The 61,718-nt window shown below is 39.7% G+C and overlaps 2 protein-coding genes across 2 annotated transcripts; both read left to right on the top strand.

The window, feature by feature from the left end:
• Positions 1-2,091: 2,091 nt before the first annotated feature.
• rbm20 (RNA binding motif protein 20) lies at positions 2,092-50,299 on the top strand. The gene is made up of 14 exons (XM_041035148.1): positions 2,092-2,215; positions 32,038-33,079; positions 33,497-33,561; positions 33,983-34,092; positions 35,756-35,856; positions 41,955-42,101; positions 43,041-43,172; positions 43,249-43,328; positions 43,470-44,166; positions 44,249-44,335; positions 44,453-45,038; positions 46,090-46,155; positions 47,363-47,484; positions 49,179-50,299. Exons 1-14 carry the CDS (start codon positions 2,094-2,096, stop codon positions 49,245-49,247), a joined length of 3,426 nt encoding a protein of 1,141 aa, XP_040891082.1. The 5' UTR covers positions 2,092-2,093; the 3' UTR covers positions 49,248-50,299.
• A 786-nt stretch (positions 50,300-51,085) lies between these two features.
• Positions 51,086-60,105, top strand: pdcd4b (programmed cell death 4b). The gene is made up of 12 exons (XM_041037074.1): positions 51,086-51,169; positions 51,659-51,766; positions 52,153-52,461; positions 55,531-55,625; positions 55,912-56,025; positions 56,195-56,416; positions 57,700-57,797; positions 58,293-58,407; positions 58,994-59,101; positions 59,351-59,461; positions 59,577-59,716; positions 59,829-60,105. Exons 2-12 carry the CDS (start codon positions 51,724-51,726, stop codon positions 59,887-59,889), a joined length of 1,416 nt encoding a protein of 471 aa, XP_040893008.1. The 5' UTR covers positions 51,086-51,169; positions 51,659-51,723; the 3' UTR covers positions 59,890-60,105.
• Positions 60,106-61,718: the final 1,613 nt, after the last annotated feature.

Raw genomic sequence — 61,718 nt, 5'->3', positions numbered from 1 at the left:
AAGATTGCGGGAGATTCACTGGACAAACAGTTTAATTGTAATTCACCTCTGTTACTGCCATGCTTAACACTGAGTCATCCAGGCATGCACCATTATAGAAACCACTTCATGCTACAGTGGTATCTGCTTTCTCCCAGGGCCAAAAATAAGTGTTGGGGGGGGGGGATTGTTATGTTGACTTGTCACATGAACATACGCACGCGCTTGCACACACGCAATGCGTAGCGCAAGTTTCCTGGTGGTTGTCAGCAATAAGTCTGTCAGATACGTTTTTGAGTCTTGCCATTCATCATGAAGCAGACAGTGTGAAGATGGAGAGAATGGCTCCTCTCTCTAAGAAAACACCCCCTGTTTTACCATGATTTATAGTTTAGGTCCTTGTTCACTGCTGAGAGGCCGCGTGTTTTGAGATTTGAGCAGTAATAAATAAGGTTAGTGCTGAACAATGCACAGGAGTGAGTAAAAGGACAAACACTCGTTTGCAGCCTTGGCTTCAGGTAAATTGTTTTGCAAGTGAGAGCTGTATCTGTGAGACCTGACTTTCTCTGAGCGCTGAGGTGTCGCGACTTTCACACTTCTCGCTGCCACTCTTAATTATCACACTTCCATTTGAGAAAGACCATAAATGTGTAGGAACTCCAGTTCTTTAGATTTTCCTCCAGTCTATTTCCTTTATTTCCTTTCCTCTCTGTACATTTGTGACGTATATTCTTAAAGTCCCATGAAGAAAGTACAAACATATGCCTCTTGTCACAGTGTTTTGTTCAACATTTGAACATTTTGTTAAATCCATTCTTTGATTTTAAAGCTTGATTTTTCAAGGCTAAATCAAAGTAGCCAAATGTCTTGTTATTTTGTGAACAACTGGACGTATATAATCCATATATCCTTGCTATTTTTTATTTATTTTTAAGATGTCACAGTTTGTTATAAATCTTAAATCTTAAAGCCAGTGTCTAGTCTCATATGATTATGTTTTTCTTACATGGAGACAGAGAATAGATTTCTGGGAATAAACATGTTTTCTTTTTGTCAAACTAAGATTTTCAGACTGATCCTTTGGAAACAGTCTCCCAGTCACAATATTAATCTCCCTGCCAAATGACAGTTTGCAATCTAACCAAAATAAAATAAACAATTAAAAATCCAATAAGACAAGAATCGAAGATATAGACCCTGCCTCTTCCTTTTGAGGTGCAGTGCACCCTTCAAGAATTGCTGATGCACTCTCACTCAGTACTATTCTTCCCCTAACGGTGATTTATTACCAAACACACCCTACCTTTTGGCTCACAGATGTGAAACCTCAGACTGCCAGACCATTACAAAATGTGAATAATCTGACACTGTTCTCCAGAGGCTAGACACTGGACCCCTCCAATGATTCAGCAGCTAAATTGATCCTGACACCTACTGAGTGACTGATGGCATTCCCAGAACCCCAGTGCATCCCTTCATTGGCCAGACTATGTGAGGGTGCATGTGCCTGTGAGTGTATGTTTGTGTGTGACTGTAGAGGTGATAATCAGCAGTGGCCAGAGGGACTTTCTTGTCCCTGTTGTTGTGCCGCGTGGAGCTGTCCCGGACTGGGTCTCCCAGTTGGTCCCTTTCAACTCAACCCCCTCCCGCCGTCCCCTGAGCCCACCTCCTCTGTTATTCCCTCTTAAACTTCCCTCAGTCAACCTCCTGTTTCCCTTTGAAGAGGCTCTTCTTTGATTTCCTCTTTTTTTTTGACACTGGAGCAAAGAGGGGAAGTGAAGGAAAGTCTTGGAGAAGTACATAGCGTAGTTTACTGGGAAAGAGAGTTAGAGAGAAGGGGCTAAAGGGGCTTTGCTGCCTTTGCTGCTGTCGATCAGGAGTAGTTTTGTGGAAGAGCCCCTGCTGAAGTGCTCAGCAGCCGGTCTCTTCCCGCCTGCTGGCCTTTCTGTCATCTGTCCATGTAGTAAGGGGGGAGAAAACCAGAGCAGGCTCTAGAGAAAGTTGCCTCATCAGGATTTGCTGTCTTTGGATCGTGGTAGTTATTTTTGAGGGGGGGTGTTTTTGGAAGTTAGGAGTGTTAAGGCTGCAGGTGGTGCTAGGGAGTTTGTTTTGCCATGCAGCAATCTTGGGATCGGACAAGCAGCATTGAGAGTGTCAAGAAAGGCCACACAAAAATGCTGGGAAAAGGACAAAGTGGCGGATATCCCCCTGAGACTACGGGTGAACTCTTGCAGAGGTAAGAGGAAATTATGTCCAACACAAAACCAGAAGGTAGACACAGGGCAGGCACATGCCTGGTGCTCACATGGCTGTATGAAAAATTCATTTGTTCCGCGGGGATTTGGGTGATGCCATTCATGAATACACTATAATTTCCAAAAGTAGCTGTGTTGGTGGGAAGTGTTTCCGGACGATGAATTATCTCTGTGCTGGAATGTCCACCCACATGAAATCTCCTGCACTGTGACTGGTGTGAATTTGATGTTATGTCTCAAAACTAAGTTTTTGGATAATTCACATGAAGGGCTGGAGTATTTGTTTCAGTGAAATGTAGTGGTGTATACTCTGGACTTTATAGTTAGAGATAAAGTAAAAAGGCAAATCTGAAAAAAGAATATGAACAAAAATTATACAGCATTTCATTTGTTTTTCATTTCAAGTGTTGACTTATTAATAATGCCGTCTGAAAGAGACTCAGAGATGCTAAAAAAAAACAAGAAAAAAAAATACTGAAAGCATACTTCTTCCACTTCACACAAATTACCTGTCATTTCAAAAAAATTGCGGTCTCATTATTTTGAAATAATGTTCTTGTTTTTAAAAAAATGTAAAAGTAAAATTAGATAAATGGTGCATTATACATGTTATACAAGATGGCCAACAACTAATTTAATCTGCCACAAAATAATCTTTGGTTTGTTTTTTGTTTTTTTTTCAAAGAGAATTTAGGGACAGGTTGCAGAGTTGAATCTTTTATTTTTACAACTGTAACATGTTGCATATAAACATTAACATTTTTTAACACTTAGCATGTAAGTGTTTAAATTTTTTGATGATTATATCATAATATAAAATAAAGTATTAAATACTTTATTATATAATATTAAATAAACTACTTGCTGTTATCTCACTTAAAATTTCCATCTTTTCTTATAATAAATAGTATCTTCACGCAGCAACGTACATAATTGAATGTGTATAACTTGGTTACACACAGGCAAAGAGTATTCAGAGTAAGATGTTTTTCAGTATGTGCTCTATACATAAAACTGTCTATAAGACTTATAGAGTTTGTTGCCCTTTTTGAATTGGGAAATTCCGATGTAATGTCTCTAAGACAAAAATGCATCTGGTGAAGTCGTTTAAGTCAGGCCTCTTGCTGTGAGAACGTGTCAAGGCCCTATATTCAGTTTGTCAGTTTCTCTGTATAGCTGTATCTCAGCACTGGGTGCGGTTTTAAAACATGTCTTACAGCCAAACGGCAATCCAACAATTCTAGTTCTGCATCGTACTTTGTTGTATTCATTGTATCGCACAGATGTTTTGTAAGAGTTGAACTATTGTGTATAAAATTTCTTTCTTTTTTCTTTTTTTAAAAATTAGACTTCTTGTCTGTATTAGCAAACGCTGATGGGAACAAGCATGTAATTTGTCATAAACTGTGATTTATAACTTGTTGTTAGATGTCAGATCCCTTGTCGTCCCTTGCAGCCTTACTGTGTGTACATTGGTTTCTACTGCATGCTACTGGAAGCTGACTTTGGTCAAAGATTTGTCATGGACCCAGGAGTGATAATGGATAACAGCAAACAGTCATTGTGCATTTTGTGTGAATGTGTTGATGGCGACGTTTATTTGCTAAGCGGCAAAGTAAAAGTCCATACATGGATTTAGAATCTGCTGCTTATTTTAGATCATCAGCAAATTAAGGATGTACTGCCCCACCTGATGTCCTGCAGGGTTGTCTAAGATTTTGTGTTAGCCAATCAGATTTCTTCCGTGAAATGCGTCTCTTCATACACGACTGCTTAAAGCCACATACACACGGTTACATGTTTATGCCATTATAACTGCAGATACTGCACATGACCATTTCACTCTAGTTACTGTACTGTTACAGTATAGACATACTGCAATTAGTTTACAGTTACACTCTAATTAATTGATTGGCTTTACACCTTTACAATATAGTTAGTCAAGTCAGTTTTTTTTTATACAGCTCAATCAATCACACGTCAGGGCTTTACAGTCTGTACAGTATTCAGCACCCTCTATCTAAAGACTATACTTGTTTTCAAGATTTTCCAATACTTTAACTAATTACAGATGTTTGTTTCTTTTTTCTTTCTAATTAAGTCAAGTTTATTTGTATAGCCCACAATTATTAGGCTCACATAAACAATGGTTCCTGCTCCAACCTTTCTAAGAAAAAAGAATGGGAGAAACTTTTGTTAAGAGATGATTAAAAAAAAAAAATTAGGACAAACTTATTTAAAACATATCTCACAAACATTTTCGGTGAATAACAAAGACCTTGTTGTTTGTTCTGCTTGAGTCTGAGTTTGCATCTGTAATCACAGTTGCCGTCTCAACACCTGTCAGGGTCTTTTCAGTTATACTGTTACAGGATAACGTGAGATCTTAAGTTCGTATGTTCTGCTCTTAAGTGATATAAACACCCGTTCTTTGTTGTCATTTTCAGAACAGGCCAAATATTAAAACTGGGCTGTCTGTCTGTCTCATTTCTGTATGTATGTAATTCCAGAAAGGAGGAAATTTGTAGTAAAGCTGAAATCCATAGTACAGTGATCTATCAATGTATCAGTTGTCACAGTCTAGACTTTTCAGTTCTTTCAAAAAACTTTTTAAAATACCATTTTACTCAGGTTAAAAATGCAGATAATCTAAGGCGAGGGTGAAACACAAGTTAGCCACCTGTATGTACAGCTCCTAATACAGTCCTGACACATAAAGCTAAAACTATCTACAAAGTCTTTTCATGGAGCTTTGTCATAGTGAGTTTGGTGTTTTTGCCATTATTGTAGCATGTCCATGACAGCTCTTAGCTGAGTTGCAAGAACAAAGCATGGACTTGTGTTATTACAAGTTAATCCACTGATTTTATAAATGTAGCTTTTTGTTAACAAGATCTAAAAACTAGTGAGAAACCTGCGTTATGATGAATAATGGGACTAAAGGTGGTTAGTTATGGTTATGGTTGGATAGTCGTGTTATTCTTTTGTTTTGGTGATGAGTGCTCTGTGATGGATAGTACTTTGTACAGATTTGTGGTCAAAGAGATTAGCTCAGCATGGTTAACATGTTTTGTCTCATCATTTTCACATTAGCATTCATCCCCTCCCTCTTTTTTTTTCCTATTTAACTTTCCTCATCTCACTGCTCTTTCCCACCTGCTGGCTCTATATCACTCTGGCAGCATGTCACAGAAGGGAAAGTTGTCCAAGCCTATTTCACTTTCTACCCCAGCCCCTGCATCCCCTCATCAGTACACTGAGGCGTGAAAGTGTCACAGGAATGGTAAATCCTACTGAGTTGTGCTTTTTTTATTTGTGGTCCCCGTTTTATGTGCTGATGGGTTTGATTTTTGTGTTGTGCCATCAAAGCCATAGCTATGTTTCATGACTTAACCTGAAGGCACCAAATGTTGTTATATTGCTTTTCTGACACTCAGTATAATAAAATGAGCCTTTTGCTGTAAAGCAGTAAAAAATAATGTCCTTCAGATGTTATGATGTCTTTTCTTTTTTAGTGGCTAGTTGTAAAAACTGCTGTTTGTCTCTGTCTGTCTGTCTGGGCAAGTATGTTGTTAAATATTTCAAAATATTGCAACAGGCAACTTAACCTGTCTGGTGAAATGAGATTTTCAGTCCTACCCCATCGAAGGTTAAGTTAAGAAAGGCTAATCTGGCGGACTTTCCCGCACCTCATATGGCTCTGCCCCACTGCTTGTCTGGACTTAGATGTGATGATTGATTAGTGAGCTGGCTTTACTGCTCTGTGACAGTGGGGTCTCCTTTGAAAGCCACGGCAGTTGTTTGAACAAGGCAGAGCAAAATAAATGCTATGAGTGCTTTGTTTTGTTATTTCAGAGAAGGACACAGATGTGTTTTAGCCTTCTTTTTTTTAAATTCCCGCAAATCAGCAGTGGATCATAGCGTGGACCAGTACAGGCTGGGTGGTTGTATGATAAGGAAAGGCATTGTATAAATTACACTCAGTGTGTGTGTGTGTGTTGCTTCCTACAAAATGTATTTTGAAACACCATTAGGAGGATTTTGTGGTATTAACATAAAATCCTCTCTGCCCCAGGGAGTAGATCTTATCTCTTCCACAGCAGCAGCTCTCATCAGTACAGCCAACCACGAGAGGCAGTAGAGTCATTGCGTCCTGACCTTACTTTTAGGTGAGAAGATGTGTCTCCCCTTTGTTAACAGGAATCGTGTATTTGTTGTGCCACCTCCTGTTGTCTTACAACCGTCTCCCTCCCTCACCATCACCTTAAGCATGTGTTCATTGCTGTGTTGACGCGTGGCAGCAACTGTGGCTAATCTTGATGTTAAACGGCTGACAGTTGCATGGCACCAGGCAGAGGACCTCTGAGGCCTCATAGTTGCCACAGCCATGTTGGCGAGTACTTTCGTGGTGACATAAGTCATGTCCTGTAATCAGATCATTAAATTAGCATGATGTTGTTACGGGAAACACACCCATGATATCAGCCTAACTCACGGTGTGGTGCAGTGAGAAGGAGAGTGCCCGACTACCTATAACTTAGACACAGTAAAATTCTAGTGGCAGGTACATAAACCTCTCTTGTTCCTCTTGAGTGCAAATACACTTACTACACACTTACTACACTTGCTGTTAAGTTATTGAAAGTTTCTTTAGACAAAAGCTCAAATGAATGCAATGTAATGTAATCTGAGTATGCACTCCATTTAGGAAAACTATATTAACCCATGTTGCCCATTTTGACTCCCCAAATTTCATTTGCACAAAAAGTGTAACCACTTTGTGATTCATGATTTATGAGGTGCTGTGTTTCCTTTTTTAAGCTCTGCAGCGTTTCACTTGATTCAACACACACCTTTCAACGCCATGATTGATTCCATTGGCAAAACAACTGACTGCATATTCTTAAACAAGGACTATAAAATAATGATAATTTAAAGATGCTGTGACTCCTCTGCTTAGGCTGTTCGGTTGGTTTTTGGTTGATGCAGCCTTTGACTTGCCTTCCTTTTTACTGTTATACCAGAGACTGTGCAGTCTTGTGATGTCAACTTTTACCAGTACTGTACATTTTTGACTGTGGGTCTGATCCCGCGGCATGGAGGAGAAGGGTTTACAGGCGTTGAGTTGGTAGACTTAGCAGGGCTAACTATTTGGAACAATGGGAGTCGATAGAGTTAAAGAGGCTTAAATGTCTTTATACACTGTATCAACATTAAAAGATACCAATGAGAACAGAGTGTTGTCAAATATTTCCATCGGTATATATTTACCAACGAGATTTACACATAACTCGCACAGGCTTGAGTGGGATACACTAGTTAATCCTGAAATCATCACAGTTTCAGGGTTTAGTTCTGGGGCTGCTATAAATGAAGCTGTAATGTGACTCGAGCTGTGTCATGGCCTTCTGATGTGATGCAGAAAAAAACACCGGCTTGTACAATGTTAAATAAAACGAGAGGCTGTGGTATAGTTTGTATGGCTTGATCATAGTGTCTCCAGTAATGGCAGCAAACTGACACACAGATGAGACATATGCTTTTTATCAGTGTTAGTGACTTCTAACAAAACCGCCACGTTCTCTCAGCTACACATTACCATGTACTGTTCACACATTTCCTGTTCAAACTGTATTGACTATAATTCTATAGCTCATATAATCCACTTTTAGACACGAGGACAAAGAGTTAACTTTATGACATTTTGTCTCCCGGCTGTCACACTCTGCTCCAGCCCATGGACTCAGTACTTTTCCACTGCCCTGCTTACACCACACCCACTGATCACCACACCCACTGATCACCACACCCACTCTCAGTCACTGATCACACACCTGCTCTCACTTACTAATCACACACCTGCTCTCACTCACCAATCAGCTCACCTACCAGTATATATTCTCCAGCCTCACACTCACTCAGTGCCAGATTGTTCTCAGCGATGCAAGACTTTCCAGCGTTTACCTGCCTGTCTTCCCGGTACCGACCCTGCCTGAGTACGACCTGCCTGTTTTGTCTGACCCCCGGTAAATTACCTCTGCTTTCTGTTTTGACCACGAGCTCAGCCTGTCTCTCTCTGGACTGTTGGCCTGATTCTGCCTGCCTCCCTGTTACTGAACTTTTGCCTGCCTCGACCAAGCCCCCTGCCCAGCCCGTGAACTGTTTTGTGTGCCAGTTAATAAACCTATTAACTGATCATCAGTTCATTGCCTGTTTTGTACTGCACTTGGGTTCATACTATACCCGTCACACCGGCAACATTAAGCAGCAGTTGACCTTAGCTCAAACTGCAGGAGACAATCAATCAAGTCCTTGGGGATCAGCTCTTCATCACTACTTTTCCAGCCCTTAATGCTTAAATATATGAGCTGGCAGAGTTTAAAGGTCTCGGTGTAAACACAGTCTAAATTTAAAGGGTTGTTCATGTAAAACTAATGAAGTGTACTTCCCCATGGGAAATACAAAGTGCAGGCGACAAGACTCGTATTAAAATGAAGCAAACGTAAATTCTTTTTAGATTATTTTAAAGATTTAAAGATAAATTCTCTAAGTGTGCGAATAGTAACTGTGTTTGTGTGTGAGTGTGTTTTCATGCACTTCTGTGGGTTTTGTGTGTGTGTGTAATGTTCAAAAATACACTTAAATATTACTGAGCCCAGTTTACATAAATGCAGCCCTGATCATCAGTAATTTTCTCATGGATTATATTAGTCAAAAAAAACTCTCACCAAAACCTCAGCACATTTTACATAGATTTTTAACAAGAACCTGCTACACAATTGATCTCGTCTATGTCTAAAAATAATTTGAGGCCCCAACTGACTTTTTCTTTTCAATTTTTTTGCCTTTGTTGTTGCAAGACCATACCCTTAGACTGAGTAATACTAAGGTCAGAGGCATAAGACGAGATCGTAAAAGTGGCAGACAGAACTGACACCAGTTGTGCACACATCCAAACCATATGGCGCAGGTATTCCTGACGCCGCATGCAGAACTTCACGCATTGTCGGATTAACAGAGACCAGATGTCATTCATTCCCACAAACTGAATGATTTTTTTTTTTCCAACTTTGGGGTCGAAACCAGAGCGCTGACAAAAAAAGTTTTTTTTTTTTTTTTCATTATGAAAACTAAAATCATGGTTTACACTTGTGATGTTATTGATGATTATAATGCCTTTTTTTTTCAGACCATTCTCTCCCACATTCACATAAATATTTACTATTCAGCACTGATGGACCATTTCACTAGTCATTAGAATCAAGCTCCATGTTTTGGTGCAGATAACTGTTTGCTGTTGCAGCAAGGACTAAGCTTTCCTCTCTGTTGTTTTGGAGGTTTCATTGAGCAAAAAACTGTTCGATGTCTGTAACAGTTATCCCATGGTTAGAAGGTAACACTGTATATTCTGGATAATATATTATTTCCTGAATGAAAAAAGGCTGTGTAACTGAAATCAAAGCTGGATCTGCAGTTTATACATGACACTCTGTTCATGGAGATCAGCTCTCCCATTCTTCACCAGGAACCTTGTCCTGTCAGTGAGACATTAAAAATTTAAATTTCGTTTATATTTAATGAAAGTGTAGCACTTTTTGGCAATAAAGTATCAGGAGTGAGTTAGTTAACTATTTAGCAGAAGTAAAACCTGCTCTCTCGGAAATGTCCTCGAGTTTTTTTTGTTGATCAGGTACTGTAAGTAATAGGTAGTGTAGGTAGGTTGGGTATGTGGGCACTTTGAATTCAGCATAATTAATCCCTACATTTGGTTCCATGAGTCATAAGTGAGTCAGATACTGTTTTAAGATCTTGTCAATACCGCCACTGCAGAGCTATTTTCTTCTGACGACGCAGGCTAACATGAGTAGGAGGCCTCAGCTTCTTTTTGTCAATTAGCCGTTTATTGGTGTTTGTTCAAGAGATTGTCAAGGGGAGAATTAAAGGCTGCTGCTGCTGCTTTACATGCCGCATACAAAGTTGTTTTGTTTTTTTTGACTGTGCAAAAGCTCATATTGACATTTTTGTAATTTTCCAACTCACAGTAAAAGGGTCTGCATGGACATGTGCAGATTACAAAATTTACTTGGTTCCTTGTGAACTCTTCTAACTATGGGTATGTGAAAAGTATAATTTAGACTTTAGTGGACAAATCAAAATTCAAAAGAAGCACCTTTTGATCTGTGGAGGACACCTGAACTATACAGAGTGAGGACAGGAAATACAATTTAGGTATTTAAACCTAAAGTGCTAATTCTCAGCCCATCACTGGTTATGTAGCACCGCATATAATGCAACAGTAAAAGCTTCTTTTATTGCTCTATATTAGGTCTGGGAAATAAGAATATGAATGAGCTGAATTTATTCAGTGTTGCGGTTAATGTTTCAGCTTAGTGTGTCGTCCTGGAAGACATGGTCGTTGATGATTAGCCAGGTTTGACCTGGCCCAATCTGAACCAAGAAAGTTGGATAAACTGTAATATTATTAATATTAATATTAGGTCAGCACTGGCTGACGATATATGCTCCAGTGCTGTGTTGATATCAACGTGCCACAGGGCACAGTCAGCCGCCCGCGCAAGGTCACACATCACACGCAGAGCTCAATGAACTGCCACAGCTATGAATTTGGAGAATGTACTGAATGCATGTTACCCTACAGGTTTAACAGTAGGAGAGTAGGGGTGTCTAAGTGACACATAAACCCACCTCCTGTTTTAAGTCCCGCACAGCCACTCTGCTCTGCTCTGTTAGGTCGGCACCAACAGCTGAGGCCGGGGGAGATTGTAGCACGTGTGCTCACCCCAAAGGCATCTTGCCTTCGTCCACATGGTGAGAGGGCCAGAATACAGGAAATCAAATTTACTTTACCTCCGTCGCAGACAGGTGCAGCACACACGTGCACAGAAGGATCAGAAATGATATTGTATGAACAAATTAAAGGACCACACAGACAGATAAAGTGATTCGTCTACCTCCCAAAGAGTGGTTGGCTTCCTCCGTTTTAGTTCTATATGAACAGCATCTTTATTCCACCACTCTGAGTGATTCATGGCCATTGCTGTTTTGTCATTCCTACCACTCCTAGTAGCTGGGTGCAGGTCATACAAAAAAGAAGCAAACCAAAGGTTTTGTTCGTATATAATCCGTGGGTTGGGCAACACTCTCTAATGCTTCATGCTCTACATTTTAAACCCTTCCATGACCACTGTGCCCTCTGGGTGGGGGCTGGGTTTTGGGTTTTGTCTGTGTCTGTATGCTTACATGTTGATGTCTGTTAGTGTGCATGTGTGTATGTACTGTGTGCCAGTGGGTGTCCATGGTTATTGAGGCAATACACTGTAAACTAATATGTCACAAATTATTTATGTTACTGCATGGTGATAATCACTGTTGATATAGTACTTTCTCGTCTTGGAAAAAAGGCAGGGCCTGCTCAAGAGTGTGTGACAGGAATGGACACAAACCGAAAAACAGATACAAGGCACATCCTTTCAGGGGCAGAAACAGTCTGTTATGTGTTAAGGATTTACTTTAACTTTGTACTTAGGATTTGAAATGAGCTGATCACTTGAATCACAAGAGCTAGACTGTTAGTGATTATTGAATTAGGACTTGAATTCTATCACTGTCAGGGTGAAGATGAGCAAGTGGCCCCCATCCCATCAGCAGGGGTCTGGCTATGTATAGGTCCCTAATAGCAGAGATACCAGGCTCAGACTCTTAGCCTTGAAAGAGATAGGCAGCTCACGAGGGAACACCGGGCAAGCAGAAGGGAAGAGAGGGGTGATAATTACCTACCTATAATTATTCATAATCACCAGATAAATTATCTGTGAGTGTAACATGATAAATCCATCCTGACGTCAATAGGTAGAGTGACAGTGTCTGATTCTTTTCGCTAACTGCTTTAGACCAGGGAGATGTATATGTGTTTGTCTGCCCACTAAGCTTTTAATTATATTCCCATTGGAGAAAAAAAAGTCAGCTGGTCCAGGCTTTAGCTCTGTTACATGGTTAATATGATGTCAAGCCTACTCATAACTTTGTCAAGTGTTAAGATGTTTGATACATGTCTTTGAAGCAGTTGAAGGTGTGATGTGCTGCGTGATAAGAAATTGGACACAGTTCAGTGACAGGGCTGTGTGATGGATGATGGATGTATAACAGTACCATTAGGAGATACACTCAAGTCAGGAGTGGCTCTACTGGGATAAATAGACTCCTTAGTGACGGACAGTTAGTGGTTTGTTTTGCACGTCTCTGTCACTATTTATGACTTTGTCCTGTTGTCATTACTTTTCTCTTGGTTTTTCTTCTTCTTTTTTCCTTTTAGGTCTATTTGTGGTAAGCTGTCTTTTATGTCAAGAAAATATGTAGCATGTAGATCAAGGGTGAGGGTGATAAAAACACTGGTATTTGACCTCAGTAATACAGCCTGACCCCAGGGTAAAGGGTTTTATCCACAGGAATTTGGCAACTTTTTAAAAAGATGTTTTTGCAAATTCATAAAGGTCACCGCATCATATTTTTATCAGGGCAGGTCTATGAACAAGTAGATAAACTATCAACTCACTGTAAATAGATCAGCTGAACACAATTGGGTACTAAAGCTGTTGTGGCCCTTTTGACCCATTTCAGCGTCATCCATCCAAATTTGGTATTTTTACCAGTTATGAGCACATGTCCTTGTAAATATAAGTGTTTACAGGCTTCCACCTGGAGGAGTTCATGGCTTTCCCCTTTAAGTATTACTATTACTATCATCAAAAAAGTATTTTTAATCATATGAGAATCTCTTCAGTTGTTGATTAAAAATAACTTTATTTCATTAAACACTATATCATGCATGGTGATGCCAAACCTTATGTGATTATTCGGTTTAATTTTTTTGACATGTCTATCTTGTCAATGCGAAGCACTTAATAAGCATTACCGAACTGACTTGTTTGTTGTTGAGGCAGTAAAGCAACATGTGTAGGTTCTAAAACTAGCTTTTACGTGTATCGTGTTGCTTGTCTTGCAGATCCAGATTTATGGGTCTGGGGTCAGCAGTGTCCCACAAGGACATAGATGTTCTTTTCCATCAAAGGAAAGGAAAGCCATGACCAGCGTTAGTCTTCGTCTAATGAACTGCCTCTGTGTTTTCACCTAATTATTATACTATACGAATGAGGGTCTCATGTCGCAGAGGAGGGCTAATCAGCACTCTTCACAGATCTATACACATATGACTATATGTGGCAATGAGTGGCAGCTTAAAGAAGCTTAGTGATTTGTAGTGGTATTAAGACACAGATATGTAACGTGTTTGGCTCATGTTGCATTTTGTCCCATTCCTATTTATTTTTTCCCCTACTGAGGTGAAAGGGAAAGCTGGGCCGAGGGAGTAGAAAGTAGAGGCTGCGTATAAATTGTCAGACATGTCATGTTGCCGTCCCACCCTCCGGCTCTCCCCACGTTCGTTTAACAGCAGGTGTATTTGGAATAACTCTTAGTCAGAGTTAGAGGTTAATAAATAACTTTACAACTCAGCAACAGTAATTGTAGATACAATCTACACTGATGTTAATGGACAACAATGTCTGATATCCACTATGGAGTAATGGGTCTTAATCGTGTGACCGACCTCTGCCAACAGAGGAAGCAGGTGAACAGGACCACTGACATTATGTAGAGTTTTTGACAGTCGACAGTCTTTGTCCTGTTCAATCCATGCAGTCGCTGGCTTTGCAGGATTTGTGGTCATATATTAAATATGATGACTTTATTTAAGTTAACTGACTAATTTTAATTAAGTTAATTGACTAAAATGATGTTGTCCCCCAATTCTTTCAAAATGGGGGACAGTTTATCCTCATAATAACTGTTTCATTTGAATTCCGCTGGACTGGAGAACAAAATCAACACACAACATTACATGTGTCACTGTTATTTTCCATTTGTAGGATTTACTTCTGCTGTATGATTGACCACATATTGCCTTTGTAATATGTGAAATTCAAAAACTGTCTAAACTGTTACTACAACTTAGTTATAGTTACAGTTTAGACAGTTTTTCTGTTCATTTGTTAGATTGTGACATTTCAGACCTTTGCCCACTAAGCTAATTATAAGACTCACTTATTTGAATGCTAGGCTGATACCAGTCAGATGTTACCCTACCATACATTTTTGGTTAGCATCCTAAAAGTTAATTTTACACCTCAGTGTGAGAATAATTGACTGACTGAGCTAACCTTTATGTTTTCATGAAGTATGATGGTGGCTTCAAGACTTTTTTAATCTTTCTTTCTGTAAATCAGGCTGCGTTTGACTTGTTAAGTTTAGTTGCTTCTGCAGCTAAATTGTCTGTCATTGCTGTGGTGAGAGGAAAGTTTCATGTAGCACTTTGTGCCTCCTGGGTCCTGGAAGGAGTGAAACTTCTGCAATAAAGCAACTCTATTTTACAGAAACACTGCAGCTACAGTTACACATTAACACGGCCGCTCTTCCCTTAAGCTATTTCGCACTTTAGCCGTCGATTTTACACCAGTGGGATCCCACAGAACTTTGGAACAGATTTACATTCAAGGATTAGATTTAAATGGACTGAGCAGGATGGCAATAGGAAGAGAGACCCTCAAGAGGCCACAGTGCCACCAGTGAGAACCACTTAGTCTGTCACCAAGTCCACTTTGTATTATCTTTCCTGTAATCAAAAACCACTGCGCTTTGCCAAACTCCCTGCACCATAGTGAATAATTTAATAGCAGTCCTTTATTAATATGTTTTCCAATCTCTCTCACTCAAGAACTTCATTTCCAGCTGAACTGTGATTTCACAGTGCGTCCCCGGAACAATTGCTCAGCATGTTTGCGTGTGTGTCCAATGTTTCATCAAATGCTTTTAATGATCCCAGGTTACTGGGAGAAACTGGGACAAAGGAAAAGGAAATCAGAGAACGTGTTTATGTCCTGTGAGTTAACATGGTTATAACATGGATTTACATGCAGCTGGTCAGTAATCCTTCCATATTTTGAAACCGGCATATTTAAAGTGCATTTAAAGTAATGTTCTGTAAATTACCTGTAGCAAATATATGACTCTGCAACTTGGAGATTTATAATTTTCTATTTTTTGTTGGTGCATTTAGACTGATGTCAGAGTTTTTATATACTGTATTTGGATTTTGCAGATAACTTAGTGTCCTCTCTTGGCTGTTCTCTTCAGTGGAAATTGACTTATTTAGATGTAGACACTGTCCAGCTCCTCGGGCACAGTTAGAGGTTAAGCTGCTTGCTCAAGAGCACCTAAGATGCCGTAATGAGGAAGGTGTGTTATTTTTGCTTCACCACCCAGATTCTTTCTGCTAGTCTGGGGATCTTTCAGGCACAGATTTGTTTCTCTAATGTTCAGGCCACATCATCAAAAATATTCATTCACTGTATTATCATAAAACATATCATTCAATTCTACAAATGCAGTTACAGATAAGCTCTCAGAGTTGATATTGCACAACTTTACAAACACCTACTTAAACTCAAATATTTCTCAACCTGCAGAAGTTGAGCAGCAACCATTCTTGCAGTCAACACATGGATGTAGATGCATCAGTCTAGTCCTACCTCAGTTACAAGAGTTTGATCTGTGACGAAGCTCAACCTCTGTGCCACTGAGTGTACCAAAGGGTGGAGTGTCAGGGGTTCATAATTTAAAATATTTAGGGTGTAGTGGTGAGTCACGTAAGGTTTGTGGGTCTGGAGTGAGTCACTGTCTGTCAGCACAAACCTTACATAACACTAAAACAGTTACTTTGGAAACTAGGTCAGGCGTCATCATTGTGTTGATGTAACAAGTTTGAAGCTCTTTCTCTTTTTCGGTGTTGGTACTAATTATTAATAAATCGCTTTGCGCTGTTTATCTTTAATAGCAATGTCAGAATTGCTTTTCAGTTCATCGATCATGTAGGTTAATGACTCATGAGTGAGTGAAAGCAAAAGAATTCTCATTTTATTATTTCACTTGACTCATTGCTGTTATATAACCCTCTCTGTCTCTTTCAGTATGTTATACTTGGTTCTTTTTCCACCACCATCGTCTTTTCTCTAATTTTCTCTTCCCACACACACATTTGTGTGCACATAGACGCAGTCACCCACACTGGGTTAGATGACAGCCCAGAGGTGTGATCACACCCGTTCTTTGGTCCAATCGTTCTTGGAAAAGTTTACAGAATGTTACTGCACATCTGGAGCATGTAGTCAAATCCAGCTCATCTAACTTTGGGTGAGCATCATGAACTTGTCATAAGTTTACTCTCTCTGGTGCTCGTTACCAGTCAAGACAGATGCATGATCACCTGGTGATGGGGCAAGAGGTAGAGCTACAGCTGAAACTGTCGAGGTAAACAGACAAGTGCACTAGTTTTGCTGCATAACAAAGCTCACACACCATACTGTATTGAGACTATATGAATTAACAATATAAATATGATACCAATTATTATTTTCAGTTATTAGAGCAGAAAACGTGCTTATTATTTAACATGGACAGTTTGTCCATGTTTGTCACTCTACCTGGAATAAGAGTTTAAAGAGATAACGCCTCTGTATCACAAAGACAACTTAGCATTTCCAGCATTATCTCATAGTGCTGGCTCCAAGGTAGAAACAAAATTACATCAACCCCTATTTGTGGCGTCTGCAATCAGCCTCTCTGTTACAGCTATCATCAAGTGTCAGGGATGAATGAAGAGATCTTTCTGTGTGTGTCTTGGGGGGAGGGGAAGGTTGGTGCCCCCCACCCCAACCTTACCTTCCCCCCAAAGCAGAGAGGGTGGAAAAGCTTTAAACAGTGAAAGAGACAGCAGGAGAGGGGTGTAGATGCATTCACAGAGAGAAGATAATAGAGCAGTGCTGTCATGCCTGGCAGAGAAACAGATTAGAAATCAGGCATGATAATGAGCCACCTAAAATACCCACTGTGACGAGGGAGGGGTCCTGGAGGATTTCCTGTTTGTCAGCACAAGGTCAAAACTCATTCCGAAGAGCTTCCTGTCGATTAACCTCCCAGCTAATCAATTGCACTTTAGGGAGGTGGGAGGGCACAGGTGGTGACTTCTGACTTCTCCTTAGAGACAGCCATCATTAAGTAATTGGCTATAACTGAACTGCTGATATGAGTCTGATCTCTCTGTTCCAAGTTTCTCCAAGTAACATGAACTGTTTAAGCTAAAGTGAGCGTATGGTGCACACGAAATAAATAAAATTGCATTCATGTTTTTGTGTGTGGGTCTGGAACAGCTCAGATACAGCTGTCAGTGACTCATAAATGTGAAGATAGCAGGGCAGTAACCTTCCTGCCTCCCTGCGGTGCATGGATTTGCCAGTTTCCCCCTTGCAGACAGCAAACTGCAGATAAAACTTTTCTGGCTAAGATCGTCTGCAAATGCTTTATTTTCTCATTATTCATTCAGCAACATGTCTCCCCAGAAACACTGCCCTTGTTACACTGAATATGACTGGACAGTTTTCATTGGAAATACTTTCAACCAGGGAAACAGCTCCTTTAAAAAAACAGTAAAAACAGCAACGTCTGTGGATTATTGAAAAAAAGCGACATTGGACGGCTCGCTTCCTTATCAATAAATCAACAGATTTTAGAGTATTCACAGAATTTGAAAACAGCATGGCCTATCAACAACATGATAAATCAATATTAAAGTCTCAACACTTTTCTTAAAACTTTTTTTACTCAGGATCTCCTACACTCACTCTTTCATGCATTTCTTTGGTCCTTGGTCTCTGTGACCATGTTTTCACTCTTTTTTTTTGTAGAAAGATTTTTTTTTTTTGTAGAAAGACAAACATACAACAGATTCAGATTCATTTAGCCAAACATTTTATTCACAACTACATTACTATTACCGATCATGTTATCAGGCCTGGATTCAAATATACCCAAATGTTACTCAGTATATATGTAATTGATTACTGTGCTAATCAGTGACATATAAGAAGTTGGGATGGAGGATAAAAGGAAAGGAAGGAAGGATAAAACCTTTAGTTTTACATGATTAAAATTGTGTGCTCATTGGCTATGGTCTGTGGTGAAACAGTCTTCTATTTATGTGTGTGTGTGTATATACTGTATGTATGTGTGTGGTTTTTCTACATATTCGTCTCTGATTGAAGAAGTCGATTATGATAGCACCTGCTAAAAGTGTAATATCTTACACAGGTAGTAAAAACTGCTCCAGGCGCTTCACTTCTTCAGGAGCACTTTCTGAACAAATACGTCAGATCCTACCATGTCATTTCTCTTTAAATATGACATGTTTACCCCTCCTCACTGGTTTTCCCCAGTCTCAGATGCTGAAATTGTGTATTTGTAGGTATAAAACACAAAATTAATGGGCTTCTGTTTTATGAGTGTGTTTTATTTCACTGACCAGGCTCCACAGAGAAATCCCTCGATGGTCATTACTCCAGGCCATAGCCAACCCATTCTGTCCACCAGCTTTGAGGGGGATTTCTCACTTACACTGGAGTTGTGCTGGACGACTTTCTCTTTTTCCTTTTTTTTCCCCTTTTGTTCATTTGTCATTTTGGGGATTCTGTGGAGCAGCTGTTGGGAAAAGTTGCTGAGTTCACTCACTTTCATTGTTTGGGCTAATTTGTACTAATGGCTATTCGAGCAGCCTGTGATGCCAGCAGCTTCCTGGAATGAGACGTGTTGAACCATATGGCCGCTGTGCCCTCCCTGTCAGACCTGCATTGCATCTACTGTGTGTGTGTGTGTGTGTGTGTGTGTGTGTGTGTGTGTGTGTGTGTGTGTGTGCTTGTGCGTGTGCGTGTGCGTGTGTGGGACTGACTGTTTTCCCCTAAATGTTTCACCCATCTGTTGTCTTCACTTTGAACAAGACTCTAACATGATAGCACAATACTGTATTTCAGCATTTCGAGACACTTGAGACAACCATATTACTCCATTTTCAATTTTCATATTAAAAAATTGCTGAATTAGTCTCAACACATTTTGGGTGGAATCTAACTTAATTGAATTGGTTGTCAGTACTATAATATTACCAGACACAAACAGATTATCACATATAAGCTTTAGCGATTTATTATATGCTCTACAATCCTAATGACCTCCCTACTCTGTTAATATATAACTTTGCGTTGGCCCATAAATTTTGAACTTATTTGTGTATATGTGTATATGTGTGTAAATCAGTATTACCAAGAAACGTGTTAAAATAGCACATAGTCCACTATGTCTGAAATCTTTAAAGTAGAAGTTCAGTGCCAGTTTTGTTGAACCTGGGGTCCCCTAATGATCCCATTCAAACTGAACCCAATATACTTAAATAAATGTAAATTGTCTCTGATAACTGATTTTTCACCTGCGGCTTTCACAACATTAAACAGTTTCAGTTTTTTAGATACTGACATTAGGCACCTTGTTTTTTTTTTATAATTCTTTAAAACCAACCAAATGTATTTTTAAAATATTACTTAACTATCTTTTTCTACCACCCTTTTCCTTCTTTTCTGATTTTTTCTGCTCTCTGCTCTGTGTGTTCAGCCTCCTTCAAGTAGGGAATCCTGCACATGCTTGCCTTGGTTCCCTATCATTTTCAACCACATGCTTGGTGTAAAAAGAGAATTGCAAAGGGTGAGTGAGTCTATGAACACCCTGGAAGCCATATCACAGGTCTTACACTATGGCTGAGGCACATGGACATACTATAATGAAATTTTCCGTGTGAGAGGTTGGGAGTACGTGGCAGATGGGGGCCATTTTTAAAAACAACTTTTTTACTGTGTGATATTTTAGACCTTCGAATAGTATATTACACTGAATGATCACACATTGATTGCTGTTGCAGGGATTTTATTTGTAGTTTTCCCTCTCTTCTTTTGGCAATCATGTTCAACCACCTGCCACAGTGGTGCTGGGCTGCCTTGGACTATTTATTTACTCGCTATACATTTTTATGGATCTCACATATTATGTTTTATATTGTCTTTGAAAATGTACATTTTACTAATTTCCCATAAATACACAAATGTTTTAGAAATAGGTTATGAAACCCCTAGAGCTAGTCTAAGCACTGCTCAAGGGCAATAAAGTAATTATTTTATTTTATTTTTTTTTTTAAATGATGGGTGGTGAGAAGAGAGCTGCACTACCATTGGTTAGAAAGTCAGTGAGTGTGGACAACGCAGCTGGGTTTGATTGGTATTTGTGAGCATGACAGCAGTGACAGATGGTAAAATGCAGTGCTTGCTTTGGACAGAGATGGAGCAGAGTGGGAGTGAGGTAAGAACGGAGAGCGAGAGGGTGATATGAAAAAGAAGGAAGGAAGGAGAGGAGAAGGACTGAAGGAGGGGTTGTGGGAATCATCGTTACGTCACCTTGTACACCAATATAGCTCTGATGTTGCTGACCACTGTCGGGAAAGACTCCAGTCAGGTGCTCCTTACTGTGCCCTGCTGCTGCTCACGAACAATAAGACTGTGGAAAATCTTAATGGTCCATTTTATATGTTTATTTTTGGAGCTGCGGAATTTCATAAAGAAAAATGATAGACTTTTGATGTGTCACTGGGCAGCACAGCAGCAGCCAATGAAAAAGAAATTTACTGTCTCTACTCAGGCAGCAGCCAGCTATAAATAACTGCTTCAGAGCAGCAGGAAAAATGGCTGGTCAGGCTCAGTCGTCAAAGCCAACACAATCCTAACCCACTCCTCATATTACTTCACCTCTGAGTCTTATGATTCTTCCTCTGCTCGAATTCCTATCTCACAAATATTTCTCTCATCCAACTTAAACAACATTAACTTGCTAAGGAAAAGGAAAATCTTTCTTCTCCTTTCTTTTTGTTTACCTGATCTGGGCTCACTGTTTCCCATAATTCTCCATCTGATGTAGTTCCCTCTCCATCAGGTATTTTTTTTTTTTTTTTGTCAAACTTGTTGCTACTGTAACAGGAGCTGTAGCTTCTGTAAGTTTAGACTTTCCCTGCAGCCTGTGCGGTCGCCATCTTTCTTTTTTGCCGGCAGTAACTTTGACAGACCAGATGGATCTCTGATGTCACTCTGTCCAAAGTCCAAGCAAGCTGTTTTGAGATTCAGTCACCTGGTCCCCCAGCTCTCAGCACCCAGTTTGACACTGAATGTCAGCAGTCCCAGGTAACTGGGGGGCTTTTCGTAGCTCTTGTCAGCACTCTCACATCAAAACTGACCACAGAACACCTGATAAGAAAAGAGGGGCCAGTGTTGATAATCTGTCAGAAAAATGGTAGCGGTGGAATTCATGGTTTACATTTGAAAGCGTTGTGTGTTTACTCAAGAAAAGTGCATCACTAAGCACATGTGTAGCCCAGACTCTCTTGACTCCTGCTTCTTGCTTCTTTTCATTTTTAGCCCTTTGTCATCAGTCTTCAGTCTTCCAAAGCCTCACACAGGTGTCACTCTTAAGTCCTCAAGTGGTCACTATGTCAGCAGAGCTCTAACGACTAATTGCAGTTTTCCTGCAAGGGGGACATATTTGTAGGAATGCTCTTAAAGTTCCACAGTTGGGAGGCAGCTGTCAAGTCAGAGGGTTGTTCTTGACCTGTGTGTTTCTCTGTGACCCCAATATCCCATGTTACGCCGTCCCAATGGTGGAAACAAGATCACTTACAGCTACCAAGTGTGTGTGAGAGATAAGTGGGGAAAAATGTTTCTCCAGCGTAAGCCTCTCAGGGTTTAGTTGCATGTCTCTGGGCCTAATGTGTGTTTGTGTGCGGCTCAGTCAGTGACTTAATGCCAGGCATGTGAACTTACAGGTTTATTTGACAGTGAATGGCCAGGGCCTGGTACATGTGATTCTTATTAAACTTTTGTTTTCCTTTAGATATCACTTCATAAAACCCTGTGACTGATCCCCAACATAAATCTGACCATTTTACAAGCATCATCAGAGAAACATGGTATGAATCAAAGTGATGCCTTGCTGTGGACGGGCCAGTCTTATGGGGGTTGCAAAGGGCCAGACCCCACGTCTCTGATGGCCAGGACACCTCACCCATTGCTAGGGTGCTATAAATCAGGAACCGCTCCCCCTTGCAACTGTGCCAAATGCGGAGCAAGGCAAGCTGACCCTGCATCCTCACCCATACCTCACCCCATGCAGCCGTCTCTCATGGCACGATGGTGGCTATGTGTTGACTTTGCAGACCACGGCTACGTGTCTGATTTGTTGAAAAGTTAAATTAAGGCTGGAATGTCAGAACAGTTTATGCCATATTGGGAAGAGTAAGAGTTGCACTGTCTCCTTTTGATTAATGTCTTGAGTCACGCATTCTCAAGTTCATGCATATCTGATCATTTGTCTCTGTGTGCGAATGAAAGTCCACATTTGCTTGTGTGCACTTGGTGTCTGCCATGAGCACTCTGTCTATAAAGCAAAGTTTTTGCCAACTCTGTGAAAGGGTCCTGTTCCAAAGGTGAGCAACCAAAGTGACATTACATTATGAGTCACCTTATGTAAAACCACTCTCTGAAAATGTACATCGTGACTCCCAGTCTAGCAGGCTGGAATAGAACCTGCTGATTGAAATGAATACAGTGCCCTCATACGGCAGGTTGACACATCCCTGTCAGACCTCCTGGGGCCAGTTATGGCAATATATGGCACCACCTAGTGGGCCATGGAAAAAGTGTTTCTGGAGACACCTAGTGTGTGTGTGTGCGCGTGTGTGCGTGTGTGTGCCTTTTTTCCCCCCTTGTTCATAAACTCTGTCCTGTCATACAGTGGCAGGAAACATCAGATTTAATAAATGAAAAATACAAATGAACTAAAAACGAGCTGAAATAAAATGTCAAGTGATAAGTGCATTTTCTAAAGCTTCATAGAAAGAAATCAGCAAGGAGTTTTAGGAGATTTTAGGTTTCAGATTTTTCCAGTTACTTTATCTGTATCTAAGATTTCTTTCAAAGCCAAGTTTGCTGTTGTAGGTGGAAACAAAACTCCCACCCACACCTACAGTACTTGCATTTACAGAAGCTCACCAAATGAGGATGGTGCTGCCAACAGAGCATCTCACAACATGAGCTTAAAACAACAGTTCTCAACTGAAACTAAAAAACTAAAAATAAATTCTGTATATGTTCTTTTTGTTTTGAAATATAAAGTATTGTTCATTGTATTTAGATAGAAAGATTGCTCATACATAATTATATATGTAATACGTATTAATTACAATTATATATTGGTCATACATTTGAGTTGTTTTAACACCTGTATTTGTATTGGACCATAAAACTGGGCCTGACTGTAAACTTAACCCTTTGTCCATGGTTATATTAGTTCACTGCATTTCTGTGGCTAATAATAATCATAATAAAAAAATATAATAATAATCAGAAGAAGATTAATAGGACTTGTGGTACTGGCACAGGATAAAAAGTGACTTGTTCTTTCTTTCTGTTCGGGTGTGATATTAACAGATGGAGCGACTGTAAATATGTCAGTGCGATGCCTCCCTGGGAGTTGAATACTTATGTGCTTAGGTAAAGCACTCATTTACAGCGGCTAAAAATCCACAGATAGAGCGAGCAGAAAATAAAAAAAGATCCAGTAAATGAAATTTCTCAGCTTACATGCATTTTTCTGTAAAATTACTTTATCGTGTACTTGTTTTGTTTTTTGTCTGCAACAAACTGTACTGAGTAGAGAGAGAAAGATAATGAAAGGAAAAAATTAATCATATAAACACATAAGTGAAATCCAAACTGTCCTTTTATAAAATGGTGTTAAAACAGGTTGGTGAAATGAATCACAAATTTATGAAAATATATTACACTTTCTTGGTTATTTTTATACATTATATAAAAGGAAATCATTTAATTGCAAAAGAAAGGACATTTCATTTGCTTTTTTGCATTCTCAGCTCACATAATTCAGGCACTAAGGAACATGAAACACACAGAAACAAGCTTTAAAATAGCAGATACTCTTGTTGCGGTGTGTTTCAAGTCTGTCGTGCTCCCTCGGAGTCCCGTGGACCGCATCCTCTGGAAAAAGCAAAAACAGCTCAGCATGTGTTCATATCATGGCATAGTCGAAAAGACTTTAATCTACTGAACCATCTTAGAGCTTCAGCTTTGCTGTTGCACAGCCTGTGATATTTAAATATTTCCCTGTTTTTCTGAAGGATTTTCTTTCCATTTACTAGAACTACCATTTTAAATGTTGTTCAAGAGCCAACAGTTGGATTATTGTTTACCTTTACTGTACATAATTTATTTGTAAAATTGTACTTAAAAATAATAGGGTGTTTACATTTTCATATTCATGGTTTATAAAAATAGTTTTTAAATTTTTTTTTAATTTGTCTGCCCAAAATAAAATTAACTTATACACACAATGAAATGTAGGACAGTCTCTTGACAAGCTGACTGACATTTTAGAATCACAGTAACATAACCTCAATTAAAACATTAGTAAAACAGATTTGCACTTTGACCTTAAATTGGCTTTTTTTGTTGTAGCTGTTTAAACCTACATGAAAGAATGCCAGTTTATTTAAATAAATTTGTGCCAGTCATCTAGGTCCTCTTCTTCTCCTTGTGATATCAGAGCATCTCGCAGGGACAAAAGAGGCCTTTTGTAGTCTTCAAACACTTCCACAGAGTTACAAAATCCATTGCTCAAAGCTGTTATCAGTGGTTTGCTTTCACTGAGTTGGGTGCGGACTTTGAATTAGGCTCTGTGTCTGTGTATGACCAGGTACAGTGAAAATGAAAATCTGTGCCAGGACAGAGACCACTGTAAACATTTTGTCTCACAGACTCAGTGGATTTAATTTGTGGGTGGCATTTTGTGTGGTGTTCTTTATTGTATTTTATACAGCTTTGAGAGTGACGGGAGATTTGATTTAAACTCTTACATGTGTTCCTACAAAAGCTGGATGTGGCTGTGGCTCAGTAGTAATCAGACGTTTGGTTGTTTTCTTCTTCTCTGAACCTGACTGCTTCTCTACATTCTGCTTTACTTGGGCCAAACTGCTGCCCGTGTGGAAGCAGCGGTTTCAGGACTGCACAGCATTAACCGAAGGCTTCCTCCTCTGTAAATACTTTTTTCCCCCAATGTGCCTGTCTACCCCCGTCCTCACACACACACATGCTGACCACTTGTGACTTTTCATCACATGCGTCTCTTCTGCCTGTCCAGTTAACACAGGGAAGAAGCGTCACTCACATAGGGAAAAGACGACTGGCAGTGATGTTGTGCTAGTGTACATGTGCTAGCATTAGTCGTCGTGTAAGAGGGTAGAGACGTAATGTCAGTCTCAGCTGCTGGGCAGAGGTCAGACTATGGAGAAGCAGTGCAGAGCGTAGTGTCAGAGGTGTGACTTGGACCTCCTCTTCCTGACTTTTCAAGGTTTGTGTGTTTCTTCTTATACCACCAGGCTTTTCAATCCAAGTCTGTAGTAGTGTTGTGAATGTGACAGTGAGTCTCGTCAGCAGGTCTGTGTTGGGACGCTGGACAGAGGAAGGATTTGTGGTTGTCTGTGGAGCTGAGTGTTTGGACATTGTGGGATGTTTTGGTCGATGTTTCATTGGTCTCAGTGGAGGACTATTCCCTCGCTGGACATGAATCCTTGCTCTAATTTGTTACTTCCTCCAATGAGGCTCTGTGGACCGATTGGACCCATGTGGCATTTTGTTATGACTACCGAGCTGTCTTTGATCTTTGTGAAAGTGAGGACAACGGGGCTTAGACCTGGACTTTCAAAACTGAAAGTGTTTGTTTTCCAAAGCTGTCCTGAAAAATACCTGATGCAGTTTGCTAAAAGTATTTTCATACTTTGTGCCACAAGGTATGCATTTGTAGAAATGTGTTGAGAGGGTTGCTGTGCTTTCAGATGTTTCTTCAGTGTTTATGCATGTCTGACTAAAGCTGAAGGTTTGCGATGGATCTTAAAAACTGGATCACACTTGTCTTCAATAATTTAATAACTGTCAGTTGTCAGTTGTTTTTTTGTTTTTGTTTTGTTTTTGTTTTATGCAAAAAGGGTAATACTGCCAAGTTTTTTTTTTTAATGTAAACAAAATACTTTACTTCTTATGCATTCTTTTATTGATGAATGGTAGTGTCTAGTTTTGTCAGTGAGTTATTATTTACGTTTTATTTATTATTTTTATTATACAGTTTAGATTTTTTCTCAAGTACTGTGGGTTGTTTACAGCATACAGAATGGTCACCATGCTCTGGAAATCCATCATTCAAAATTAAATTAGAAATGAAGAGTGTTTTTTAATAGATTATGATAAATAATTTGCAGACATCATGATGCAGTGTTATGCTTGTCGAGCCAGCCTCTTGGACATTACGACTATCACACTTTCTCGTCAGGCTTTGCACCTGACATTAGACTTGGCACTGGATGGGAAAACCTTGCCTCAGTAGCAGATGGGAATTGAATGTCAATTCAAATATTGCAGCCATTTCTCTGTGTTATTTGCTCAACAGTTTCAGAAAACATGATGTGTGTGTGTGTTTTCACAAACTGATCCATGGACCTACATCTGACAAAGCTCCAATGCAGAAGCCAGCAGAGGTATCACTTAAATGCGGTGCTCATTACGTTTACAATCCCCCATTTTCTTTTAGTAGATGGTCTGTAAAATCTGGTCAGAGTATTTAAAAAAATACCCTGAGTAGAAGTCAAGTGGCTGAGTCAGAAGAGGAAAGCAGGGACCATGCAGGAAGAACCTTAAACTTGATTAATACTCCATTAAATTTAATCCACTGCTTGACAGTTATGACAGTTATGTCCTCACTTTAAACACACACAGCCTTTGTTTTTAAATGTGCTCAGTAAATAATTTTGACTTGCTTTGTGGTATTTTCCTCTCTAAGCCTCATGAGCTTTTTTATGCTTTGTGTACCTTATGCTTTTTTATTTGTGAAACAAAACAGAAATATGTTGAGGTATGTAAATTTGCAAATTTGTTTACATGGCTGAGTTTTTAAATGGCCACATGAGGCTATTCTGAAGACTGAGCTAATACTGTCTGTTGCTCTGCCATGGCATGACTTTGAGTGTCAGAGGCTTTTTTTGGCTGTCAAAGGTACAGTCTCCAATGGCTGAGCAACAGTAACACAGGGAAAACAGACTATTGTTGTATTTGAAAAAATAATTTACAAAAATAACAGAACAGTTGGAACATCACAGCCAGAAATAAGATTTGTATTATTATATGTATTATTATAATCTGATCTCAAACTTGATGTTATTAAATACTTGCAATGATTTTGTCTTTGAGATGCAAGTTTCCATTATTTCCTAATGGGAATAGAAAATAATGGAAACTTGCACACTTGAATCGACCCTGATTTAAGCTCTCTGGTGCAACTTAGAGGTTTGTCGAACTGGATAGTTGGTGCTGCAAATTCATAAAAACATTTATGCTTTTTTGTCACCCTTAAGACAGTTCTTCAGTACAGAAGGAAGCAAGAATGTCTTTTTGTTTATGTGTTTTACATTATATCTCTTAATGTGTCAAAACAAGTTTATTTCCCCCCTCAAAAATTTAGTTTATCACTGCTGACAGGTGAAATTCTTCAGTAATGGCTTTTTTGTCTGCTACTGAAAGCTTAATAGTAGCCACTGGTTCACCGCATTGTCTGAATTAGCAAGTTTTTTTTGTTTTGTTTTGTTTTTTGGGGTTTTTTTTTTTGGTAAACTTTCTGGTTTGCTCAACAATTGACATGACTTTGATGACTTTATCTTTATTATTATTATTATTATTATTATTATTATTATTATTATTATTTAAAGCTGTATTCCCAGCTGGTGTAAAAAGAGTAGATTATACCTAAATAACATTTTGCTACCCTGCTTTCTGTCCGAATGCAGAGACAAAGAAATGATCATACGAGTTACAAATTACACATCTCCAGCCACTGTGTCTGGCAGTGCATATACCCATTTTTTTTTGTTTTATTACAAGTGTAGCGTGATAAACACATCCTGTGTGTGTGTGTGTGTGTGTCTGGGAGTGTGGCTGTGAGGTTTCAAATAGCATCATTAAATCACAGTGAGACTTTACTCACTTTCCTCATTATTATATTTGCGAGCTTCTCCCTCTTGTCATCCCTGTCTGCAGAATCCCCTGTGTGGCTCTTTTAAACACACCTGGTTGAAGTTAGTTTGACACCTATAATCTCTATCGTCATCACAAGATTGGTCTGAAGTGTCTAGCACACTCTGACAGCTGCCCAGGAGTCCATATTAGTCTATTAAGGACACTGTGTCTCGGGATGGCAGAGGGCAACTCTAGTATTTATAGCTTTGAGTCATAAGTTGGAATGGTGTAAGTGTATCTCTCCATCAACGTGCTTGTTCGCTTAAGTGTGTACAATCGGCAGCAAAACTGGGGATTGTCCATTGTCCAAAATGCGTCAGTTATCATAATTACATGCGCTACTACCCCTTAGATTGTGGTGGGTGAATTTCTACAAATATAGGTCTTTTTTTTTTTTTTTTTTAACTTTTTTTCTATTGTATATGTCGCAAATACATATAACACAAGTCATGCAAAAATGCCCATGTGATCCTTTAACTCAATGCATATAACATTTTATTTATATTTTTAATTTTAATTAATTTTTTGCCTTACAATGCAAACTGATGTTTAGCCTAAAATATCTACGATGTTTACCAGATATTTTTTAGTTCAATGATATATTTGAAATACATAACTTGAAATAATATTTTAATGCATTTTCACCTTTTTATTTTGTTATAGATTTTTTTAAATCTAGCAGTTCTTTGAGTGCCTTAAGTTGTCCTAAATTTTCATGAAGTGTGTTACAACATTATCCACTATGTGTGAAGACAGTGGGGGCAACAGTGTGAAAGTGATAAATTGGTGAAAAATGGTTTTAAAAGATTTCTTTGAAAACTTTAGCTTCAGTGGATTTAAACCCCAATGTTCCCCTACAATATTTATTTATGTTTGTACTTCATTACTATTTAAACCAGCAGTATAAAATAATCTTTCTATCTGAAGTGAGTCAAATTTCTGCCAAGTTTTCAGACTTAAAATTTTAATTGGTGCAGCTTGGCTCCTAATCCGTGTCAGAGGTAACTGGACAAATATTACAGTAGTAAGTCATAACACTGAGTTAGACTAGTAAATGGAACATGGATGCCACAAGGAAAAGCTATACTGATGCAACTAAGTTATTGTGATGTAGTGCTATGGACACAGATTGAATTATCAGTGATCTCGATCTGTTGGATTACTTGATTCTGCTTAGGTTTTTGTCTTGCACCTACATTATGCAGTTTAGTTTAGTGCAGTTTAACACCTATGAAATAATACAGTGTTTTAACATTAACAATGAGTCTTAAGTCAGTTTATGTAGGTCTTTGGATTTTTCTGTCATCTCAAAATGCAAATGCATTGAGTTTTCATTTTCTGGCACAGATGTATGATGTCAGGACTATCCGTCTCCAGCAGGATAGTATACTGAGTATGAGTGACGGCTGTGATATGATGTGGCGGTGCGATCGCAAGACCACATAACACCCAAAGAGGCCAACAGGAAGACAGACCTGGAGGTGATAATCTGCCACAAGATTCAGTTGCATAAATTCATATTTATGTCTCTTGAACTTTTTTAGATTTAAGGAGAACCACAGCCTGTTTTACAACCCATCTATCCACATGTCTGTGAAGGATCCGTGTCAGCATAATTACCAACAACCATAATGTGTCAGCGTCCATGTGCAAAACTCTATGGCTGACAAATCTTTGTCTATAACAATTTAGAGTTTCACCATGCATAATCTGATTGGTCTGTCACCTTTCAGCAGGGGTGGTAGCAGCAGTGGCTAGATAGGGGGTGTCGGGTGCTTAACATAGATGATGTGATGAGTAGTTGAGTAGACTAAGTTTAGACAGCATGTGAGAGCATTCATCAAAAATTGAAAGGACAGACCAGTCAAACAGGGTCATAGCACCAGTGAGTACAGTTTTAAGTGGTTCTGTTACAGCAGTTTGTGTTGTAGGAAGCTGGTGTACAGTATTAAACCAGTAAGAAAACAGACTTCTTGGGCTGCTAAACTTTTGACATTTCACCCGTGCTGTAATGAGCTGTCCCTCTTATACTTCCACTATTCTCTCTTTACTCAAGAAATTAAAATTATGTCGATGTGACCCACCTGTAAAAGATTAAAACTTTCCACATTGGTGAAAAGTAACTGAAATGATGTTTGAGCTGCAAAAGGAAAAAGATGGAAGTGATTGATTTGTCACAATGTTACAATATCTCATAAAAGCTGTGGTTGGGGCAAACCACAGTGACGTTGTCAACCAGAAAGAGGGGAAGAGCAACAAGCAACAAGAAGACTGAACAGCAGAGCAGAGACAGAGAGTCTGTCAGTGCTAAAGGAGCCAGTCTAGTGACACAATATGGTTGGTGTAAGGTGGCTGCTGTCTGTTTATGTCTACGGGCTTAGAAAAGAACTTGAAGATGAATTGTCTCTGTATGAGTTCACTGACTTTGCAGATGACTTCTCTTGTCAGCAAACTGGATAATTATATCAGTGAAACCAGCAGACAGAAAGGATGAGAACCCTAGGTTTCAATTTTTCTTCTATAACTTTTGCTTCATCATGCCCTCCATATTCATCTCATTCCCACTTTAATATTGGTTACCCTATTGTGTAGTGCATGGGCATGTGGTTGATAGACTTATCAGAAGGTTTATAAAAAGTAAATTGTGAAAGATTACAATATAAGATACTCTGGGCATATTGCAAGCTGAAATGATGAACAGTAGTTTTCCTGTTACTTTCGTCAATCGATAAAACCAAATGAAAACAAATTTGCTGACCATAAACAAAAACATTGTTAAGTTAGAGAACAGGTTCATCAGTAGTAAACTGCTGTGTAATACCTCCTGGCACTGATTACTTCCTTTAGTTTATCCTAAACCCAGCAGCACTGACAGACAGCTGATTGCTGTGCCCAACTGCAGGACATCTGCTGTTTGATCACTTGTAAGATTCGACTTCTTTGCTGATGCTAGCTGTAAAGAAAACAGTTGTGTGAATGGAAAGAGAAGAGGAAAACAGTGGAGTAATGACTAAATGTTTATTTGAAATAGTAATCAGTTTTTTCTGTGGTTTTATGTAATCATAAACAAGTATTTAAATAGTGTTTGCATAAAACAAAACACTTGGATGAATGTTTAGGACAAATTCTGCTGCTTAAAGTACAGGTGCCATTTGAGATTGATATAACATTCACAATAATGCCCCTGTATTGCATCTTACCTGCTAATTGAAAAGCAAAACTAGTCCCAGTCACCTTCCACTAATTGTCTTTGTGAGCAGTATTAATTGTATCCAGTCTGTGTTTAAAACGTTTAATAGACTCTTGCTCTGCCTCCACAATCCATGCTTCCATATCCTGTTCAACCAGTAACCATCTTGAAAAATTTGTGTTTTTAACATTAATTGCAGAGTTCCATAAGAAACATACGTTTCTTGAATTTCAATACTGAGACCACCCAGCCTCATTCATACTGGTTCCTGCATTGTGTCTGTAACCGAGCTGTTTTTCCTCCAACTCCATTGGCTGAATTCCTGCAACTCATTGCTCTATATGAAACTGACATTCCTGAGTTGGCAACTCAGAAAGTCTGAGCATCTGCAGAGTGGAGCATGCTAATGATCACTGATACAAGCACAGACTTCTCAGCTATTATGTGAAAACTAACAAAGGGGGTGTTCTGTTTTTTTCCCATACAGCCTCAGTGCAGTACCTGTGGACAGCACCGATAACAAAGCCCTCCAGGTGGGTGGCCAGTTGCCAGGCAGTGTGCAGGTGGGGCCTCAGCAGCAGAACCAGCAGCTCCTCCTGACTCCAGCTAGCCTCCAGCTTGCTCAGCTCCAGGCCCAGCTCGCCCTCCATCGCCTCAAACTAGCTCAGGGGGGCAACACAGCCACTGCCGCCTCTGTTCTCAATCAGGTTCTTTCCAATGTCGCCATGTCCCAACCCTTGTTCAATCAGCTACGGACTTCCACCATGGTCGGGAATCCACAGGGTGCCTTCTCCACAGGAGTGCTAGGTCTTCCCTCTTCAAATTCAGCCTTGGGGGCCTTGGTGGGTGGTTTCCACCAAAACCCAGGGAACGTGAGACTGAACCATCCTGGTGTAGGCGGCACAGTGGCCCAGCAGAGCGCGGAGTATGGAAAAAAGTCAGGTCCAGCTTACCCCGCTGATACTGACAGGCGTCTGCAGTACAACTTAGTTGGTGGGACATCTGCAGCATCAGTCACTGGTGGTGATGGACAGTACACAATGATTAACTCTCAGGCAAAAAACATGAAAAATGTTGGTTTTCAGAGAGATTTCTATGGGCAGGATGTGCAGGGACAACAAGCTGGATTTAGTGTCAATGAGCAGAACATAAATGTTTATAACACCAGTGGGCATAAGGAGCAATGGAAAGGCCCCGCTAGCATGAGCCACAGTGGAAAGGATATGGTTTCTAATGCTGCCTCTGTGTGGACAGCAGCTGGGCAGCCAATTCGGTCCCAAACAGAACTTTATAACCCAGAGGAGCCAACCTCTGACCCCAAGTTCAATCACAGCAGTGGGGTTTCCTCTTTGGGGTCAAGTGGCACACAGGGATTTGGGAGCTACCAGCTCCGGCATGGAAGCGAAGAAACCCAATCTTCAGGTACCAGGACACTTCAACCATATCAAGTTAATGATTACCACGCTGTCACGCCCACTCAGCTGCCACACCAGTGTAGCATCTGTGACAAGAAGGTCTACAACCTCAAGGTGAGTGATCAGTCCATATTTAAATGCATCCTAACATTACACTAAAAACTAAACATAATTATTCACTACAAGTATGACCTTTATCATCTACTTTACTTAAAAATAGACAATGGAGAATTATACACACAGCAGATTTTTCAAACCCTAAAATGATCAAATTGGAATTTCAGCCTGATAATAGTTTATTAGTAGTTAATAGTTTAATTTATTGTAGCAGTTTTGATTCGAGTAACTAACTAATCCAAGATGTTGTCTCTATAATTGCCCCCAGCCACGAGCTAATACAATAGGTATGTAAGAGCTACTACCGGAGGGCAAGTAGTAAGCTTCCAGTGTGTCCAACCTGTTTGAGTCTATGTTTGGATGGTGTGTATGTGTGTGTGTGTGTGTGTTCATATGTATGCATATGGTTTTTAGGACTGGGACCAGCACGTGAAGGGAAAACTACATCTGCAGAATCGAACATTGTACACAAATGAAAGGTGAGTCCTTTGCAACTCAAAATTGTACTGGGCAGAGCTTAAAGTAGGCTGTGGTGACAACATGTGCTTTCCCATGTCATTTTACTACGGAGTGATAATTTCAGATATTCACAAAGCCAGTGGTTTCACATGGTTTGTTCTGTTTTTGGTAGTTATCAAAAAACTTGATGTTGGCTTTTATTATTATCCTTGACCATGATTTGGTAATTTTCCCACTCTCTCTTGTTTTGTTTTTTTAGATTTAGCATCATATTGATTATATGAGAGCAAATCTCTCGAGTGCTGGAAGCATTTCATTTTCCTTTTCCTTGCTCTATATTCAGCTGTCTTAATGTTTCTATGAATATGAGCTCTGTCACAAGATATGAGTGAGCGGGGCAGGGGAGAGGCAGCTAAAATCAGCCTTCTGTGATTGTTGCAGCTCCGCCGTGGTATCAGCTGGAGCTGTTCACTACGCTGTCGGCAGGCCTTCTGATGGAGGTCTGAACCCCGGAGGGACGAGCTCCATGGTCTACTCTGTTGCGAGTCAAGGTAGGATAACCCATTCATCACCTCCACCAACCAAGTGTCCCTTTTTGCTAGTGATGTTCGAGTGATGTTTTTCTGATTGCCGGAATACGTGACACAGAGTGATAGATGGAGGTCAGGGAGTATTTTTAGAGTTATGTGAGCGTATGAGGCAACATGTTTTTAGAGCTCGACACAGTGTATTTTGGTACAGTTTAATGATATAATAAAGTGTTTTGAAAACCAAAATGTCGTGTTCCACAACTCTAACGTAAACCTTAATTTGTACTTTTTGGGGGTTTATGTCTTTTGGTGCACATATTAAAACTGCAAACCCACACAGCTTTTGACTTCTGTGTAATGCTTCTCTATACATAAACAAATCGAACACCTGTTCTCTATCATAGCGATAGTATCGCTCCACTGTATTACATATCTGTTCTGTATTCCCTTATGGATAATATCATTAAGACACACTTTTCTGTGCTGTCTGTGGGTGGTCCGGAAAGCAAAACTTTATGTCTAACCCTCATTGTTCACCGTTTTCATGGAATGTGTCTTTTAGCAGCCTCAAGTTGGAGAGATGTTCTCCCACTCTGAGAACCACGCTTACATATGTAACCTTTCATTAGCTGCATTTACATGCACGTTTTTTCATCCTGACTGAAGGTTTTGGGTCGACCGTTTACATGAGATGTGATTTAATATGGTCTTGTGTTTACATGTGCGTTTACATTTAATTGGAACAGCTGTGTGGCCGATACAGAAATGGTGAATACGTCATGCATTCGTTTTCTTCAACAGCTATCTTATTTCTTTGGCGTGTATTTGATATTCTCCCAGTCTAGTTTGTATTAAAAACAAACTCTCTGATGAGGACCGGTTCAGCTCGGAAGCTGCCATTTTTGGGAGGTGGAAAAACTTTAGTCTGTTTGCATCAAGATGGAGTGCAGATGCAGATAGAACGCATGCAGTGTTTAGTTCATTAAGAGTTTTAAACTACCCCTCTGTTCCCAATTGGCATCACAGCTGAGTTGGGCATATTTATTCTGTGTTTATATGGAGCATTTTTATTCTATTTGGGCTTTTAAACTGATTATACTTCAAATATTAGGTTCCTTGTAAATGTACCTATTGGTTCTTTGCCCTCCAGTTAAGACTGGTTGACAATAGCTGTAAATAAGAAGTGTCTTCTTTTTAGCGTTTTGAGTGACAACTTTTAATCATGTGCCATGTTACAGAAATCCTGAAGCCATGCCATTATAATTACAGTGCATTCGACTAATTGTGTTTTAAATAAACCTTAATTTAATATTTGGATGAATATTATGGGGGTACCCCAAACTTTCATTTAAAAGGGGTTTTCAAATTGTCCATTGTAAACACCAAACAACTGCTGAAACAAACCATAGGATATAACTGAGAACCTGGGTGTGCATTCACATCAGAGTACAGTATCACAACACTTCCCAGATGTGGGTTCTTAGCACTGAGCCCTTTTATTTCAACCAAGTGTTTTCAAATTCCAAAAAATATTAAACAATTTAAAGTGGAAAAACCAATGATGTTGTTTTGGAGGTAATATTTATAACATTGAGCCATGAAGTCAACTAATGTCACTTTTTCCTTACACTTGGTCTACTGTATGAGGACAATTTTAAATCCAAATCTCTAATTGTTTCCACAGATGTACCCTCAGGAGCCAATACATCATACTTACCAGCTGCAGCCATGAAGACTTATCCTATGTCAGACACAGGATTCGCCTCACACCAGCCAGAGTCAAAGGTCAGACAAATGTTTGGACTTTTATTCTCAGAATTATAAGAGTTTAACTTTGGCATTTAATTAAAAAAAAATTGCAACAAGTTTTGAAGAACACTAATGATGATTTTTTTTCAAATATGAATTTGGTTGTACAATGATTATATCTTGTTCAATGAAAAAGTGATTAATAATGTTTGGCTGTCACTGACACTTGCAATAATATACCTGGAGGGCACTGGCCAGTTTTCATTGATATTCTTTGGTACAGATTAAGAGGACGGGGTGTAGTATGTTATTATATTTTAACGCTAATTGCATTTATTCTGTATACTACATTTCTTCCATGTATCTTTAAAGATTTTCTTGCTCTGTAGCAGGAACAAGTATATAAGGTGCGTAATGAATGGGCCTAGATCTCCTTGTTGACAGCTGCTGGGGCCCAACAGCAGGCTTTGCCTGGGCTTGACAACTCTTTTCCACTGAAGTGGGTAGCCAGGAAAAATGTGTCATTAAATATTGGCTAGAAACTACGTGTTGAAATTTTTCATAAATCCCTGGTTTACCACTTAATGATTATCCAGCCCCTGGATGCAATTTAACTGGTAAAATGTGGAAATTTAACAGAAGAGCTTCTATATTGAAGAAGATGTTGTGTAGCAGTGAACATTAGTGAAAATATTAATACTTTGATAATAATCATTTTCCTTTTATTTCTAATTACATTAACTGACTCAGTTCATTTTAGGCAGGGGGACACAAATTTTTACATTTTTAGGTATATCATACTGTAAAAATCTGTCTAGACCAGATACAACTCAATGCGTCTTTAACTGTCTGCCTCTCAGAACAGAAAGAGCCTCATAGGAACTGAAGCAGCTGTCTGCACAAGCTCAGTACAGGCCCATGCTCTAACTACTTCACACACATCACAAGTGCAATGCTAATTGAAAGGGTTTATTTACATTTCATTAATTCATTTTTTTTTTAAATTCTACTAACAAACATAATCAGGCCATTGTGTAATCACTATGGCTGAAATATAACTATTGTGGACAACAATGGAAGCTATGAATACGCTGCATAATCTGTCTAGACTTTGAATCACAGTAAAAATAAATAGATGAAAATGAGCACAAGAGTACAGCAACAACAAATATATATATAAATATGAGCATTAGTTCAGAATGTTTTATCTGCTTTGAGCTTATTTAAGAAGTATTAAAGTATTTTATTTTTTTTATTTTAGGCTACAATCTGTAAAGACACACAGACAATTGTGATAAAGACAATTAAATTAAATTAAATTAAAGCTGACAGTGTAAAAATGATAAATCTGAGGAATGTGTAGGATTACCAATAATGAAGCAAAAGTAAATGTTAATCTCATCACTTTGTCTTTGGCTCTAATAAATTAAGAGTATGCCCAAGAGCTTATCTGTCAATACTTGCTGCCCAACAGCAGCTGTTTGTAATCATCCATCAAGAGGGCAGGTCTCATGAAAAGCACAGTGCAGATGATGAGCGAGGTGAAAGGCATCTGAAATTAGCCTCAGCAAACCTGAGGAAAGCCTAGTCTGGTGTCTGGCATGCAGCTTTCAACAGTCAGCAGACAGTAACACACACACACCCACACAATGCAGCAGCACATACCTGTACACAGACACATGCTATACACGCTGTGCAGACTTATATAGTGAATATGTTATTTTGTGTTAGCTGCAGTTTTCTTTAACTCTTGTAATGTACCTTCTAGTCCTTGAATGTTATGTCCAGAAAATGCACTGCGTAATGTGTTTCTGTAAATGCTATTGTATATCACATTAATCACACTACTCAAATATAAGATACTATTTTTAATGTTGTACAATTATATTACATCAAATTAGGTATAAACATATTTCCATGTTTAGTCATTTGGAGATTTTCACAGAAATGTAAAACAAAGTTTAACAAAACTCAGCTCAAAAAAAAAAAACTCATTAACCTTTCAAGGAATCATTTGCACTCAAGGCACAAAGTGTGTTTTGTACATCATCATGAAATGCTGTTCACTTTATAATATGTAAATAGACTGCGCTCAAAGAGAATGTGAGTAAACAGCACAACCATTTAAATAGGTAAAGCAAGGACAGGAAAAAAGAAGTTTAAAAAAGAATTTGTTTAGTGAAAAGTAGGATTAAAATGCACAGAAAAATCTCAGCCACATAAAGAAATGTGTTGTGAATAAAGAACTGTATGATTGATAGAGGACTGTTTTAAATAACATCCCTTCGTCACACTGATCTTGTGTGGCTTTGCTTTTTTTACATCACGCATTTGTTCTTTTCTTCATTGCCAGGGGAACCTCTTTAACAAGAGCCTGAACTCAGAGATGTGAAAGTCATATGCTTCATTGCTTGGTTATTGACAAGGAGTTTTATTGTATCAGTGGAAAAATATTTATAGGCTGTGCTACATGAGCTAATGTTAGTTGCTATAAACACACACCTGTCTAAGCAGAACAGGTGGGGTTTTATTGTTTTTCACTCTCAGTGTTGAGCAGAGCACTCACACAAAAGTGCAGATGCAAACCAATGCAGTGATATTTGGTGAACTTTTTGTGTGTTTTTGTGTACGTGAAAATCAAAAGGTAAACACAAATAGCATTTGCAGACTCACACTGTAGAAATCAAATGAAAAGAAAACCCCTTTGGTTAAGTAAAATCAAACATAAATTTCAATGAATCTCATTTTGCTTTCAAAATAAAGAAAACCAACAATTACTTATAACCTGTACATAGAAGCTCACGTACCTACTGTATCCAAGCACATGCATACAAGTATACAAGCACACACATACACGTGCTTGCACACTTACACATATGTTCCATAGGATGGGCTGCACAGTCCAGCAGCCCAGCTTTAAGTAACACAGTAGCTTCATGTGAAAACAGAGATAAACACGGGATTATAGCTAACTGCTGTACGGAGCACGGACCTAAAGACCCCTGGGTCACACCCCCGGGCTGCGGCGTAAAGTTTCAGACTGGTGAGAGACTGGTAAAATGATCTGAGGGATTGGCGTGCGAGCACTCGATGTAGGAACGTGGGGGAAAACTGTGAAACCAAACTGAACGTCCTCCTGGATCCTCCAACATGGATCTTGCTTTGTACAAATAAACAGACATGTCCTTAGGACGGATTCCAGCTCACGTCAGTCATCAGGCTGTCAGTGAAAACAGGAAAGCACCATGTGAAATGGTTGTTCTTTACACCATTATGGCCTAGTTCACAAGGTCATGGTGTGTGAAGTTTTCAGCAACAATACACATGTCTAAATACAGAATGGCAGGTAAATTCATTATCTCTGTTGACTGTAATCTGTAGTGCAAATTGTCTGATCAGTAGATTTATGAAAAACTGCAAGCGATATGTATGCATGCAAAATATTATTTTCATTCATCCATTTCTTCCTGTAGTTATTTTTTTTTACTTGTTTTGTCTGGTGGATTCAAAACCATAAACTATAACCTTTTTTAGCTAAGGTGTTTAAACTGAAAATTTCCATTTAATCAAAATTTTACTTTCTGTTGTTCCTTATATTGAAAATTCCATCTGCAAAGCAGTATGTGTAGTGAATCCTTGTGACTATGCAATGACATCGCGTAGCTATCTTCTGGTTTGCGGTCAACAGAAACAGCTACTGTTCGAAGTCTGAGCCAACCTTGACAGTGATATCAATGCTGTGGTCTAACTGTCTGGGCTATCAGACACAGACCACGTTTTACAGGTCAGACATTAGTGAATGCAGTGAGCAACGAACAAGACTCTTGTTCTCTGTAATATTCCAAGGGCATAAACAGCCTATTCCTGGACCTGTTTATTGAGCCCAACCAGTACTGACCTTTGTGTATTCTGGTGGTGGCAGTGGTATTGGCACAGAGCTGTTAATAGAATTATCACTCTTCCATCTGAAGCTGTTAATGCCAGCTTGCTGGCCAGAAACCATTAAGTTGTGGCACAGAAATTCAGTAATCTGGATCATCCAGGTCTCTTTTTTGTGGCTGTATGAGCAGTAACATGACCTTTCCACAATTATTGAATAGAAATGTTCGATTGTTTTAAGTACCCTTTATCTGAAAGGGTCAAAAGCACCTTTTAAAAATAAAGTATGAGTCCTCAAATGTATTAACTACTTCACCATTTCTGTCTCAAGTTGTCAATCAGGATTTTCTGACATGGAATCACATGTTGTTCTTGGATTATTAGTGATCAGTGCTTCATGTATTCTTTGACTACTGATATAGTTGCCTCTGATTATGTTTCGACATGCATAGCAAAGTGGCTTTGAGGTCGTAAAAGTTTCCTCCTCCCCTTTATACATTCTACACTTCATGGCTATTGGACCCAGTGTGAAGTGTATGTTAGTGTTGGGTTTTCCCTGAACAAATTCCCTGTAAAAACAGAGACCCTGGCTGCTAGTCCGAGGTGGAATTAGGACCCCCACTCTGTCCCACACATGGGACTGTCTGTCAGGTCTGTCAGCCTGAGAAGCAGGAAGAGGAGGAGGGGCGCTGGAAAAACTGCAGTTGCAGCATAATGGCTGCAGAAATAAGACGCCGTGATACAACAAGCTGAATTTACAACTGCTTTCTGCAGTGATGTTAAAGGAGGTATCAAATAGTATGTGCAACAGCTAGTTTGATGATGAATATTGACAGAAGAAATTAGTCCAAGGACCATTCCTTGTTTTTGGGTTTTAAGGGGATATGTTGTAGGTAAGTTTTCAGGGGTATTAATGGGAAATAGTGAAATTACCACTAAAAGAGATCATGCAGCTCATCGGAACAATAAAGATGCATATCATCCACGATGCATGCTGGTCTTCTTTTCCACATACATCTGAATCACAACATCCAGAGTCCCTCCTCTGATGGAGCTAATTCTTTAGATTATTTTTGTCAGCTTCATGGCATGTCTGTTCTCTAAATTCTTCTTTGGACAGAGGTTGAAAAAAACTTGGTGGTTGTGAGTCAAAATAAGGACAGATGGCGGTAAAGCCGACAGAGATTTGAGGTTGGAAAAGAGGGGGGTGCAAATATTTGAGCTGGAACCATGAATGGGAAGAAATAAAAGCTGAAAGGTTTAAAAAATTATACTGTTAACTTTATCTGCATTAAAGATAAAGCTATAAATTATAGTAGTTAATAAGCAGTACATCGTTGTAAATAGTTAAAATGTGTACTTAATATGAGAACACAATAATTTCACGGTATCTAAAACTGAAACAGATGATATTACTTTCACCTTCTCTGTACTATATCTCTGCAGTTTCCTGTGTCTCCATGAGGAATATTTTACTCATACTTGCATTACACATCTATCCACTGTCCTTTAAGATAAAAAAGGGAGGAAAGACAAATGAATGTTGGGCAGTGAAGGTCACTATACTTGGCAGCCAAGTGGATTTGTGTCAAATGTGTGAAATGTCTGGGGCCAGTCAGATGACAGGTCTCCAAATACAAACAAGAAAACTTTCATTATCACTGCTGCCCTCCTGCCAAGGAGCTATTAATAGATGCAGGGAGGTGGGCAGTATCAAGGAGGGAAAATGACATTACATCCTGTGTGATAGTGTTACATACATGTTTGACAGACTAGTTGCCCACAGTATTCTTGACTCTGGTGTGCTGCATAGATTGTTGAAAGATCACGCAGACATTTTTGTAATTCTGCTTTTTTTTCTCATCAGTTTCACGGTTAGATGAGAAGCTCAATATCAGTTTCATCTCTACGTATCCAGTTAAGGGTTAAGCCTCTCGTCATGTATTTACTATTAGCTCTGTCATAACTTGTACCTTGTGTATTTACCCATTTACAAAAAGAAAAGGAGACACTGTGGTTGGACCAGTTAGCTTACATAATGCAAATAGATCTCTTGACCAAGACCTGGGTTTGGTGACTGCGTGCAGCAGCTCAGAAGTCCTGCCCTCATTATGTGGTTATCAGGTTTGTTCACTGAAGTTACCAACTGAGCAAAACCAGATGAACAGCTCAGTATATACAAGTCATGATGTTAATGGAATTGTAAACAAGATGAAGTTATATATGCAATAGATTTTTTTTTTTATCATTTGCAGCCATTTCCACCCAGAAAAGCAACTGCAGGGCGAGTCGTTCACATCTGCAACCTCCCTGAAGGCAGCTGCACAGAGAATGATGTCATCAACCTGGGACTGCCCTTTGGCAAAGTCACCAACTACATCCTCATGCGCTCTACTCATCAGGTACACTGACAATGGTTTAAAATTTTCTTACTTGGCGGTACATCATAAAAGGCATAGATATTACATTTTTGGTTCTATTTTGACACGCCCATTTCACACATCAAACATCGAGCAGTAAGATAAACACCAAACATTAAAATAAGCACCATGGCGGATCAAGGGTCACAGCCATCTGCTCAGTTTTGGCATGTGTGTAATCAACAGGAGGCCAAGCTGCTTGCCAGGCTTTCCACAATAGCTCAGTGGCCTTTAATCACTGATGGCAGCATGTAACGTCTGACCCTGCTAAGCATAAAAAGTTAAATGGACACATCATAATATGTCAATGCTCTGTTCACAGCTTGTTTCTGCTGCCCCCAGGTGGCCATAAAATCAGTTATTGCAAGTTTAAGTCAGACTAGTTGTGTAAAATGTAGACAATAAATTTATAAGGTCTAATTTCATTCTGGCCATATCTCAGAATCATCTTACAAGTCTTCATGTATTTGCACAGATTTGTGTCCCGATGTGCTCTAAAATGTATGTTGATCCTGTAATTATTAAATTATCAATGTGCATATTTACAATTATCAACAGCTTTTTTCAGCTGTAACTGTTATGTGGTATCATATACTTTGTCATAACTTGCTGGCGGTTTAACTACAGTACATGACAGCTCACTCAGGTTCCACGGTTTCAAAACTGAATTGATATCACCCCTATCAAATTTAAGGCATTCAAAAAGAAATCATGGTATTGGTTACGGGGACTAAAGTGACTGCTCTGGTGATTTATTATGGTGATGAAACATTATGCTTGTGATGATGATTTTCAAAGATTTGCTTGCATCCAGTCTGAAATCTGAGATGTTGAATATGTTGTATGTCCTGCATGAAAGACCATATAACTGTCAGGGGGTGGGGGATTATTTTTTACGACAAATTTCTGTTCTCCCATCAGGCATTTCTGGAGATGGCGTATGTAGAAGCAGCTCAGGCCATGGTTCAATACTACCAACTTACTCCAGCTATGATTAACAACCAGAAACTTCTCATACGAATGTCTAAGAGGTACAAGGAGCTGCAGCTCAAGGTAAGACTGAAGAACAACATGAACTGCAGGGTACAGGCTGTTGTGGCCAATTACTAAACCTTTCTTTTCTGTTAAGAAACCAGGAAAAGATGTTCAGTCGATCATCCAGGATATCACCTCTCAGCGGGAAAGGGATGAGATGCAAGAACTTGAACAGTAAGGCAACTTTTCATTCTCCTGTCAGTCTCAAATGGTTGTTTTTGTGTCATTGAGTTTTTGAACCACCATTGGAGGAAAATGGAAATTCAGCTATGTGAAAATGTCACAGATGATTACTTACCTATCATCTTTCTGCAGCTACATGCCGGAGAGAGCACGCTCCCGCAGCCCTATCAGTCGCTCTCTGAGTCCTCATTCCCATAGCCCCAGCTTTACGTCATGCAGCTCAGCCCACAGCCCCCAGGGGCCCGCATGCAGGGGTCTGGAGAGAAGCAGCAACGGCCTGGGCCCCTGCCGTGGTCCTTGGGATTGGTCATCACATTTAAGAAGGGGTGAGGATGAAAGGGAGAGGGATGACCTATGGCGGAATGGAGGAAGCATGGATGACGATCGGCCTAATGGGAGAGCGGCCGACCGCCGGAAGGCCTACCAGAAACCTTTGGATCATATCAGCTCAAGATCTGCAGATGAGCGAGGAGGAGGTGAAGGGATGAGGGGCAACAGAGACTGGCACTCACGTGGCAGCCCTCAAGGCATGTCCTTCAACTCTTACAGGAACATGGATGATGACTTCTACATGAAAGAGCAAATGTACAAGTCGGACAAGCCGCTCAGATCTCCATACCAAAGGCATGACATAAAGACAAAGAGGAGGGATGGTGGTGACGGCCATGGTAGGCCGAGGCATTCTGAGTTTGACATGAATGAGGAACCGCGTTGCAGAACACCAGAAGAAAGGAGGCAGAGTTCACCAGGCAGGGGTAGGAGCAAAAAGACAAGCAGGAGGCACACCACTGCAGAAAAGCATGAGAGGGAAAATACTACTGAAAATACTGTGAGTAACTTTTGTACATGTACATTAGATACCTTATTCATGTGGCACATTCTTCCAACAACTAACTCAATACTTTTCTCAGGATCGCCAGTCAAAAGAAAAATCACTTTCACCTCAGCAAAGCAACAAATCAAAAGAAGCTACTGAAAGTGGTAAAGACAGAGACACTGTAAGTAGAGCAATTTGATCTGTATGACACATTCAAACTCCTCCAGACCCTTATTTACCCTGCAAGTTAACATGTATATATCCTCTTAACAACTCTCTTTTTTATCCATTTCCCTAGGAGAAGGAGTGGGAAAGTGGAGTTGACACTGATGAGGAGTGTTGGTATCCCAAGAACATGGAGGAACTAGTCACTGTTGATGAAGTGGGAGGAGAAGATGATTCCATTATTGAGCCAGATCTTCCTGAGCTGGAAGAGTATGCATCCTGCCCCAAAGAGTGTGTGGAGGAAGGAGCAGTAGAAGAGCACATATCACCACCTACCTCTTCCATGGAGGCACAGGAGACATTTAACAAGCAGTCTAACCAGGAACAGTCCAGCAGAGATGATGGAGACCAGGCTGAAACATCTGTATCTGAGGAAGCAGAGAACATTTCAACAAACTCAACCAGTCCTGCAGAACAGAAACTCAGTCAGGTGGCTCCTGAGCTGCCAGTCACAAACCTCAGTGACTTCCCCACTGAGGACTTCAAGACTGCACTGGAGGAGACATGTTTAGAGGATAAAGTAACCAACAGTGGGCCATTAGAGGAGCCAATGGAAAATCACATTAGAGTATTAGAGGACAGCAAGACCCAGGAAGTAGGACAGGTCACGGAAACTGTCACTAACGGGGCACAGCTCAAGGATGGCATTCTTAAAAAAGGTACTTTCCATTACAGACATCAGATGCTCTGTAAAAATTATACGGGTTTCATTTCAGGATGTTCAACTAATTATTGCGCAAACATCCTTCAGTGTATTCCACACAGAGAGCATCTTTTGAAGTTAATGTCTGTCTCTGACCAGACTTATTGGACAGATTTTATTAAATGTAGCAATTCACTCAGAGGCTCCAAGCTGGCCCAATCTGCTTTCTTGGCCTCTAGCATGCCAGTTCAAAACAGATGTCCTGCTTTTTATGTTATGAACTTATTAATGGCATCAGTATGGATTAATTGAGGCCCCCAGTGTCGCTAGGAGCATGCTGAGTTCACCATAAGCTTAATCAAATAAAATCAATGAATCAGTAAATAAAAACACAAAACACAAAAAGTTCTTACTTAAAAATCTCAGTGATCAAAAACTCTAGAGAACAAAAGGCAAAAATCCATCACACTGTCCATCACTGGTACTCACTTAATCTTCAGACCCTCATCAGGCAAAATTCAATGAACGGACGATTTTCTGACATCATGACATGGCGTCAGCCTGCTGAAGACAGTCTGGTCGCCACACTGTCCTCTCTGCTCCTCAGGGGTTGTTCTCTTGACAAACTGCTGGTTCTAAGGACAGAGACGTCCAAACTGAGGTTGGAGTTGATGTGGATTATACGGATCATTGTTTCAGAAGTGCTTACACACCTCTCATGTCTCTTTTGATTTGAACTCCCAGTGAGCTCTAGTTTGTAAATTGTGATCATCCTTTTTCTACTTCATTTTCTATGCGGCCTGAATAAATAAGTTTCATATAGCACAAATAGAACAACAGAATGGTCATCAGTTCATCAACAGTAGGTTCTGAATATAATTAGAACAATATCACAATATATGCACCGCTTGGGGGTGTATATACTGAGGGATGACCGCCGCAAGGACACACATTAAGATTTTTCCTGCAAGTCTTTTAGGTGTTGCCCTTAAGTGTTCACTAAAAATACACTGTCAGGTAAAAGTAAGTATGATTTCTAAGGAGGTTTTGTTATATGCTTTTTGCAGAGATTGAGGCCCCCTCACCATCTCGTGAGCAAGACAAAGCTATCAGTGAACACAGCATCCCTTTGGGTAAGCATAACACGTTTTATTTCCATTATGATTAAGTGTTTTACTGAGATCAGATGAAATCATTGAAGATGTTAAAACATGGGCAGTGTGGTTCCTATTTTGTCAGCAAATATCAGTTTACATGAAACAGACTGAACAGTAGCAATAATGATGAAAACTGAATCAGGTTTCTCTGGCTGGATTCATCCCAGCAGTCCTTGAACTGGTCTATATTTAATCCCTGTCCCAGACACGGAGGTTCATGGAGTCTTGAGCCTGAGGTCTTAGTCCTAAAGATACAGTGTTATCATGTGCACCATTAATAAGTGCACTGACAACCTGTTGTATTAGCACTCTAATTGACTGGCATCGCTTGGCCACTTGCTGACCTATTTCCCTGAGCAGGTTGTGAAATGCACCCCTGAGAGATGAGTATTTATATTATCATTGGGGCAAGAATGCCAAGCACATGGCCTGTGTTGGGCCTGCTGCATGGAGACTTACATAAGCCCTGGTGCAGTGTGGTAACAGTAGACCACAGTACAGACCTAAGAGCTGTGTGTGCCATGAGCTGTGCGGCTATTCCTGTTGTATGATGCCCCGAGAACGAGTGTGTGTGTGTCGAGAGCAAACCGCCATGGCTGAGACAAATATAACGCTGAAGTGTCATCTGGTTGTTATTGTTGCCATTTTGTTTTTTTGTTTTTTTTGTCACATCGATCTGTAATTGGAATACTGATAGCCAGATATGTGCTGCTGAAATGTACTCACCTGAGCAATATGATGCTGAAAGACTTAAATAACATGCATGTTTGCTCTTGCAGTCTAATTTTATGTAATCAAGACAATTGAATAGGCAGTGAGAGTACACACATAGATACAATTGCATTGGCCCCGTGTTGTGGTTGAAATATAGAGGAGAGAGGTGTGGTGAAAGGTGCACCCAGAGAGTTTACATTATTCAGCTTGGTTTGATTTGAATAAATTAGAATGACAAAAAACTGTGAATGAATTAGGAAAAAAGATGTACAGTCAACAGGATATTTTTCATCTCCAAACATGATTGGTTTAAAGTGTTTCATTTATTTTATAAAGAAGGTAAAGACAAAAATTGTGTGGCATTCAATCAAATGGATTCTAGTATTTCCTTAAGCGCTATGCAGTTTGTGAGAACCCTCATCTGTCATTCCGGGATTGAATTCTAATTGTTGTGTTTGCTGTCTAACAGGGGTGGAGTTCATTGTGCCGAGGACCGGCTTCTACTGTAAACTCTGCGGATTGTTCTACACCAGCGAGGAGAATGCAAAGACAACACACTGCCGCAGCACTGTACACTACAGGAACCTGCAGGTACACACTGCACAGTGACACAAGAGGAATAAGATGATAATCTGGAATAAAAACAGTTCCACATTTGACTCAGTCTCTCCTCCCTGAATTATATGAGCATGCTGACCATCAGTAAATGGGTGTCTGTGTGTGTATGCACATGTACAATATGTCTGTGTGTACATTTGATGTCACATGTTACACTAGTTAGTGTAGTGTCAAGAATTGGAATCTGTATGCCTCCATGCTCGACTGTACTCTGCTGCTGTGGTCCACAGTCAGTGTGGTCTGGTAGCAAAATTCACAAGATTCCACCACCTGTTTCTGGGTTGGCGAGTAATCTCTTTGTTTCATACTCAGTACATACAGTACATTCAGTGCATACTTATAACATTTTTCTGTTGCCTTTCTTTATACATTTGTCTTATTTTGGAGATGAATCTGACTAATTTCAATCAAATTCCATGTTTTCTCATCAGTCAACATGAGGGTCGAGTCAGTGTGACCTTCACTAAATTTTTAGGTACTAAGCCTATTATTCTAAAATTCTCATTATGTATGTTGGAGACATCTCCAATATATTTGAAAACGAACTATTCCGTTCTGAAAAATAGGACTGTTTTGTAGTTTGTATGTACACTCTTTTATATACACTCTGATAGTGTAAATTGGTAAATTGGCAAAATGGACAGTACTGCTGAAACAACTAATTTAATAACTGACTAGTCAAATAGTACAGTATTTTGATAATTGATTAACAGTCATTCATCAATGAAAAATGCTGGTTCCAGAGTCTGAAATTTGAAGATTTATATGGCTTTTAATTGGATTACTTTGTGCTTTGTACTGTTGAAAGAAAAAAAACAAAAAACAATTTCAAGACATCACCTTGGGCTCTGGATTTTTTAAACTGTTTTCTGACATAATTAATTGACAGATTAATAAAAAATTAGACATGAATGCAGTCAGATGGGCGAACACAAACTTAGACAAACACAGTAATATATATAACAGCAGTATATACTGATACATCCTGGCACACACACAAACGCACACATGCCTGTAAACTTGCAACAGTATTAGGTTTCTGATTATTGGCCATTCAGCACCAAGGCATCTTGCATTTCTCTCGTCCCAGGCAGCACAGCTGAGGCAAGCCAGAGGAGCGGCGATTCCCTAACATTTGATGGATTACATTCCAAGAAGAAAAAAACTGTTTTTAAACAGTTGTGCTGTCTGTCAAAGCTCTGGGTGTGGGTGTCTGAGTGTGTCTTTTTAATGTGATTTTGAAATTTGTTTTAAAATCAGATATGATTATTTTTACATCAGTCTTCAACTGATGAAAAAAACAAAACAAAAACAATACAAACTAAACAGACTCATAACTAAGCCAGCTCCCATTCTTCAGTATTTGATTCAAGCTAGTGGACATTGGTTTACCATCAGACTGATGCTGGTAATTGCTGATATTAAATGCAGATACCTGATACACAAATTTTACAGATTATAATTTGTCACTCTATGATTTGATATGTTTAAAATCCTATTAAAAATAAGTTCTGGTTCTAATTTGGAGAAAACACTGTACCTTATAAAAGACCTTTGTGCTGTCTAATCATTTACAGTGTCATATTTTTCACATACTATACTGCACATATTTAGATAAATTTTAGATTGTAGATTTTAGCTTTTTCTTTTCTCTCACTTGTCCACAGAAGTACCTATCTCAGCTGGCAGAAGAAAGTCTGTCGGACACACTTTCTGAACCTTCAGCTGCACAGTGACATCAACTTGACCTCTCACCTCTTGTACAGCGAATAGCAGAGGAAAGATTCATGTACGTGTGCTGTCGGTGCCAGGCTACGGTCAACTACAGCGTAAGGATAATGTGACACATGGAAGCTAGAGTATGTGGACAATTGCACTGGTTTTGATATTTTGAAGAGAGGGATGCTTACATGTCTAGAATGGCATGGACAATCCCGGCCATAGATGCTCTCAAGTTTGTACATACCTAAAGTGTAATGTATAGTGAGGCTTCAATTTTTAATTGGAATTTTTTGTTGTTGTTGTTGTTTGATTTGATTTGTCCATTTTCTTACAGTTTATTTCACTGGGTTGTGTGTGAATCAGTTTTGTTATTTTTTGGAATGGAAATGTATTTGCAATTATGTCTAATTAGTGAGAAGACAAACTTACATAGTGTGGTCTTATGTTAGTCCGTTTTTAGTCCATTTTCTGAGTTTAAATCAGTTGCTCTCATGAGAAAACCTCATTTTTAATTTGGTCTGTACATTGTCCTAGTAACAAGGATACCTTTAAAGCTGCAAAATGACTTGAAATATGCGTCAAGGAACGTGTTTCCTCGGCTAATAAGCTGAGGACGATTCTCAGGTTTGTTGTATGTGTTGAACAGATTTCAATGTATAGCACGGTACACATTTACATTTTTATTTATATCTGGGGCTGTGAAGGCTCTTGCAATTTTTATTTCATCCTGTGCCTGTTTGTGCACTACTTTATATGTCAGGTAAAAATATATATCCTTTGGACTAATAATGATGCAACTATGCAAAAGATCTTTATTTTTTTTTTTTTTTTTTTTTTTTTTTTTTAGATTGAATTCATAAGAGAACCTCAGTCATATCTACCAACCTATAATGCCTTAAACTGGACCATGTGTTTAATTCATCATAGTTAAACATGCAACGTTTCATGTTACAGAGATTTGTTTCAGAAGGATTATCAAGCCAGACTCTCTTTTTGTATACTGTGAATATTGATCCTGTGACATAGTGAGATAGTGTTGTTTTCTTTGAAAAACCTTTCATATGATTTTTTGATGGAAAAATTGAATAAATGTTAAAATATTTAAGGTAAGTCATCAATATATTATATACAAATCTTGTTATAGAGTCTGGAACAGATTTCCGAAAGTATTTCTGCTTTTTTCTCAAGTAAACACTGTGTATAATCTCACACACTGCGTATGCAATGTAGTATAATGATTATAAGGTCGTGAACACCCCCACAGACAGGGTACAGTACACCATCCATTTTCTATACCAGCTTAACATGGGACTTTAAATGAGACCGTTGTAAAAGAGCGCCCCCAAGTGTTGAGGCAAAAACCATCTGGGTACTAAAACTAAATATGTAGGTGCAAATACATATGTAAAACTATTTTAACAATAGTAAAAATTATTGTCTTTTTTTTTAATCCAAATTTGCATCATCATTGTCATATATCTATTCTGCTTACTCACCTTTTTATATATAGTCTCACACAGTACGTTATTACAACAAGTAACTGTAGTAAAGTAACTGTTGGAGGATGGTTAACATACTTTGGCCATGGAAAAAAAACAGTTAATAATAACCGTTAATTATAACAGTCATAATCATTATCATCATCATTAATCAACCACTATGTTTTCGCTGATGTCATGAACAGTAATCTCACATGATACGACTGCAGTTCTACAGTACTAGCGATAGGGGGCAGCCCTTAATCAACAACACAGACCCCGACAGAACATGCGAGAAGAAAATCCCGTGTTGCATTTTCATTGGCTCCTCGCTTTAAAAACTCCCGTCACTTCAGCCAATCAGAGAAGGAAAACACAGACCTACGTGCCTGCGTTTCTGGGTAGATAAAACAAAAACAGTGTTCGTGTCGGAGTTTGAAGCTTGGACACAACAGACGGTCAGTGATTTTTATTGCTATTTATTTAACCGACAGAGTAAGGGAGATAGAAATGCATGCTTTTTATGTGACAGTGTTGTCAGAGATTTAACGATTTTATCGATGACGCTTGAAGGTTTACACCGAGCTAGCGTACTCAGTGCTGTTTGATTTTATCTTTCACCAACGTTTGGGTCTCCATAACAGATAAATGGCGAGTCAGCGATGTACAAAAACGGCCAAACAAACTTTAAACTGCAGCTTTAGCTTTTGTGTAGAAGTAGTAATCGTGTTATATGCACTGTTAGATACCCTGGAGTATTGTGTTTTGACGCAGCTCCTTGCTTTGACAGTGAACATTCAAGCTAACGCAGCGTCAGCCATTGTTTATCAACAGTGTGACTTTGAATGAATAAGGGGGAGGGGAAGCTGTTGCGCTGCAGCATGTCTGGGCATGTTATCAACACGTTTGCAAATTAAATGTCTGTTTCCTCTTCTTCGGTATTGCAGGTATCGTTAGAAACAATCTTTTTTGCACGCTGTCCTGCTGCAAAATCTCTTTTCTACTGTAAAACATGGCAACTGACTGCGAGGCCTGGCTGAACGCAAACCCTGTTGGTAAGTGTAAGCCAGTCACAACGATTTAAATGCTCCATCAGCTGAATCTGATGTGGGGCACTGGGACTTTTTTCACGCGGAGGCGGTTCATTATTTATTTATTTAAATATTTTTTTCGCTGCCTGTGGGTTTACTGATATTGAATTTGGCATTGATTTCATTCTGCTGCACATCTCACGTTCAGTGGGTGACTGTAGATAGAGTTTGACTATAAGATTGATTTTTACATAAACTATCTTCTCCTAAGTTAACAGTATTTGCTACAAGTATAAACAAGTGTGAGTGTGGGTAGGTAACAGCTCCAGTCTCCCTGATCTGTTCTTCAAATTATTACTCATTTTCTGTCAGCTCAAATCCTCTACCATTTTCTCCTTGGAATCCAACAGATGCCGAGGACCTGAGTGACTCCTTTGTATCTGGAGACGAAGACAACGGCAAGGTGGCTATTTCCAACAACAATGAGGTCAATGGCAACTGGCTGTCCTTATCAAGCAACAGCATCCATGAGGCACGTCTCAAGGCGAAGGCCAAGCGGAGGCTGAGAAAGAACTCTTCCAGGGACTCTGGCAGGGGGGACTCCCTCAGCGACAATGGGGACATGGTCAGGGGAACCTCTGTGGCACCCACGAGCCCCAAAAGCAAGCTGCTGGACAGAAAGTCACGACTGGGCAAGGGCAGAGGTCTTCCAAAGAAAGGTAAAGAGACTTAACACTGTGATACCAAATTGATCAAATGTGTCAGTTTCTCTTGATTTTCAAAGGATAACCTTTTGCTGGTCAATACCACAGTCGAGTAGAAGTTAATCAAAAGACCCACTGGTGTTTCAGTGCCCAGTGCTTCAAAGGAAAGAAGGCCTCCATCACTGTGTGACCTACTGTTGTCATCCCCCGCTGGCTTTCCATGTTGGAGTCATAAACCAATTAACATGTAAACAAATGGCTAGGTGACTCCGAGCAGCTCACACCTATTTAAAAGCACTGTTTTCTTTTCTTGCCATCTGATCCAACAAGCTTTTCTGGAAATTTCCGTTACAGATTGAATAGTTTGTAACAGACGTTGCTTTTTGTAAGTGATACTGTAAATGCATACGGCGTGATGGAAATATTCTACCTTTTTAGACTACCACAGGTACCTATAGGGACATAAATGTAGTCTTTAAGTGAAGTTGTCTTCATATCATAAGGCCTCATTTGTTTGTCCTGTGTTTTAATTTGATATGACATCTATTTTCGTGTTGCTAAAGTTACGACGATCTTGTGTGCCAGGGCACAGTGATAGCTACAGATAATTTGTTATTATGTGTGACACCACTGATAACAGGCCGTCGGCTGAAAATGTTGCATAATGGTTTACTGTGATTCCTTATCCAATTTATATAATATCAAGCCATAGATAGCTCCTCTGACCCACCTTCTCCTTGCCCCTAGCTGTCTTTTGTATGCAAGACCAACAAAAACATTTAAGATCAGAATTTAAGAAGTGTCAACATTATGATAGTCCAGCTATCTCTCAGTGTGGGTCTTCACTTAGTAATCAGGGTTTTTCCTGGCTCAAATTGAGGCAGAGGTGGTACCATCCTGACCATGCGCCATGACATGCATGTATTCTGTAAATTCAATTTTTTTTTACAGGTAACATACTTTAAGTTAAGAGTTCCAATAAGAATATGACTATTATCATGTTAAAGCATTCATTTATTAAAACTATATACATACACAAATCAGGTGCCAAGTTTAAATTGAAAGTACACTTTATCCACACATCTCGCAACCAGACAGAGAACATTTCAGCCTCCTCTTTTTCATTCTGTAGAACCTCCTCATGCACTCCTTGTAGTCCAAGGCCTCTTGGTCTGGTCCATCAATGGCCACCTTACAACAGACATCCAAGTGCCTCTCCTTCAGTCTGTTGCGCAGAGGTGTCTTCACCTTAAACAAAACAATTCATCATGCATTAAGTATTTTTGTATTTATTCTGATACAGACATGAAGCGTGATAAAATCATAAACGTTACTCTGACACGGAGGAAACTTTTTTTTATAAACACGACATGCTTGGATGCAAAAAAACAAGCGATATTTACCTGTTTGTACCATCCGCCAGGGAAAATCAGGACGCCAATAGCACCAACTAACGGAAAAAAACTGGAAAAAACACGAGTCGATCTGTTTCTTCTTCGGTAGTTGCTTCAGGTCTTTCCGGTGCACTGCTGTTGATATAGCGCCTAAATTGTGGCGCAACGCTGCAACTGCAGTTAAATTACGTAGCTGCCGCAGAGGGACATCAGTCGCTCAATCAACACAGCTGGAGCTTTACGCTGTGTTGAGCGATATCAATCGCTCTGGCTGGGGGCGGCACAAAATTAGCTGGAGGCGGCCGCCACGCAATTTTGAACGCAGGAAAAACCCTGGTAATGTAAGCATAAGGTGCTTGCTAACGTCCCAGTACAGTTTAGTCACTTTGCTCTACCCATGGGTGGCAAGACTGGAGCAAGTGAATTTTCTCTTGGCACCGTGTCTGTCCATTTTTCTGGTTACATAACAGAACTGTCATGCCAGTGGTGCCCTGTAATTCGAGCTGTGAGCTCTCCTGCATTAAAAGTTCATGCATTGCAGTTTTGAAGGAAAAGTACAGTGGATGTGCAGAATATCCAGTGAGCGCAAACCAGTGAACACCGTGTTTTAACGCTGAAGTGGAATGGGTTCTCACAACCAGTGTGCGCTGCGCTAAATATAGTGGCATATTATATGTGACATGCTGGGTGGGACTAATGGAGGTTTTAAAGCATGTCACACAAGCTGCTTTGGTATTGGGCCTCTTAAACTGTCTGCAATCTGTTGGTGCTGGTGGCCTTAGACCCAGCAGATGTTTGTTTGTGTAACTTGTACAAAGGCAAACAGAGGGATTATACTGCTGCATGTCCCATCCCTTTGGGGGGTATACACATATCACCAGCTGAAATCTATTGTGTAAAACACTAAGCAACAGCTACCTGCACAGTTGGTCTAAAGTTAATCCCTACTGGTTGACCCATTGTTAAAATGCATCCAATTTTTCTTGACTGCTATTTGCTTCATGACAGTTGAACTGGACCCACACTTGGAAATGAATCAGTGAGACTGTTGTCTTAGTGTCACTGTAAGGTCTATAATGAAAATACATTGTGTTTTCATACACATATTTGAAAACAGTCTGGATGTCTGCAGTGACTTTTAGAGCGCAGGACAACTAAATGACTTGTGGGGCCCCAGCTCTCTAACAGCATGGGAGCAGCCAGGCTCTTAGTGAGTAAATTCTTAAAATTCAGGATTTGTCTTGAATTAGCCTGATTTTTTAGGGGGCGTTTTGGCCTTACTTGCTTATAAGAATGAAATCATCTGAAAGCTTTTTAATCTGGCAGATGTTACAAAGAACACTTAATGAGATGTAAGATGTTTCCCTGGTATAGACCAACATCACCTTCCCGTTTCTGTTGCTGAGCATTTTTATAAATGACATCATGGTCTGTAACTCTCAATACCCCGGCCCTCTTATCATGTTCACTTTTAAAGGGCTTTCAGTAACCATCAATTGTGAACTATTAAACAGAACCTTTCTTTCTTTTTTTTTTCTTTTTTTTTTTTTAACAAAACATCTCATGTTTGAGGTAACAAGATATGTGGGCCAGTAATTTTTTAGAAAGGGACACTGCCATATTTCTCTAACATGATTGATTGGGATGTTGTCAGAAGTCATGTCTAACACTGTCACTGACTTGTCCACAGGTGGGGCTGGAGGCAAAGGTGTCTGGGGCCGATCCGGCGAGGTTTACGAGCCGGAGCAGGTGGATGAGAAAGACCCCAACTATGACGAAGCTCAGGTAGGGACTGCGGTGTTGAGTTTTTGAAGCGCAAATAACTTGTAAAATCGAGTATGCAGGCTTGCAAGAAACATTTCTTATGTGGAGCTTATGTTTAATTATGAAAGACTTTGTTGATGTGGTATGGCCATTTTTGAAGGTGTAGATTGTGACGTTGCTGTACTAAGTTGCGTCGAATTGTATGTATTTCCTATTATTTGCCCATGCAGTGGATAAAATAAGAAAACAATTCTTCTGGATGTGTTATGGCAAACAGTAAACCTGTAATGTGGTTGTGTTTTGACAGGAAAACTGTGTGTATGAGACTGTGGTCCCCCCGCTGGATGAGAGGGACTTTGAGAAGACAGTCACCCCCATAGTGCAAGAGTACTTTGAACATGGTGACACAAATGAAGTAGCGGTAAGAGCAACAGCATCATGCAGGAAACAGCCAGTCAATACATGCTTATGTGTCACAGAATAACACATCTACATCTATTTCTACACTAGTTTGTTTTTATAATACAAATAATTGAAAGACTTGTATGAAGACTTAAAGCAATGCCAAGTGAACGCCTCTCCATTTCCAGGAGCTGCTTGCAGAACTGAACCTGGGGCCTATGCGGAGTGAGGTGCCCTCGCTGGCTGTGTCACTGGCCCTGGAGGCCAAAGCCAGTCACCGGGAGCTCACCTCCAGGCTGCTGGCTGACTTATGTGGACCTGTTCTGTCCCGCAGCGACATGGAAAACTCCTTCGACAAACTCCTCCGAGAGCTGCCTGACCTGGTCCTGGACACACCTGGAGCCCCGAAGGTGAGTGGAAATTAGTGTGTGAACAGTTGTAGCTCGGTTAGCAGCTTATTGAATGTGAGTTTGTTACAGTGCTGAATGTAAATCTTAAAATGACCTTACATTGTAGTGAATTTAGGATGCCCTCAAAAATTCAAACTGTGATACTGAATGAACTGACGTTCACTCAGGATGAGAGTTGCTCTGCTCAACAAATTTTCATATTTCAAACAATAAAGCAAGCTCGTGGAGGTACAGTGAGTCCCTGTTATATAATGTTTATGTTTCAAGATATTTTAGCTTTTTTTTTGCCCTCTGGAACATTTAGACAAACTAATCTGCAGAACTGTGGTTTACATCTGACAGCCCCATTACAATGAACACAAAAGACCTTTCAGACTCATCAGCTGAAAGTATAGTTCCTGTTTGAGGTGGCGTGTTTGAGTTTTTACACAGTCTCTGGGGGGAGCACAGGGGAACAACGCTGTGGTTTGGTGTGTTGGTGTGTTAGAGAGAGCTAGTGTGCTGTGTGTTTATTAGAGCTCTTTCCTTTTCAGTGTGCACAGACATGAGATCTCTGGCCATTGTCTGTCTGTGCTCACAAAATGCAAGCTCAGCGAAGGACGCTCAAAGGGTTATTGGTCATCCTCCCCCCCTCCTTTGACTGTCTCATTTGGTCTCTAGTCATTTCTGTCCCACTCTCACAATTCTGTGAGTTTAAAGGGGGTGTCCTGTCTCTGCCCTGCCCCCCACTTACTTCCCTTCACCCACTCACTCTCACTTTCTCAGTTACCCACACGTACACACACACACTCCTCTCTTTCTCCTCATATGCCTGCCAGTCAAGCCACAGCCGTGGTTCAGATGAGACAGAGCTGCCTGTTGTCTGTACAGAAACAATGATCGGCGATGAGCACAGGCTTTGTGGAGGCCAGAAGAGCAAGGCCAGCTCTTTCGTTTCTCTAAATCATGCGCTCACACTACTGTAAACAAACACACACGTGCCCCTGGGGCCACTGTCAGTAGCCGGTCATGTCAGTGCTTTTGTAGGGCCTCTAGTTCTTCAGACTGAAAGAATAGAAGTAAAGAATCATTGATTTTGTTCAATCTGATTTTCACCAGTCTTAATACAAAAAATATGCATGAATTCTCAGATTAAAAAAATAATAATAAAATGAAAGCCAAAAATGAGGAGAGGAGAACCCCAGTGAATAAGGTTGCTATCAAACTGTGCTAAGCACAACATGATGCAGTGCAATTTGTTTGTGGTTGTTTACATTTTTCCCTCTTTTGTGCTTCTCTTCCAGTTGGTGGGCCAGTTCATTGCGCGCGCTGTCAGCGACCAAATATTGTCGAAGGGATATATCGAGGGTTACAAAGGCAAAGTTGACTGTGAATACACAAGGTATGTGATTGTTGTCAAAGCTCAGCTGCTTGTGATTATAGTTTCCTGTTTCATGCAGTTATCGTGAAAGTGTGTGCAAGAGATTATAACGACCGCTCAAGATAAGAGGGGATTGTTATATCATTAAATATAGTTTAAAGGATATGCTCACAGTTTTCAAGTCATTCTCAAACAATAGTCTAATTCATTTGAATGTTGAAAATACGTTAAAGGAAACGGAATCAAGATCTGTTACTGGATTGTGTATGAGAGTCTAGAGACACCCAAAGTGCCTTTCAGGCAATACAGCAATGAAATAAACAAGTATTTGTGACTATAACTATTGTGAAAGGGTCCTGTGTTATTGATGCTTGAAATTTTTGCATATTAGAGCAGAAGCATTGTAATCACTGGTGGGTGGGGGAGAGGAGACAGTAATTTATGTCGGGATGATAGTGTTGCAATATGACAAGTTTACCCCGCAAATCTTGCCTGTTTTATTTTTTTGTCTTCCAGGGCTGCACTCGATCGGGCAGCTGTGCTGCTGAAGATGAGTATGGGTGGGCTTCGCATAGACAACCAGTGGGGGACAGGCGGGGGCCAGAGACCTGTCATAGAGCTCATCAAAGAGGTAAATTACATAGATCTGACTTCAGAAGAAGCTGATGGTTGACCAGGCCATTGTGAGCGGTAGTCTTGTGTTCCTCTGTTAGTATCTGTTTATTTTATTTTTTCTAGGTTGAGTTTGCAGTGACAGTTGAACTATTGTTATTCTGAATTTAGTTTCTGTTATAAAGCTTTAACTGATTCAAAGCATTCACCACTGAGAAAGACAATGCACACAAGGGGGAAATTTTGGTGACTGGGAACATTGTAAACGGGGAAAGTTGTGCAACTTGTTCCTCATTTAATTCAACAAATCTCTCAATTCTCATTTCTGTATAAACGCTGCTTTGAGTTAGATCAGTGCAGCATCACTTGAGGAAAACAGTTCTCAGTTCTCTTTTTCTCAAATGCTCAAGAACAAACAATACTGCAGCAACATGTTTTTACTGTATTGATGTACTACTGTCTGGTTTACTTGGTTTTTGAGAAGGGGATTTCAAGTCCAAGAATTCCCTACAATAATGGCTGATTGTTCCTTTACAACTCTATGTAGTTGTAGGAAAAAAATACCCCAAGTTAATAATTTTCATTACCTGTTTCTGTCCTGCCAGATGAACCTGCTGCTGAAGGAGTACCTCCTCTCTGGAGACAGTAAGGAGGCTGAGAGATGCCTGAGAGATCTGGAGGTTCCCCATTTCCACCACGAGTTTGTTTACGAGGTAAATATTGGGCTACACTTGATACCAACAACAAAAGTAGGTGTGCAGGAGGCCAAAGAAGAAGGAGAAAAACTTCCTCTCTGCCTGAACAATAATGTTGAGCAGGTGAAATATTGCAAAATGTTTTCAAGCTGATCCATCGCCATCTGACACGTGTTAGATTATCTTTTTTTTTTTTTTTTTTTTTTTTTAAGTCCTCCTTGAGGAGTGTAAAGACCTCTTGTGAATATTGATGTTATTTGGTTATAGGCGATAGTGATGGTGTTGGAGTCCAAAGGGGAGAAAACATTCAAAATGGTTCTGCAGCTACTCAAGTCGCTTTCTGTGTCCTCCATCATCACTGTGGACCAAATGAGAAGGGTAAGATGCCACCTGGTGTTTGCATTATGTACTGCGCATAACTGTTTCACCCTGAAATAGCTTATTTATCTGCTGGCCTTATGAAATGGTGTTTCATAGACTCTTTTTTTCATAGGGCTATGAAAGAGTTTATATGGACATTGCTGAAATCAACATTGACGTCCCTCGTGCATACTTCATCCTGGAGCAGTTTGTTGATAAGAGCCTCAGTATGGGAATAATTGATGTAAAGTTAAGAGATCTTTGTCCCTGTCGGTAAGTGCACTGGTTTTCTCAGATACATGGCTTAAATTCATCTCTGAAGGGAGTTGTTTTTCCCTGATTTTGTATTATTATTTTTTTTTGTTAATGTGATCTGTCTCATCAGGGGCCGGAAGAGATTTGTCAGTGAAGGAGATGGTGGTGTGGTCAAACTTGAAAGCTACTGAGGAGCCATTTTTATGTGCTAGAAAAGAAGAGGAAGAGGATAAAGCTACTTTTTTACTTGCATATTTTTCAAGATAGTTGGGTACAATTTTTTTCCCTTCTAACAGTCAAAAGAATGTACATTTCTGAAATTGAGGTGGGCAAAAAAAAAAAAGCACTTTCGATAGACTGAAGATTCTCCAAGGTGTTTCAATATAAACATTTACATAAGCTAACCCTTAAAGTGCCACACCTTTCAGTGTCAGTCATTCCATGTTGTTTTGTACAGTATTTTCTTGATTTCACTGCCACTCCTTTTGTGTTTTCTAGAAAGCAGTGTTTGTACAGAGATGACTGGTTTGTCAAGAGCTTTATAAAGGGGTATTAAAAAATAAATAAAGGGGAGCATGTTGGTTCAATGCAATACTAGCTCCTTAACTAGCTGCTGTTCCTATGCTGTGCTTGTCTTTTTTCTCTTTCTTTTTACCCTTTAGATCACACAAAGATGTCACTGCTGAAGGTATCAAGACATGAGTACAGTGCAAAACAAATACCAGTCAGGTAACTTCACAAAATGGTGTTTAGAGTGTTTATTTTTATATCTGGGCAATACCGGTGTGTGAAATGTACCACATATTGCTCCTTGTTTGTTCATTAAAATCACTATTAAATAATCCAAGACTGTTCTGGTGAATGTTATATTAACACATGCAGTTAACCACGTATACAGGTCCCAGTAGCCAACTACCCTGAAAAAAAAAGTAAGCAATAGACTAAATCGTCACTGAGTGCGTGCAGTAGATCATTCGACAATGATTAATGAACAGGAAGAAGAGCTGAACAGTGGTTAAGCTTAGGTGACTGCTCTCACCACTTCCTTAACTCTTCAGCTCTGTATCACCAAACATCAATTTCTTCATGTTGCACATCACTGTCCATAAAAATACTTAATCTATTAGTGCTTGAAAACACTGCCATCCATCTAAAGGAATGTTGCTTCTCCCGTTGCAAACCCTGCATTGAGCATCTACTGTGACTGCTCCTTCATTGCCAGTTCCTGCTGTTTGACGGCCTCTTGAGCCTCCATCTGCATCTTCTCCAGTTTCTCTAGGGTGACTGATTTGAGTGGGAGCAGCTTTGGCTTACAAAGAACCATGGTAGGGACATCTTCCATGGAAAGCTGCCCTGTGGATGCCAAAAAAAAAACAAAAAAAAACACTCAACTCCACCATGGATTCTCACATTTCTACAACCAATCTTAGTTTAAATGCAAAGATAAAAGACTTGGCTGGATTGTTGCTATTTTTCCACAAAAACAGCACATTAGCAGTGAGAAATGTTCTACCTACAATTGAACATTTAATAAATACTGCAACTGTGAGAGCATCACTGCCAACCTGCAGCCTCTGGGAAATGGGGTCTAAGGTTACATCTGCAGGCTTGTTCTATCTGTAGGTTTGCAGTTGTGGCTCATTATTGGCCAATATTTTTGCACTGGTGGTCAGTATTTACCAAACAATCTCAATGCATGAAATATCTGGACATTTCACACATCTGTTGCTCTGTCCCTGAGCAGCATGTATACATTTAAAGGAAGCCATGGTACTAACACAGTTCATTTAACTATTTATATTGCAACAGTGTCAGTGAATCTGTGCTGTAAAACAGACTAAAGAGGGAGCACACGGCACAGAGCGCCCACTGACTAATTTTGCAGGCTTCTGCAGATTTCAGAACAGTTCACATGCTGTATTGGGCTCCACAAACAGCCTTTTGTTTCTGACTACTGCTGCCCAAAGAGCTAATTGCTGCGGTACAAACCTTGTTTAGGCAGAACTTCTCTGAATATTGA

The sequence above is a fragment of the Toxotes jaculatrix genome, chromosome 4 (assembly GCF_017976425.1).
Source record: "Toxotes jaculatrix isolate fToxJac2 chromosome 4, fToxJac2.pri, whole genome shotgun sequence".
NCBI lineage: Eukaryota > Metazoa > Chordata > Actinopteri > Toxotidae > Toxotes > Toxotes jaculatrix.
The sequence above is the reverse complement of the archived record's forward strand: the minus strand, read 5'-3'. Positions and strand labels throughout refer to the sequence as shown.

What these genes read in the sequence shown, in the direction of transcription:
- rbm20 (XM_041035148.1), top strand. Translation starts at nt 2,094, where the DNA reads ATGCAGCAATCTTGGGATCGGACAAGCAGCATTGAGAGTGTCAAGAAA. An exon ending in CACACCAGCCAGAGTCAAAG is followed by an intron (nt 35,857 to 41,954) that starts GTCAGACAAATG and finishes TATCATTTGCAG; the next exon opens with CCATTTCCACCCAGAAAAGC. An exon ending in GGATGGCATTCTTAAAAAAG is followed by an intron (nt 45,039 to 46,089) that starts GTACTTTCCATT and finishes TGCTTTTTGCAG; the next exon opens with AGATTGAGGCCCCCTCACCA.
- pdcd4b (XM_041037074.1), top strand. Translation starts at nt 51,724, where the DNA reads ATGGCAACTGACTGCGAGGCCTGGCTGAACGCAAACCCTGTTG. An exon ending in CCAACTATGACGAAGCTCAG is followed by an intron (nt 55,626 to 55,911) that starts GTAGGGACTGCG and finishes GTGTTTTGACAG; the next exon opens with GAAAACTGTGTGTATGAGAC. An exon ending in AGAGATCTTTGTCCCTGTCG is followed by an intron (nt 59,717 to 59,828) that starts GTAAGTGCACTG and finishes CTGTCTCATCAG; the next exon opens with GGGCCGGAAGAGATTTGTCA.